This window comes from Tupaia chinensis, unplaced genomic scaffold (genome assembly GCF_000334495.1).
Source record: "Tupaia chinensis unplaced genomic scaffold, TupChi_1.0 Scaffold000361_2, whole genome shotgun sequence".
NCBI classification, from domain to species: domain Eukaryota; kingdom Metazoa; phylum Chordata; class Mammalia; order Scandentia; family Tupaiidae; genus Tupaia; species Tupaia belangeri.
Window position 1 is genome coordinate 6328897 of NW_006159858.1, and position 55376 is coordinate 6384272.

General features: G+C 37.5%; 1 protein-coding gene across 1 annotated transcript; it reads left to right on the forward strand.

Annotated features, from left to right (window-relative positions):
- The first annotated feature begins 16743 nt into the window (after positions 1–16743).
- On the forward strand, positions 16744–43041 carry ICOS (inducible T cell costimulator). The gene is made up of 5 exons (XM_027773665.1): positions 16744–16877; positions 37603–37941; positions 38617–38723; positions 39717–39801; positions 42461–43041. Exons 1-5 carry the CDS (start codon positions 16820–16822, stop codon positions 42472–42474), a joined length of 603 nt encoding a protein of 200 aa, XP_027629466.1. The 5' UTR covers positions 16744–16819; the 3' UTR covers positions 42475–43041.
- Positions 43042–55376: the final 12335 nt, after the last annotated feature.

Here is a 55376-nt window from a genome sequence, read left to right on the forward strand (position 1 = left end):
GGAATGCGGAGTTTCTGTGCCTTCTCCAGATGCGGCTCTCTCCAGGAATTGCCATGTGTTCAGTGAGCCAGAAGTCCTGCTCATTCAGGTTTTTATGGAGGCTTCGTTATGTAGACATGATTACTTTTATTATTGGTCATTGGTGATCAATTTAACTTTCATCCGTCTCTCTTCTCCACTCCCTGAAAATTGGGATGGAAATGGGGGGGGGGTAAAATGTTAGAACAGAAGATTATTCTAGCACCTCTTTATAAAGGATATTAGGAGCTTTGTCTCAGGAACCTGGGCGGAGACCAAACATTAGAACATAGGGTTTTCCTAGCACTCCCAGCACTCAGCAAATTATGAAACTATCGGGAAATAGGGAGGAGGGTCAAATATATATTGCACAACATCACAGAAGATTAAATAACATCTGTATATTTGAAGTTTGCATAGTGTAGATGCATTTATGTGTATGGATTTGGGGTCCTAACTTAAGCTTCACTGGGGACTTGACCTACTTGGGAATAACTGATAAAATGCTAGATCAGTCCTTTTGGGAGGGCACTGCGTGGTCAGGAGACCATGTTGTGTGCTTTATGATTTCTGGTATTTATTACCAAGTTGCCTTTCAAAAGGTTGCTTCAATGTACCCTACTATCAGCTGTGAGTAAAGGGTAACAATACAGATAAAAAGGATGCCTGAAGGAGTTTATCTTTCCGTGCAGTTAGGGTATACTTTACTAATCTAAATGATCTTCAGATTCTTTCATAATTTCATTTGTTTACATTTAATTTTGGATCATTAATTTATTTTGCCATATTATATGAGGTAAGGATCTAGCTCCACTTTTCCCAAATAATTGGTTAGTTCTTCCTCTTTACTTTCTGAAAAATACATATTTCTCCCACATATTTGACTGTACACATCTATCATTTTTCTGAATTTCTGTATTATTTGTATTTATTTCTGGATTTTGTATTTAGTTTAACTATAATTCTTTTTTTTTTTTGAGAGATGTTTACTATAGGGTGTATGCACTTGCCAAAGAGATAGAGAGAGACAGAGAGACAGAAAACATGAACTCACTCCCAGGTGGATCATATAATTTTTCTTAGAGTTAACAATATATTGATACCTGAATATTAAACAATCCCTGTATTTTAGGAGTAAATCCTATTTGGTATTTTATTTCCTTAAAAAACCCACTTGATTATATTTTTAACAAAATGTTTATATCTATATTCATATGTGAAATTGGTCTGTGGATTTTTTTTTTTTTTACTTAACTCTCTTGGGTTTTACTAGTAATATTATGTCCACTTCACAAAATTAACTGGAACACTTTACACTTTAAATTTTTACCTCCAGTGCTCCAGACTAGTTTAAATATCATGGGAATATTCTACTTTTTGAAAGTCATTAAAGAACTCACTTAGAGAATAATTTGGGCTCAGCCCTTTCCTATAGGCTAATGTCTTAGTGCCATTTCTATTATTTTCCAAGTTTGTTAGTCCTTTAAGTTTTTTTAAATTTCCTTGTCAGTTTCCCGTGTCCCAGAAAATTTACCATTTAACCATATTTTAAAAAGTTGTATGGCATTAAATGTGTCATTTTCTTTAAAACGTTAAAAAAATCTCATATTTCTAAATTATTGTTTTCTGTTCTAATATTATTCATTTATTTTTTTCCCCTCATGTGGATAGTCTTAAATAAATACTTAAAAAAGTGTAGGACTTTTAATTTTTTTTTTTTGGAGAGGTTTTTGCTATAGGGTGTGTGCACTCGCCAGAAAGACAGAGATAGACAGAGGGACAGAAAGCAAGAAATCACCCCCCAGTGGGGATGGTCATGTCACAATCCCCTCTCCTCCATTCTCCTCTTGGGATCTTGGGCACACACACACACATGCACCCGGCGTGAGTTTAATCCATAGGTCCAGGACTCCAACCGCGGTCAACTACATGGGAGTCCAGCGACGTAGCTATTATGCCACCTGCTGGTCCCTTTTAATTTATTTTTTAATGTTTATTTTCTGTTTCCTAATTTTTTTTTTTTTAAATATATATTGACTCGGGAACCAGCAGTTAGCGTAATGGCTATGTCGCTGGACTCCCATGTAGTAGACTGCGGTTTGTGTCCTGGACCCGGTGGCTTAAAACTCACGCCAGACGCGTGTGCGTGCATGCCCAAGATCCCTAGAGGAGAATGGAGGAGAAGGAACAGCGGCATGCCATGTTTCTGTTTTTTAAAAGCTTATTTAGTTTTAAGACCAGCAGATGATATGGTGGTTAAGGTGCTGGCTTCCCACGTGGCCTACTGTAGTTCGAGTTCTGGACCTGGTGGTTTGCTTTCTCATATTCTCTCTCTCTCTATTTCTCTCTGGTAAATTAAAATAACAGTAATAATAATAATTAAACATTAAATAAGTTGGGGTCAGCAGATGGCATGGTGGTTAAAGGTGCTGGATCCCACAGGGGCAACTATGGTTTGAGTCCTGAACCTGGTGGCTTGCTTTCTCACTCTCTCTCTCTGGTCAAATTAAAATTAAAAAATGTATAAATAAATGAAGTTAGATAAAATAATTTTTTAAAAAAACTAAGTAAGTAATTCCTAAGAAAACTTATTTCATTTTTCTTTTTATATCTCAATTTAAGTGATTAGTTAAACAGTGTCATTTCATTCTTGTTTAATAATGAAAGAAGCCAAAGTTATATGAATACATTTTCTTTCTCAGTTATAACGTTGGCCACATCTAATATGTTTTGGTAAGTTGTATTTTATTGTCACTTTCACCAAGTAGTCTATAATTGATATTTCCTATTTAGTCTTTGATCAAAAGTTACTTCTGAGAGTGATTCTTGAAATTTTCAAGTAGCTGTATTTTAATATTTAACTTTATCTTACTAATTTTTAGTTTTATTGTATAGTGATCAAAGAAGATGTACATTTCCTGCCTTTGAATGATATTGAGGATTCCTTTGAGTCCTGATACACAAACTCTTTTCATACATGCTCCAAGTGTGTTGGAAAAGCAGATAGACTGAAAGTTTAATGCATGTCTAATAAATCAAACTTTTAAATTCCTTATTCAAATTTTCTCTGTCTTCAATAATTTTTACTTACTTGAACTGTCAAAGACTTGGCATAATCGATAATAATTATTGTGTTTCTGTCAATTTTCCATATATTTCTGGCAGCTTTTATTTCATAAATTTCAAATGATATATACATGTAAGGATTTATGGCTACTAAAACATTGCAAGTATCTTTTTATAATTGAAAATGACTAGTTTTTGCCTTGAATATTTATCTGATATTAATAATTTTGACTACATCATTCCTTTTATTTGTTACAATTTATCATACTTGCATAAATCTTTTTACATTTTCCTCTTTGTCAGCATTACATCCAAGTGCTTTGTCTATTTTTGGAATCTACATGTTCTTTGTTCAATTGGCATGAGTGTTTTAAATAAGAAAAGTGTAACAAGATTAGCAGTTAGTGTAATGACTATGTCGCTGGACTCCCACGTAGTCACCCATGGTTCAGATCCTGGATCTGATGGCTTAAACTCACGCCGGGCGCATCAGGATCCTGAGAGGGGAATGGAGGAGAAGGGATTGCAGCATGGCATCCCCCCTGGGGAGTGAATTCTTGCTTTCTGTCTCTGTCTCTCTCTGTCTTTCTGGCAAGTGCACTCACCCTATGGCAAAAACCTCTCCAAAAAAAAAAAAAAAGGAGAAAAAATGAAAAGTGTCAGTTCTTGCCTTTTGGTAAATATTATCTAAAATATGCTTGAACGATAATTATTTTTTATGTGCAGAATTCTTTTTGGATTTGATGTATTAATATTTCTCTATAAGATTTTAATTTTTTGTACTAAAAATGTTTCTCTGTCCTTTTTTTCCTTAATGTCTATTTTATAATTAAGCTTTTTAAATTTATATGCATTTTTTTAAATGTATGATACAAAGTACAGACTTAAATGAATTTTTCCAACTGGCTACTCAAGTGATTTGGCATGATATAGCAAATAACTCTTTCTAGCTGATGAACATACTATTTTTGGTGAATTGTAGAATTGTTTTGCTCAAATTTATACCAAGCTCCTAGTGAATCTTCCTATATTATAGAGACTTAAAATCTGAAAAGGACCTTCCCTGGAATCCCTTCCAGTTATGATTCAGATGTGATTTTTTTTAAGAGAAATTTTTGCTACAGGGCATGTGTGCTTGCTGGGGAGGCAGAGACAGAAATCGAGAAATCACCCTACAGGGGGGATGGCCATTCCACAATCCCTTCTCTTCCATTCTCCTCTCAGAATTTTGGGCACCCACGCACACATGCCCAGTGTGTTCTAATACCATGGGTCTGGGACTTGAACCGTGGTCGACTATGTGGGAATCTAGTGATGTAACCATTAAGCCATCTGCTGGTCCCCAGATGTAATTTTTTGGTTCCACCAATCAGATGTGGCAACATAACATTTGCTTCTGAAATTGCATTAATGCAAGGAAGTGGAAGTAATGATTTAGTCAACAAAAATTATGGCAGAGGCAGGATAGTCTTCCTGACATGGCAGCCTCCAATGGTGGGTGGCAATTGCAGCTTTTATGATCATGATAAAATCATGCAGATCTAGGAACTGGGAGTTATTTGTGAAAGCTAAGCCCAGATTTTGCTTCTCCAGTTCTAAAGACTTTGTGGTACTTGATAATATATCCTTTCTTTTTTTTTCTGGAGAGGTTTTTGCAATAGGGCATGTGCGCTCCTCAGACAGAGAGACAGAGAGATAGAAAGCGAGAAATCACCTCCCAGAGGGGATGGTCACGCCGCAATCCTCCTTTCTCCACTCTCCTCTAGGGATCCTGGGCACGCACGCATGCCTGCCACTGGTTCCGGGATGCGAACCGCGGTCGACTACATGGGAGTCCAGCAACATAGCCATTACGCTAACTGCTGGTCCCAATAAATCTTTTCTTGATTAAACTCGAGTGACTGGTTTCTGTTACTTGCAATTAAATTCTATTTAATACATTGGCCTTATCAAACATTAAATTCGCATATACATATGTGCTTAGTTCTTGAATATATATTATGTTCTGCTGAGTTATCTATCTTTGTATAAAATGTTATAATTATTATAACTCTACAGTATGGTTTAACATGTGGCAGGTGTAATAATCATTATTTTTTTTAATAGAAAAAAATTATTCTTCTGGATGAACTTCATTATCACTCTGACAGTTCCTTCACAGTTCTCATTCTACTCTTAGGCATGTTACTTGGGGATTCTGATTCAATATGCCATCTGAAGAAACTGTTTATTCTCTGGGCTGGTCCAGGCTAGGCTCACAGTGTATTGATAATAAATCTAGTGCATGTATTGCCCAATAATTCTAAGGATTTGGAGGGAGGGAATTAGATAATAAAGTGCAATAATTTCCATAGGTTTGTAACTGCACCTGCCAAAACTTTGCTCATATTTTTATATCAAATGACTTATTTAAAGGTAGAATCAGAGAAGTGTGGACACCTCCATCCATCTGCAGTTTGGAGAATGATCAATGACAACCTGTGGAGTGGCTGGGTCCAAGATTAGTTATAATTGTATCCTTTAGGCATTGGAAATGAAAAATCTGAAAGGCTGAGATAGAACCAAGCCTTAATCAACTCCTACAAGCCCAGCACTTTTGTTTCTTTTTTCCTTTCTAGATATTTCTAGGAGGACTAATCTTGAAACAAGTATTGGGTCATTGGAAAAGTCATGACGTGTTTTTCTATGCAAAAATGAGTCATGACTTTTCCGACGACTCAATATATATATGTGTTCTAGTTCTGTCTTAGCTAATTTGGGCAACACATTGAATTCAGAGTTGGATTTCCATTTCTACAAGTGGGGATACTATCTGTTCTGCACAAGTAATTGGTTTTTAACATATAACATGTGGGTAGGTGCCATGCAAAGTATACCATACCGTAGAAATGTGAATTAAGGTATTTTATGTTTCTTATCATCTCTTTTTTCTATCTCACTCACCAAAGTATTTTGGTCTTCCTGCCATTCTATCTTCTCTATCAAACTTTTCAACTATCTCTGTTTTATCTTGACATAACAGGAACCCAAAATATTGAATAACTGCCCATTTACCTATCTCATTTGTCATTCCGCATAAGTTCTGTCAAACCCCACTGGCCTTTGTGAAACACTTGTCCCTCCTTTCAAGTGGTTCAGCTCTTAAGAAGGTGGAAAACTCTTATTACATGTTTATTTTTATTAGCCACCGAAGTATACTCAAGACACAAAGTAGTGATTAAGAAACAAAGGTACACATTGATAGAGAGTTTGAAATTAGCTTTACATCTGGGCCTTCTCATAGTACTCAAAATTGTATCTGTTTGACTTTCATGTGACTTCTAAAAATACAATGGCTTCTGAAAGCTATGAGTTATAGGCTGTAGGAAACTCCTGGGATTCTGAGATATTTATGTAGCAGTCTGGGCATCCAATACTCTATGGAATCAAAATGCCATTGGATTTGGGAAGCAGGAGGTTGGACAAGGAGAATTTGTTAAAATTTGATAATGATTCTCAGGTTCATTTTAAAAAAATTAGATGATGACAGATATTAAAATAAGCAAAAAACCCTAAAAACAGAGACCTTGCCTACCCATAATTTAAAGCTTTTTTTATTGAGCTATTTAATCATGTTTGTCCTTTGTGTTTTGGGTTTTCTTATGCATAAGATAATTTTATAAAACCTTAAGGAAAAACAAAATCACGCACACAGTATTTGTTCCTATTATGAGAATGATACATGGCCATAAAAGAAAATTTTGAAAGTGCAGAAAAATAAAAAGAAAATAATCACTGGCAAATACTAGCATATTAATAAGCAAAGTATCTGGTGCCTAGTTGTCCCATTTTTTGATATATAATATCTCTGTATACTTTTATTTATAATTTTTATGCAAAATTTTAAATATTAAATTCATATACATGTTTTACGTGTCATGTGCTTTTCCACTTACCATATTATTGTACCTGACAATCCTCTTTGACAGTGTTGGAGTCTGCTGTATATAATTTTCTTTCTCTCTCTCTCTTCTTCTCCTGCTTTCTTCTTCCATGCCTATTTTCTCCTTCCTTTCTTTTCCTCCCTTCCTCCTTCCTTTTGCCTGAAAGATGAACGCTTTCTTAAAAAGAAAAAGCAGACTTTTGGTTTATACCAGTAGGTGTCACCCAATCACACAAAGCATAGTGCAAGCAACCTGATGTATTTAATTTAATCTTTGTAATTTCTTCCAAGTTCCAATATTGTGTTCTAGCCTATTTAAGCTCCTTGAGTATAGAACATTTAGGCTTCAGATGGAGTAAGGGTTTTGTTTCTTACAAAGGAAGAAAGAGCAGTTCTGAAATAAAATAACTTTCATAGTTTGAAGTTATTTTATATCTTAAAAGACATCAAATACTAAGAAAAAGCTAGTAAAATCTTACCCCAAATATCCATCTGAAGAAGGCAATGACATTACTGTTATGGTTTTCTGAGAGGTCACCAGACTTACTTAATCCTGTGTATAAGAATTTGAGATAAGCCAAAATGAAATGAAATATTTTTAAAATATCAAAAAAAATATTAAAAAGCCATAAATTTAAAAACCATAATAACTAGATTTTTGGTACCATGTAATAGTTCTTCAGAGCTTCTACATATATTACCTTTTGATCCTTAAGAGAATCCTCTACGGCTCCAGAGGAGTGAATTTCTGCTCGGAGAGTTTAGCCATCTTTGTAAGGGCCACATACTTGGTAAATGACAGAGTCAGCTCTAGAACAAGGGTTTATGGACTTCATAGGTGTATATGTGGATGTACTGCCTCTTGTGTTCTATCCTTTGAAGCAGAGGATTAAAAACTTATAGTCCATGAGTCAGCCCATGTCATGGTGTTTAAGGTGGCTGGATCTCAAATGGCTGATCATGCGGTTTGAGGCTTGGACTAGGCAGCTTGAGAAACATGCCAGACATGTGTGCCTGAGTACTCTAATTCTTGAAGGGTGTGCCTGCTTGCCCAAAATCTTGAAGGGAGAAATGAAGAAAAGGGATTGTGGCATGATTATTACCTTTAAGCAGTTCTTTCTTCTGTTTTTATCTGTCTTTCTGTCTGTCTCTGGCAAGCACATATGACTCTTGGCCAAAAAAAATAAAATAAAAAAAGGTTTGAAAAACCTGATAGTCCTTGGGCCAAACTGGATCTTTAGATATGTTTTGCTTACCTCCCATAATGTTCGCTTGCACTGTATTTTGAATAGTTTGAATAAGTTGCAAAATTTAAAACTTTGGATATTTCCCACAAAGACTAGACTTTCATGTGCATTTGGAAAAACTCAGAAGACATGGCTACATTGGACTTCCTTGCAGAATATGGATAGGTGGGTTGACTGGCTGCATCTTCTGTGTGCCTTTCCAGTTGGCCTGGTGTCCACCACTCCCTTTGCCTTATGCCTGGCTCTCTTTGTTCATTTGTTCCATCTTCATGGCCCTGTATGGACATGAGTTTGTCAAACTTTTGAGTTGTAATCTTTCAAGAATGATTCTGTATTTATTTCAACTATGCTATTATGGCTCAAAAAACACTTTTGGGGATAGCTTTCAGAATCAGGTTAAGATCACACAGGAAAAGTGGTGTCTACTTTTAAGCCATCTAATTTTCTTTTAATTAACAAGTAATATCATCTTCTCAATCACTCAGAAACCATATATAGAATGAGAAAAGCAGGAAACTCAAGTTCAAGTTGTGGGGAACATCGACAGCAGAGAGTGAGAACAAGAGAGAGAAATTAGAAGAATTGACAAAGACACCCAAGTGGAGAGATGGATCTGAGAGATGTAAAAAAGAGGAGAGCAATGATTGACCATATCTGGGACCATCCAGGGGCTTCAATGAAGTGTTGTTTGGAATAAGGTGGATAAAGATTTCCTTTTGAGTGTTAATCCTTAAATTTGATACTGAATAGATTAGAGGCATGCGAAATACCCTGCAATGAGCTTAATAGCTCTTAGATGTGATAACTTGATCAGGGAAGGGTGGTCCATCTCAAGATCAAGTGAGTATAACCTCAGCCATCACGTATAGCAACAGATGATTCAGAGAGGTCAAGGATAATAAGGGTAGAGAGAATTCATAGGAATCGGCAAGGAGGAGCTCATGGGTGACTTTAGGAAAAGAAGTTCCAATAAAAGAATAGAGGCAGAAACCAAGTAAGAAACAACTAGGAACAACTAGGAAGAAATGAAGAGATTGAATGTGGACATCTTTGTTAAGAAAAAGGCAAGACAAGTAGATGGCAGGGTTTGTAGAGTCTGAAAAAGAGTCTATATTAGTATGTGTGGGTGTGTGTTAATGACTTCAGAGGTTTTAGCATGTATATAAACTGGGTTGATGGAGCTATAGGTTGGACCCAAGGGCAAAGGCAGGAGCCAGGCAGCCAGATGAGGCTGGAAGGAATGGAATCTGGAGAGGTGCCCTGCTGCTATTTTGAGCATGGCATCATTATTGGAATGAAGGCCAAAATGAGTAAATTGAGATAAATTTGAGAAAAATATCAACCATGTCACTTGACAGTCAGTCACATCTCATACTGTGTGTGCTGTGTGTGTGTGTGTGTGTGTTTTCCACCTTTCACAGAAATTTATAGTTAGTTTTCTGGGATTTATAGCTTAATGAATAACTTTATTTATTAATTTTCTTTTTTTTTTTTTACATTTATTCTCCATACGTCTTCATAGCATACAAACTGAATTTTCCCAACACGAATACATGGCATATTAGTCCAATCAAAGATATTATCTAGTATAGTATTATCAGCAGATAATTTTCCATTTTTGTGTCTGTTAAATGCTCTGCTTTTTTGTTTCCCTTTGATTCCTTCCCTCCTTCCGCCTCCCCCAAATACCCACCCTCCTCTTACGCTGTCTCTAGCATTGACAGTTGCTCTCCATGCTTTTATCCCTTCCAGTCTTTTAGCTTCTGCCATTGAGTGCAGACATTTGGTATATATTAATTGGAGACATACAGTGCTTCTCTTTCATAGCCATGAATAACCTTAAATAAGAAACTATTCACTATTAAAATTAAGTATCATTTGTTTGAAAATTAAGGATGGACAAATGACCAGATAAAAGAGAAAATCAGGATGGTGAGTTATTAGATTTATTGAATTAATTTTGATGTGACATATAAATACATCTGGGTCATTTTCTGTACTCATGTTATAATTCAAAGATCAGGGGCTAGTAGGTGGCATGGTGGTTAAGGTTTTGGACTCCCACATGGCTGACTGCTGTTTGAGTCCCAGACCTGGTGGCTTGCTTTCTCAGTTTCCTTCTCTCTGTCTCTCTGTACCCCTCTGGTGAGCACACATGTCCTGTAAGAAATTAGAAAAAGATGATCATAATAATAAACTAAATAAATATTTCTCTTTTTTCTTTGTATGGCAGAGTTTCTGCAGAAGAAGGTGATGAGGAGGGGAAGCAGAGGCTAGAAGAGGACTCCTGTCAGTAGGAGGAAGAATTAGAATTTGGAGAATTTGGAGAACTCCATTTCATTCCCTGTGACTACAGCATTCAGTGCAGAAGGAAGACAACAAATGTGGCAAGAGATGAGGTTGAGTTGGGCAAGGAGCTGCTCTTGGTAAAGCTGTTCTTGTGAAGAGTTGGGGCTTTATTTTTATTTATTTATGTATTTATTTATTTATGTATTTATGTATTTATTTATTTATTTATTTATTTATTTATTTATTGGAGATGTTTTTGCTATAGGGCACGTGCGCTCGCCAGACAGAGAGAGATAGAGACAGAACGTGAGAAATCATCCCCCAGGGGGGATGGTCACGCCGCAATCCCTTCTCCTCCATTCTCCTCTTGGAATCTTGGGCACACATGCACACGCACCCGGCATGAGTTTTAAGCCACCGGGTCCGGGACGCAAACCACAGTCGACTACGTGGGAGTCCAGCAACATAGCCATTACGCTAACTGCTGGTTCCCAAGAGTTGGGGCTTTAAATGAGACTGACAGAAAGACAATGAAAGTACTCAGCGGATGAACCGAAATTAAGTTTTATGAAGAATACTCTAGTTTCAATTTGGAGATGAGGAAGACTGGAGACAGAAAGACTAGGAGAGAACTGCTGGGTGCCTAACTAAGGCAATGACCCTAGCCAGAAAGGAAGAGATAATTCTTGGGGGATAGCTGGGAAATAGATTAAAAAGAACTTTTAGGTAAAATAGTGGGAGAAGGGTGAGGGCTGGGCAAGTGTTTGGGTGGTGAGACTGCTCCATAAAACAAGAGAACTTCAAAAAGTTCATTAAAAAACCCTCCAAATTTAAGTATGTGTTTATTGGGCCAGCAGGTGGTGTGGAGGTTAAGGTGCTGGATCCCACATGGCCAACTTGGCTTGAAAATCATGCCAGGCACGTGTGCATGTGTGCTCAAAATCCTGAGAGAAGAGTGGAGGAGAAGGGACTCTGGCATGGGAAGGAGGTTTCTCATTTTCTTTGTGTGTGTCTGTGTGTGTGTGTGTGTGTGTGTGTCTGGTGAGTGCACATGCCCTGTGGCTAAAGCCAAAAAATTAGTTTAGTATGATGGAAACAAAATTGAAGCTCATACATAGTTTTTTCTTACTACACATTTTCCACGAACTTTTTGAAGACCCTCCCCCCCTTATATAGACAGTGTAGGAGGAAACACCATTTGATAAGGAAGGACGCTTTGGGACCAGCAGTTAGAGTAATGGCTATGTCCCTGAACTCCCATGTAGTCGGCCGTGGTTCGAGTCCTGGACCCAGTGTCTTAAACTCACGCGGGTGCGTGTGCATGCATACCCAAGATCCCTAGAAGAGAATGGAGGAGAAGGGACTGCGGTGTGGCCATTCCCCCTAGGGGGTGATTTCTTGCTTTCTGTCTCTTTCTGTCTGTCTTTCTGGTGAGTGCACGCACCCTATAGCAGAAAAAACTCCCCCAAAAAAAGAAAATAAAAAGAAGGATGCTTCTCTTGTCTAATGATTCTTGTCCATTTCAGAATGGACAAACTGATTTTGCCATAGATAGAAACAAAAACTTATTGGGTAATTTTGTTGTTGCTGTTGCTAGAGTACGTGTGTGCTATCAGAGACAGAGAGGGAGAAGAGAAAGCCCACCCCATGGTGAAAGGTGGTGCTGCAAACCCTGTTCTCCCATTTATCTCTCCTTTCAGGATTTTGAGTACATATGTGCACATCCCGTTTGTTTTTCAAGACACCGGGTCCGGGAACCATGGGGTTGGCCATGTGAGATCTGGTTGTCCCAACAAGTAGGTCACGGAGCTGCCCATTTTTTCGGCTGATCTTTAAACCCCGTATTTAGACTCAATGGCCCTTAGGTGCAATTGTCTATACTCAAGCAAATGTTGCTTTCGGTAACTTTCAAGCAGAGCAAAAAAAAAAAAAAAAAGATTCTCACCTGTGAACTTCAGAAAATCAAACATGCCTTGTTGCAAACTTCGGTGCCCACAAAGCAAGAAATAATAAACATTCTACTTTTAATGTAACAGACTTTCCATTCCCCACCCTCACCCTAGGCATCTGCATACACAAATCAAAACCTTCTTAAGTCATGGAATGAATATCGAAAAAAAAATTTTTAAACCAAACAAAAAGCACTTCCTGTGGGGTGAATGGAAAGTTTTGCCCAGTTTATTTTCCAGGCACATGAAAAGCAGTTCTGAATATTTAAAACCACAAGTTTTTAAATACAAGTAATTGTACTCTTAACTGAGATTTTTGAGAACGCACGGCCTGGGAAGGATCACGTATAGGGGACTTTGACATAAAACACCGTTGACACAGAAGCAAGGCCCATTCCACTTTAAGATCAGATACCACCAATGTCCTACAAACCTAGAAGGGTGATGGTTGGAAAAAAGCAAACAGATTTGTATCAAATAAAAACACATGTACCCAGCTGAACTAAAGCTGAATTCAACTACAACTTGTGCAACTTTTGGCCCTTTGAGGTAGAAACATTGCACCTAAATTTTCTTAGGAAATCTTTCTTACATTCAGACACTTGGAAACTTTCTCTAGGACCTAAGTAGCTTTCCTTCTCAAAAATATGAAACCAAGGGAACCAGCAGTTAGCGTAATGGCTATGTCGCTGGACTTCCACGTAGTCGACTGCGGTTCGCGTCCCGGACCCAGTGGCTTAAAACTCACGCCAGGCGCGTGTGCGTGCGTGCCCAAGATCCTGAGAGGAGAATGGAGGAGAAGGGATTGCGGCGTGACCATCCCCCCTGGGGGGTGATTTCTTGCTTTCTGTTTCTCTGTCTCTCTCTGTCTGTCTGGCGAGTGCACGTGCCCTATAGCGAAAATCTCTCAAAAAAAAAGAAACCAAAAAAGTATTTTTTCTAGTAATTTCTGGCCTGTTAAAAAATGACTAGTGGTTAGCGTAATGACTATGTTGCTGGACTCCCACGTATCGACCGCGGTTGAAATCCCGGACCCAGTGGTTTACCATGGTTAAACTCATGCCAGGTGCGTGTGCGTGTGTGTCCAAGATCCCAAGAGGAGAATGAAGAAGGGATTGCAGCGTGGCCATGCCCCCTAAGGGGTGATTTCTCACTTTCTGTCTGTCTGTCTGGTGATCACGTGCGCCCTATAGCAAAAACCTGTCAAAAAAAAGAGGACTAGCATTGTGAGTGTAGAATAGGACCTAGGCCTATGGAATCCTGAGTTCCATTGTCTGAGTTTGGCTTGTGTCTATCGATTATCAGCTAGGCTAATTACTTGATCTCTCTAACTCTCGGTTTTCTCATTTGGGAAATGGGAATATCAATGAGATCCACCTTAGAGAGCTGCTGTGAGAACAGAATGAGATAATATGTGTGAAGCACAGTGTCTGGCACATAGTATGTGCTCAATAAATACTCATTATGAGGGCTTCTGCCTTTATTTCCCTCTATGTAACTGTAGCTGAGCTCTAGAATTTGTGGCAGCTTTTATCAAATGAAGTTAAAGTTTTCTAGCTTAGTTTAGAGCCAGGCCACAGCTAGATTTGAAAAAGTCAGTTATTCTCTCTGCCTGTCTGTTTCCTGCAAAGGGACTCCAGCCCAATGCTGGTAGGTCTGGAAGTGTTTCTTCTTGAAGCTGTTGAGGGTTATAGTGGGAAGCAAAGGGAAGATATCAAGGTAGTGAGTTCCCTAGTGAGGGGTCCTGGGGCCTAGTCTCCATTTGTCAGGCAAATCCAGCCCCTCAGAAAGTTTCTTTCATAGCCACTGCTGCAACTCAGGAGCTCTATAAAGAGTACCTGGGGAAGCTTGGGCAGGTGAGGAAATCATGCACGATCCGCCTCCTCACCAGTATTCTTAATTGCTGCTCTACAGCTCCAGCTAGGATTTGGGTGTGGACTCTAGACTGTAGATGTATACCATGGTTGCCCTGCCTGACTGGTTTCTGCTTCTCACTTGGATGTGGTCTCTGCAGGCAGGACAGTCACTCTCCAGAAGCCCAGCCTGACTCCAGGATCCTGGAAGCCAGTTTAGGCTCTTAGATAGATAGAAGGATCAGCACGCCTTAGCACAACTGGTTCCACCTGCTTTGGTTGAGTCAGGACTATGGAGTCAGACTCCCCAAATCCTAGCACTGACACTTTAACTATGCGAGGTTTCAAAGAGTTCATGGAAAAATCAAATTAAAGTATGAGTTTAATTTGGTGCAAAATTTAGTAATCCATGCATTATTTTTCAGTCATATCTATTTGCCATGAGCTTTTTTGTGCATATGAGGGCTTTGAGATACTTTGTCTCTCTCTTCCTCAGTTTGACTCATCCATAACTGGGGAGATTAGTGGTGTCCACTTCATAGGATGGTTAAGAGAATTAAATGAGTTAATATGGGGCCAGCAGGTAGTGTGGTGGGTAAGGTGCTGGACTCCCACATGGCTGACCATGGTTTGAGTTCTGGACCTTAGAACTTTCTCTGTCTCTCTGGTGAGCACATATGCTCTATAGCAAACTAAAAAATAAATAAATAACATTTATTTATTTATTTATTTATTGGAGAGATTTTTGCTATAAGGTGCATGCACTTGGCAGAAAGACAGAGAGAGACAGAGAGGTAGAAAGTGAGAAATCACCCCCCAGGGGGATGGCCACACTGCAATCCCTTCTCCTCCATTCTCCTCTCAGGATCTTGAGCATGCACGCACATGCACACGGTATGAGTTTAAGCCACCGGGTCCAGGACTCGAACCACGGTCGACTACATGGGAGTTCAGCGACATAGCCATTACGCTAACTGCTGGTCCCAATAAATAATTTTTAAAAAACTAATTACTATACTATAAAATATAGTGATATAAAATTTTACATACAAATAATTATTTATGTAATATAAATATATAAGCATAACAGAAATCTAACATTAGCTATATCCAAGTATATGTATTATATATACTTATAATTATTAGATGGTATCTGCACTTGTCAGAGACAGAGAGAGAGGCAGAGAGACAGAGAGACACAGAGAGAGAGAGAGATAGAGCACTTCTTAGTGAGGTATGTGATTACTCTGTAATCCTTTCTGCTCCATTTCTCTATCTTTGTGGAATTTGGGGCATGCACGCACACATGCCCAGCATGTTTTGAACCTCAGTTTTCCATGTGGGATTCAATCACTCTATTCATAGCATATTTTATGTACAGTAAGTACGATTTTTATATTTAATTTTATGTATGTTTTACATTAAGATGTATCATCTTATATAAAACATTTACATCTATATAAATGTAATACTATTGTTGTTGTAATTATTGTTATTGTCTATCTCCTTGCAGGGGTAGAGAGACCAGGCTTTTTAACTTCCTTACTCTCTAAACCTATAGGTACAGAATCTCTGGTTTCTGCAGATTTGTTGTAATATAGAGAGCAGGGTTTAAGACAGTTTAAAACTGACCCCACCATTTGGAAAATTATAATTTATGATGAATGTCATATGAATATTATTCCTCAGGTATTTATTATGTACCTCTCTCAGATTTTTAAATTGCAATTTCTGTAATACTTTTATTTATTTCTTGTAATATTTCAAAGGCTTTCTCACCTCTGGAGCAAATAGCATGAGATATAAATGTGTCAAAATGTATGTATCATTTATCATACTGGTACTTTTAGATTCTATTATCCCAACAACTTTGATTCAGAGATATAGGGTGGTTCTGAAGTAGAATAGTCATTGTTTAACTTGTTTTATTGGAACCCAGACTAAGCGTAAAGTTTTCCTCTTCAAAAGCATCACTAATTCATGGGAACCAGCAGTTAGCGTAATGGCTATGTCGCTGGACTCCCATGTAGTCGACCGTGGTTCGTGTCCCGGACCCGGTGGCTTAAAACTCACGCCGGGCGCACATGCGTGCGTGCCCAAGATCCCCAGAGGAGAATGGAGGAGAAGGGATTGCGGCGTGACCATCCCCCCTGGGGGGTGATTTCTCGCTTTCTGTCTCTATGTCTCTCTCTGCCTGTCTGGCGAGCGCACGCGCCCTACAGTGAAAATCTCTCAAAAAAAAAAAAAGCATCACTAATTCATGTATTAAGCACTTAACCCCCATAAGCAAGAATGCCTCCCATGTGGCCATTGACATCAATGAAGAGATATCCCTTTGACTTGACGGTAAGTGTGACACTACATCAACTCCCACAAAACCCACTTCCTTTCCAGCAAATAGAAAACAACCGAGAACATGAATCTGCTGTCAGCTTTGGACCCTGAAGGAGAGGATTGCCTCTGTTTCTGACAAACATGAAGGCAGACTTCTGGTATTTCTTTCTCTTCTGCTTCCAAATTGAAGTTCTAACAGGTAAGTGGCCTACTGAATATTTCTTTTAAGTTATACTTCACGTGAACATTAAGATAAATTAGGCACTAAATGGGAAGTGGTTTTGTTTTTTTGATAGTAGGCACCATTTCAGAACAGCCTAAGCGCATGGCTCAGGGCACTGTGTCACCTCTGTCCCTGTACATGGCATTGAGTTTGTATTGCTGCCTTTGATACCCTGCCTGAAGATGAAAAAGGTGTTTCATCAGCCCATTAAAGTTTTAAATGACCTGCTTGGAGTTACCTGTCAGTGGATACAGTAGACGTGTGACTTTCTGTTCTTAGAGAAAGATGAAAGGCAAAACGACTTGTGTCAACAGAATGAAAATTAAACAGTCCTGGTATTTAGGCTGGGAATTCTTACCATGATGAAAAATAAAGGGGAAAGACTTCAAAAGGAAGTATTTTGATTTTAATCTTACCTGGATTGTCTGTTGTCTGAAACGCCTAGGCTGCCGCAGAGTTTTTATTGACACGAAGCTTTGGGGTCTTCCTAAAAGGCCAAGGAGGAATGAATAAGATAAAAATACACCTCAGCTCTCGTGCACATTAAAAAAAAAGGATTCTAGAGTTCTGGATTTTGTCCCTTGGCTAGTATACATCAGACTCTATATGAACAAGAAAAGTAATGCTACCTACAATGTAAATTAATATACGTGTTTCTGTTGCTTCCTACATTTTAAAAAATTTTCTTATTTTTTGCATTAACTCTGAGTCCTGGTCTTGAGGCTAAGAAAGTCACAGTGAAATTATATTAGATGGAGACATTCTAGTAATACTAAAAGCAAAGAAAGAATTTTAAGTAGGTACAAGTTCATCTGGAAATAAAGTTTTCAGTGGTACAAATAGATTTTGTGTTTTTTTTTTCTCTGAAAAAATTAAAAAGAAAACTGAAGTAAGATTGATCAAATGTTTGATTATTTGCTGGTATAAAGTCACTCAAATGCTAAGTAAAGAGTAATGAGAAATGGAGAATTAGGGTCTACTTTTAATAAATCTCAAAGGCAGTTTTAGGCTACTTCCTTGCTTACTGATGCCTTTTCTACAACCTTATGGTGTCTTTGTTGAATCATGAACAATGTAAAAATAGCTTCAGAATTGATTTGATTCATTCATTCATTCATGGAGCAATGAGCACTTGTCAAGCAGGAAGTACTGTACTAGTTGCTACATGTACAATGAGTTAAAACAGGTGAGTCCCATTCTCTTGAACGTAACTGGGTGGTAGGGAGAGACACATTAATCAAATAATCCCATGAATTAATGATAATTATAGGAAACATTCAGTTCAATGAGATGCCACCAGCAGCCTGACTAGACTGAGTGGGTGTGGAGGTGGGTTTGGGAAGCAGCTTTGTCGAAGTCTTTTCTAGGAATTGGCACTTGAGCTGAGATTTGAAGGGCATGTAAGCGACAGTGGGAAGAATGGTATGAAGAATATTTTACACCAAGGAAAGTGTGAGTGCAGAGGACCTATGGCAGGAGGGAATGAGGTAAGGTCAGGGAACTGTAAGAAGGCAGAGTTCAAAGAGACAAGAGGGGAGGGTACAATGTGAGGCTTGAAAAGAAAGCAGAGGCTAGACCATTCAGATCATACGGACTATGTTAAAGATTTTGGCTATTTTTCCAAGAACATTTGTGTACTTCATGGGAGGGCTTGCTTGCATGACTAAACTGCATTCCAATATATCATACCACTTGGCATTTATGGTAGTGGTATTGTGCTCAGGAGATTTGAATTAACGTTGGTGCTATTTCAGTGAAAGGATAGATTCAGCCTTAAGCAGGATTATTTTAAATTGCTGGACATAGCTGATGAATAAGTAGTATTTCTGAAAAAAAAATTCATCTTACGTTCTAAATGAATAAAAATCAATGTTCACTCTCATCACGCATAAAGACATGCCACATGGCATGCCATTTTCCTGTTTGACAGGTGACAAAGCTAAGGCACAAGTTGCTAAACATTGATAATACATATGCTAATGGTCCTCATCTTCAAAATATAACCCCAATGTATGAATTGGGCAACCTTAATTTTAAAACCAATAAACACAGATATCCAAACTCAACCTAAGTATTTGCAGGTCTTTTTTTGGGGGGAGGGGCGGGTCATGTTTTAAATCCTCCCAACTATGTAGACTTTTCAGGCTCTGTAGACCTTGGAATTTGTAATTTAAGTCAATGTTTGGATCGTCTCAGAACAGGACAGATCAAGTGATTTGTTACATAGTCATTGGTGGTAGAACCAAGATTAAATTTCTAACATGCCTAATTCTTTTTGTTTTGGAAAGGGTTTTTCTATAAAGCATGTGCACTCACCAGAATGACAGAGAGAGGCAGAGAGACAGAAAGTGAGAAATCACCCTCCCTAGGGAGCATGGCCATGCTGCAATCCCTTCTCCTCCATTCTCCTCTCAGGATCTTGGGCACACACGCGTACATATCTGGCGTGAGTTTAAGTCATGGGTCCAGGACTCAAACTGTGGTCAACTACATGGGAGTCCAGCAACATAGCCATTATGCCAACTGCTGGTCCCTTTAAAATGCCTAATTCTAATATTCATGTTCTTTTTTCACACCATATTGGAATAGAGAGATATAAGACTAATCTCAAGGCAGAGAAATTCTGAACAATTTTTTTTGTTTGGTTAGTAAATTAAGATTGGACATCTTGGTAGTCCTTGGTGGATTTTAATGTTGAATTTAACAAAGCCTTGTTTTTATAATGAATCTGGAACAATAGGAGACTCCTCATTGTAAAAGGATTTGGGAAAAATATGAACCTGTAACTGCATTGAAAAGATCCTCTTCATAGGCTATGGGCAATGGAGACTATGTAGGTGACCCATGCTGTGACTGTGAAACCAGTGTGGAGAAGGCAACAGAGTGGGATGGACTAACAGTAAATGGTGCCTAAAACAGGTGATGGCTCTTGATGTGTTCTATCAGGGAGCTGCTGAGATACTCCTCAGGTCCACTTTGAGCCTTGCTTTGTCACCAAGGCATTGAAGCAGTGATTCCTAAACTCGGTTACTTTGGGAGAAATAGACCCTTGGCATCTCCTACACCTAACCCTGCCCTGACCTGAGAGCAAAGTCTGCAGAGATGAGCTGGTGTTTGAGTTTCTCCCAACTTCTCCTGAGCATAAATGCTGCATAAATGTCTCCTGGTATCAGCTCCATGGCCCTTTCTGAGTATTCATGCTGGAGTAAATAAAAAAAATCCATATTGTCAATCTTTTGATAGATGAAGTTAGGCCATTGTCACTCAGCATGATACATCTATACTCAATTTTATTTCTCCAATATGTTATTGATTTACTTCTCATTTTCCTTTGTTGTCATCTCTCTTTCTTCTCCCTTTTTTCTTTTGTTGGTATGATGGAATTTCTTTTAATGTGTCTCTTTGCCTCTGGTAATTTAGAAAGTTGACTATGCTTCTCAGTCTACTAAGTCATTGTCATGTATAGAGAATATTAATTGAATGTTTTCTTAATATTAAAATAAATAATGATGATGTTCTTGCCTGATGTGACTAATCGCCTCATGCTTTAATATAGTTTATACATATTCTTCCCTTTTCACCTTTATACTACCCCCAGTTTGTGCATCCAAGGCCCATGAGTGAGTCTTGTTGAAGAAGTGTAAAGTTTATAGTTGCAGATCATATTTACTCTTATGGTATTTCTTTTCTGTTTCAATAATCCTTTCATTATACTTACATCTCATACATCCAGAGATAGGATCATTCTGGACATCTGCTCCTGTTTTGTGATCTCTGTTCTGATCCAATGATCAGAAGACTTCCATTATTTTCTTCAGCTACCTCTAACTTTCTGAATTTCAGCGCAGGGAAAGATTTCTTTCTTGGGCCAGCTCCTTGACCTGGTAACTAGGACAGCCAGATCCCACATGGCCAACATTGCATGGCTTAAGAAACGTGCTGGGCACATGTGTGTGTGTTTCCAAAATCCTGAAAGGACGGAGAAATGGAAGAGAAAGGATTGTGGTGTGACCATTCCCCATGGAGGGGTGCTTTCTCCCTTTTCCTTTTTCTCTGTTTTTGTCTTTCTCTGACAAGTACAAATGAAAAAAAAAAGATATTTTTCTTTTATTCTAATGAGTGACTGATATATTTCTTTTTCTATTTTTATTTCTATTTCTTCTTCTTTCTTTTTCTTTTCTTCTTCTTCTTCTTCTTCTTTTTTTTTTATTTGCTAATATTATTCCTGGCCTGCAATCTTTCCTCTGAGTAGTCTGTCGGTATTTATACACTGTCTGTAGGCTTCTAGGGTTCTGGCAACTAGTTCCGTGCTACTCTGATTCTCATTCCTCAGCAGGTAGTGCTATGGTTAAGGTGCTGGACCCCACAGTTCTAGTGCAGGGCTTACTTTCTGACTCTCTTTCTCTCTCTCTTTCTCATCTCTCTCTCTGGTGAGCGCCCATGCCCCATAGCAAATTTAATAAATAAATATAAAAAAATCATTTAAAAAACTCTAAAATTTTGTAATGTTGAAAGTTCTTCATTTTAATATTGGCATGCAGGAATTCACCAGAGTATACTAAACTCTCTCAATTTCTCTCTCTGAAAATTTTCATTAATTTTTCTTTAGACAGGGTGAACTTTTTTAATATGCAGACTCAAACTTCATTCTTCATTTCAGGAATTATTTTTCCCTCCATTATTCGTTTAATCTTTTCCTCTGTCCCCTCCTTTTCTTTCTATAAGTGCCTGTTACATAAGATTCTGAGTCCCTTATTTTTCATCATTAGTGAACAAAATTACTTTAATAGCTTACCTGAAAGGACGGAGAAATGGAAGAGAAAGGATTGTGGTGTGACCATTCCCCATGGAGGGGTGCTTTCTCCCTTTTCCTTTTTCTCTGTTTTTGTCTTTCTCTGACAAGTACAAATGAAAAAAAAAAGATATTTTTCTTTTATTCTAATGAGTGACTGATATATTTCTTTTTCTATTTTTATTTCTATTTCTTCTTCTTTCTTTTTCTTTTCTTCTTCTTCTTCTTCTTCTTTTTTTTTTATTTGCTAATATTATTCCTGGCCTGCAATCTTTCCTCTGAGTAGTCTGTCGGTATTTATACACTGTCTGTAGGCTTCTAGGGTTCTGGCAACTAGTTCCGTGCTACTCTGATTCTCATTCCTCAGCAGGTAGTGCTATGGTTAAGGTGCTGGACCCCACAGTTCTAGTGCAGGGCTTACTTTCTGACTCTCTTTCTCTCTCTCTTTCTCATCTCTCTCTCTGGTGAGCGCCCATGCCCCATAGCAAATTTAATAAATAAATATAAAAAAATCATTTAAAAAACTCTAAAATTTTGTAATGTTGAAAGTTCTTCATTTTAATATTGGCATGCAGGAATTCACCAGAGTATACTAAACTCTCTCAATTTCTCTCTCTGAAAATTTTCATTAATTTTTCTTTAGACAGGGTGAACTTTTTTAATATGCAGACTCAAACTTCATTCTTCATTTCAGGAATTATTTTTCCCTCCATTATTCGTTTAATCTTTTCCTCTGTCCCCTCCTTTTCTTTCTATAAGTGCCTGTTACATAAGATTCTGAGTCCCTTATTTTTCATCATTAGTGAACAAAATTACTTTAATAGCTTACCATTGTATGTTAACCACAACTCCTTCAAGTGAAATAAAATATTATAATTTTAGCTTACTAGTAGATTATTGCCATTTTTTGATAGAAACAAAATATAGGGTGTCAGAAAGACTTTAATTCTCATCTTAGTTTTGTTCACTGCAAGATCCATAGCATTATTTGACTTTAAAAAGATTCACTCCAGCATTTAAATTGTAAACTGGGCAAAACCTACAAATTATGCTGCCTGCCAATTGTAAGAATATTGAAATTTTATATTTGGCTTTGCAATTTTTTTAATTTTTAAATTTCAATTTCTTTTATGCATTCAATCACATGTTACTTAGCTTGCAAAGTGAATATTCCAACATGTGTACCTTTCTTACCGATCCAGTTAACAATACCATAAAGTGATCTTTAATAGATATTAAACCATTTCTTTGTATATTTTAAAATTATTTGCTATAGAGAAGGTCACTTTTTCTCTTCAAAGGGCTTGTCTGTACTCTTGCTGTTCTAATGAACTAAGTATGTAAAATGTCACTTTTTTGGGGTCATTCTAAGTAAAATAAGAATTTGAGAGTTTGAAGTCCTTTTAGAAAAATTCAAAATCATATTTTAGAAAGTAGAACTGAAGTATGTAGAGAGTGCTTAACAAATTAAAGTTGTTAGTAAAAACATGTTTTCTTTCCCCCCCATTGGTTTGGCCTATCAAGTTGATCAAAACACAAAAATCTGCATGTTTATAGAGAAAGTCAGAAACTGGATGTATGAATCTCCTCTACATCACACATAACAATGATGCTTGTATGTACTTTGCTTGAGGAAAAGCAAGTAAGAAACAGATTGTCCCTAAGCAGGTTGATAGACAAGAGTTTTGATTCAATTGGCCACTCCAACTACTGTTGTAATCTGTTTGTTTGAGCTGTGTTGGCACAGATACAGCACTTTTGATAAGCAATTAAAGATAATTTAAAGCTCATTTTTTTTGAATTTAAGAAATCAACATTTTACAGACTATGCTTATGTTCTCCTAGGACCCAGCATCAAAGAATCCATTCATGCAAAACTAGCAATAACAACAGCAATAGCAAAACCTCCACTCCATTCAGTTCGAGTTCTCTTTCTTTCATATTATGTAAGGCTAAAAGAAAAATCTCCTAGAAGTGCCTGTTTACACATATATAATTATGGTGAAAATTCCTTGCGTATGATATGCAAATCCATTTCTGTACATATCTACAGGCTGAGAAATTATCATTAGGAATACAGGCTCTGTTAGAGCAAGGGCCCAGACTTTGCTGCAGTTTCAAATACACAGGGAAGCTAAATACACAATGGTGGATGAATAAAAATATCTAGGGAAATGAGTGTGTTATGTACAATGTAAGTTCATATCAAAAAACTGTTTGATATAGCTTTTGGTGTATATAACTCTTTTGATCACATAACGTATATGTGATATACTACTTTAAATATTTTGGGCAATAACATATTTAATATACTTTGAAGGTAAAGATCTATCTGAAAATTGTTTCCATCTATAGCTTAATGTTAGAAGGTTTTTGTTTCTTATTTTTCAGCAAGTCTCTCTAGTACATATGCTTTGGTTTCTGTAAAATGAGGGGTTTGACTAGATTATTGGACTAATAAGGCTCATGAAGTGTGTGGATTCTGGTGTCATATTGTCTAGGTTCAGGTTATGACTCCGTTTCATACTAAATCTGTCCCAGGGGGTCAGGTATTTAAGCCAGTTCCCTCAGCTGTGAAGTAGGGTTAGAAAGAGACAATCTGACTTAAAAGGCTGTTGTGAGAATCAAACGACATATTGCATGTAATACATTAAGTGCAGGGCTCTGTACATAATAAACATTTTGTACTCATAACCTGTTGTTGTTTTGTGGAAGCTACTGAAAATTATCATCTTTCAAAGAATTGTCTGGGCATCATTCAGACTGAGTCTTTGCCTTTGTATAGGAAAATGAGAGTTTCCCAATATCCAGTAAATAGGATATTTTGCTCTACTTTTCTTATGCTTCCCTTGGCCTGTTATAAGGACATTTACTAAACACGCTTAGCCTTCATTCTTTTCTATTCATTTATTTATTAATATTACTGAGTTTCTACTATATTCCAGGTCCTGGGATTATTTAGGCAACAAGTATGCAGTCTTTATCCTTGTAGAGATCATGGTTAAATGATAAACATATAAAATAATAATCTAGGATGATATGAATTATAAATATCTTTGTCTAAACAAATTATTAATGAGAGTATAAAGATAGAAAACTTTGTTTTGTGGGCCTCAGAAATACCTCAAAAGAGATGGCACTTGAAGTGAATCATGAATAAATTTGAGGATTTCTAATCAAGTACAGGGGTAATGGGAATCCTATTTTATGGAAATAGAAGTAATGATGTCAAAGGGATAGTCAGAAAATTCAGTATGGCTTGAACAGATGGTATACAAGATTATGGAGACATTTGTGACATGCCAAGGAGACTATATTTTTACCCTGTAAGCAACAGGACACTAAAGGAGACTTTAAGTTTGGGGAGTAACATGGTTTTTAGAAACATGATTTTGAGAGCAGCATAAAGGACAGACTAGGGGTGGGGGTGGAGATTAGTGTCTAGAATGTCACTCAAAAGATGGTTCCATAGATGAAGGAAGATATGAATAACGGTCTGAATTGGCAATGGGAATAGAGAAAAAGATTAAAATCAAGAATCATCCATGAAGTAGAGTCAACTAGACTTGATGAGAAATTTGATGAGGGAGTCAGAGAGAGGAAGTAATGAAGACATTGTGATTCCTAGGGTCAAGATAAGCAACTACCTAAAAGGATAGGGTTTGGATTTTGTGAGTAAATATGAGGTCAGCCTGGAAATGTTACACTTGATGTATCAGAGTATATCCAGATAGTGATAGTGAAAGGAAGTGAGAAACAAGGGACTAAGGGCTGGGTCCAGATAAAGAAGTGAGTTACTGGGGTAGGAATGAGAGCTGGGGTCATAGATGACATTGAGATCATACAATAAACACTCGGTTTATGTGTTCAAAGAGCACAGCAGCTGAGGAATGAAGAAGCAACATAGGTATTCAGGGTATGGATAAAATCCACCCCCCACATTCCATCACAGAAGAGAGTTGGGTTCATTTACTCTCATGTGATTTCTCTACTCCCATAATTTCAAATCAATGATGGTAATGCAATAATTAACATAGTAACTTGTTTGCAAATTAATTACTTTGTGTATTTTGCCACAAAGTTTTATAATACCTCTAGGAATTTTCTATTTTCATGAAGAAAATCAGTTTTAGGAGAAAAATCAATCTTTCATTTTTCTTGTTGTATCCAATTAGTGGACCAAGGGTTGTTTATTTTCTTCTATGGAGTTCCTTGGAAAGTAAAAACAAACAATATATTTTGTGTGTGTGTGCACGTGTGTGTGTGTGTATGTGTGTGTGTGAGTGTTCATGTGTACTTTTTTGGCTTTTGGACTTTCTCTTTACTTTTCTTCTTCAGACTTTTTTGGGATTCTTTTCTCCAAATGTTAGGACTTTAGATTGATTTGATTTTATCCTGCCTGCCCTTCCTACCTCCCTGACCTCGATGGCTCTCTTAGATTATGGATGCCTTTGAATAGTAGTACAGAATCGATTCACATATGAAAATCAGGATTCTAAAAGTTTTAGCTAGTAGATTCATAAGAAGTTTCATTGCTTTTGTAAAGGTGAAAAAAAGTGGTAGAAAGCACATTTTTTAAAAAGTCAGAACTTGTAAGCAAAAGATCAAATGTAATTGAAACCTAATATAAACATTGCAGTTTTTAGAACTTGGCCTCTTGTGCCATGTGCATGTGCTGTGCTAAGTTAAAGCTTATCATTGTTTGATGGTAGAAAATGTGTTTAATAAGCACTATCAGTAATTGCAAACTCAGGAGATCTTATCTTTCTATCACTTGGAGAGCTTTGTGGAGGTTTGTGGTTAGAAGTCTAACTTAAAGACAATAAAATAACATTGCTGATCTGTATTGTGTTCCTTGCATTATGTGAGTTCTTGAAATGTTTTCTCCAAAGGATTTTCAGCTAAGGATAATGCGACTGCTTACCGAGTCCTAGTAGGATGGGCCCTAGCAATATCATCTCATACTGAAGAAGATATTAAAAGAATCAATTTGAAATAAACTCTCCAAACCACAGTGCAATTCTCAGGCATATAATCTTTTCTTCAAACATTTTTTTGACCCCCAAACAAGCTACAAGTGTTTTTATCTTTACAAAAATTTAAAGCCTAGGTAAATCCCTTAATATAAAGATTCAGATTTTACTCTTGAAAACCTAAGTTTTTTGATAGCAACAGTAATATTATAAATAGTAATGAGTAGACGTTAACAGACTTGAACCTTTAGTGGGAAGAATATACTCATCAATAGACATGCTACTCAATGTGATTGAAAAATGGTGTTATTGGTTGAAGATATTTTGATCAACTACATTGGAAAGAAATGTTCACATATTGAAGTGTTTACTTTGTAAGTTAAATAATGTGATTGAATGTATAAAAAATTTTAAAAAAATTATTATTAAAAAATTACTCCTCTATAGTAATTTTAATTTTGGAGTTCCAAAAAAAGTAAATAGATACGGGTAGCAAAACAGAAAGTTATGCTTAATATTAATATTTTAAGATTCATTACCAGGATTCAAGACAACTCATTCTTTATTTTTTGGGGGGTGGGGATTTTTGCTATAGGGTATATGTGCTCACCAGAAAGACAGAAGACGGAGAGACAGAGATAGAAAGAGAGAAATCCCCCAGGGGGTATGAGGAGATGGTCATGCTGCAGTACCTTTCTCTTCCATTCTCCTCTCATGATTTTGGGCATGCATGCACGTGAACTGGCATGAATTTCAAGCTGCCAGGTCTAGTACTCAAATCACAGTTGACCACATGGGAATCCAGTGCCTTAACCACTACGCCACCTGCTGACCCCAAGACAACTCATTCATATTTGTGGTTTTAACAACGTATTTAGGTGATAAAAGATAAAGCATGGTGTTTACATGACAAATCACTAATGTGCTATAGTGGAATACTCATTGGTCCAGGAGCCCCTATCCTGGCCATATATTGGGCAAGTTTAATGATTATGCACTTTGAAGAAGCCAAAGAATCAACCAGCTTTAAACCTGTTCTCTCTATAGCCATATAAAAGCCAAGAAAATTCTTAATCATCTAAAAAGTTTTGATTAGCCTGGGTGGATATATGCCAGTAAATAAACTTTTTTCCTTAAAGCTTAGATAAATAGTTTTCATGAGAGTCTGCCATGTCACTTGGGGGAATGTCTTGTATATATGATTTTATGTACAGAAGAAAAACAACATGGTGTAGCTAGCCATGGGATCATGTCCCAGAAATGAGGTATTTATTTCTGCCAAGTTACTCGTTTAACACGATAAATGTAAATGCAAAATGTAAATGAAAATTTTAATTTGATTATTTCCAAGAGCTATTTTGGTCTTATATTCTATATTTTATGCTTCATTTCCCCCAGATTTATAACATTACTGAGATCTATATATTCATTTGTGCATACACCCACCTGATAATTTTTTAAAGAGGTTTCTGCTTTACGGTGTGTGCGCTCACTGTTGAGAGAGAAAGAAATAGAGACAGTGAGAAAGAAAGTGAAAAATTACCCCTCAGGAGCGATGGCCATGCTGCAATCCTTTCTCCTCCATTCTCCTCCTGGCATCTTGGGGACCAGCACACACACACCTGGCATGAGTTTTCTTTTTTTTTTAGTTAATTGATTTATTTTTTCATTTTATTTTCTTTTATACATTCAATCACATTATTATTTGTCTTGCAAAATGGATATTTCAACAGATGAACATCTCTCCCCAACACAGTTGACAAAAACCACAAAACATCTTCAACAGACAAAACTACACCTCCCTGTGACATCAATACTTTGCCTCCTTATTTTTCTTCTAAATGTCTTTCCTCAGACCCTCTTTTTGCACACATTCTATATCTAGTATTTACATCTATATAGTGTTTTTCTATATCCTTTAGTGAATTAGTTTCAGTCATAGAGTGCGGACACTCAGTATGTATTAAGCGGGAACATACAATGCCTCTCCTTCATAGCCTGGCTTGTTTCACTCAACAGTAAGTCTTCCATATCCATCCACTTCCTGTCAAAAGCCAGGGTTTTATTTTATTTTATTTTTTTATGGCTGAATAGTATTCCATTGAGTATATTTGCCACAGATTTTCTATCCATTCATCTGTTCATGGGCATTTGGGTTATTTCCATGACTTAGCAATTGTGAATAGTGCTTCAATAAACATCGATGTGCAAACACTTTTCTGATTAAGTATTCTTCTGTCCTATGGGTAGATACCAAGGAGTGTGATTGCTGGATCATACGGTAGTTCTATTTGTGGATTTCTGAGGAATCTCCAAATTGTTCTCCACAGTGGCTGGACCAACTTACATTCCCACCAGTAGTGTAAGAGAGTCCCCCTTTCATCACACCCCTGCCAGCACTTATCATTTTTTTTTTTAATATTAGTCATTCTGACTGGGATTAGGTGGCAACTCATTGTTGTTTTGATCTGCATTTCCCTTTCAATGAGTCCAGGACTCAAACTGTGGTTGACCATGTAGGAGTCCAGTGATATAACCACTATGCCATTGCTTCCCCCAATCCAATAATTGTAATTATTGCAACTTACTATACACTGATGTTATAGTAGATATTTGGGATGTATCAGTGAATGATCAACTTACTTTTTAATTTATGTTTCAATGGGTTAGCTAGGTAATAAAAAAGTAAACAAACAAATAAACCAGATACTTTCAGACATTAGTATGTTCTTTATCTCAGATAATATGATAGAAATGACTTGGGTGTGTACTTTAAATTGACTGGCTAATGGTAACTGAAGAAGTGTCATTACACTAAAATGGTGAGAAAGAAGCAGTCAATTTGTTTTTTCTTTGCTTAGAAACAATAAATTCAAAGTCCTGGGAACCAGTTTCATGTGCTTGAGGAAAAAAAAAAGAAGGGCAATATGACTGTGGTGTAGTGAGTGATGATGTAAAATTAAAGAGGTAGGATGGGGCATGCAGGTCATAGGGAAACTGGGGTAGAGAGTTAGAGTTTATTCTAAGTGAAATGAGAAGGCCTTGGAGATTTTATAAGCAGGACAATGATACCATCTGATTGTGTATGTTAGATCATTCTGGTTCTCTGTGGGGAATGGGTTGTAAATGGGCAAGAGTAAAAGTAGAAAGTTAGGAAGCTCTTGTAGTTCTACAGAGACTGGTTGCAGCTGAGAGGGAGAAGTGGATAGATTCTCTGGGATATAAAACAGAGATACTGGAAATTAGGCCTTCTTTTGTAGACAGATTTTTAGCAGTGGTCCTGTAAGACTCAGTTTTTAGTGACCACTGTCTGACTTCATGTGGTTGCCTACTTCTCTTATTTTTTCCATGGTTGTTTCTAGTGACACTTTCACTGTGAATTGAACCAAAGATCTTTTATGCACCCAAGAGGCTGTGTGACTTCAAGGAAGTAATTTTAATTTTTCTAGGCCTTTAGCTGTATGTACATGAAAGAATTGGACTTGATACATAATATTTCAGTTCATCAGATCTGACTGTTGATGATCTTAAGAAGAGGGTGAATAAAGTCACAGGAAACAGTGTGAAGTCTGCCTGAAAAATGGGCAGGCACTGTGTATGAGGATTTATTGGAGCTGGAGATGGTATGGTAAGCAGAGTAAGGAGAGAGTTTGAGATGGTTTTGTATTAAGAGGTGATATGTGTAGAAAATGTAAGCCTGAGAGAAATGAATAAAGAGCAAGAAGAAAGAGATTAATGAAGGAGACATTCATAATTTTTAACTACTTGTATAGCAGAGGACTTGATTTATGACATCCAACCTATTAGAATAGGTGTGGGCTATAAAAATTTGTGCTACATACCAGTACTGTAGGCTGAATAGTAGACCTGAAGATAAGAACATTCAAGAAGAGTAGAGAAAAGATTCTGAAGTTATAAGAAACTAATGTATTCAGATTTTTCTTAAATTGTTTATCCATTAAATGCTAGTCATTGTTATAAGGGATGGCTTTTCTTTTGATAGTGCATTTTAAATGCTACCAAAGGCTAAAGAGAATTTGTGATTGATATTCAAGCATATATGTTTGAAGAGATACAATTATGAAGTAATTGATTAAATACCATAGTTGAAAACATTGCAGATTTAGAGTTGCCAATGGTTTTCTAGGTGGAAAGCTTAAACACTGGGTATGTGAAAACCCTAGTCAGTCCTCTTATTATTAAATGAAGTAATGAGGCAATCCAGGGAGTTTTTATGATAAAATTGAAAATTAAGAGTATCCAATAGAAATAACATTTTGGAGTCTTCACTTGATGTCCATGGCATACACCCTTGACACGTCCATTCAAGAACAACTGTGATACAGCCTTACCAGCCTTATCTAAATAATTTGTGTACAAGAAATCTAAAATCATCAATTTTAATTCCTCTTGAATCCTTAGAATATCCATTATGATATTTGGAAAGAGAGAGAATTATGAGAATATGGCTTCTTCTTGGAAGGACCAACCCAACAGCAAAGTATAGCTCTCTTTATTATTTTTTTTAGAGGTTTTTGCTATAGGGTGCATGCACTTGCCAGAAAGACAGAGAGAGATAGTCAGAAAGTGAGAAAACACCCTTCCCCCTGGGGGGATGGCCATGTCGTAATCCCTTCTCCTCCATTTTCCTCTTGGGATTTTGGGCACGTATGCACATGTGCCACGCGTGAGTTTAAGACACCAGGTTTGGGACTCGAACCACAGTTGACTGCGTAGAAGTCCAGCAACATAGCCATTATGCCAACTACTGGTCCCAGTATAGCTCTCTTGATTGTAATGTCATTTGGATATGTTTTGATCCTGAACCTATTGAAAATAAGTATTAAAAAGAGCTTTAAGGAGTTGTTATTTCACTACCTGATTTCACAGACAATGACCTGAAGTCCGGAAGGGCACATTAGTCACAGAACTTTGCTTGTTGTAGAGCCAGGATTTGCTTCTGGCTTCTTTGGGAGCCACTACATTGCACTTCCACCGCACTGCACTGATAGACATCCCATTTTATCTGTTTTGGGTTATAAGCTACACTGGGCACAAAGGGGAAAAAGCTGCTGACAACATTATCTTAACTAAAAGACAATGCATCTATGTGTGTGTACACAGAGGTTGCAGACACTTTCACTCCAGGATCTATTCATGATTTACTTTATAAAGTCTCTGGAAAATTTGCTTTAAGCATTTCTGAAAGAACTAAGATTTAGTTTACTGATTTTTATCTTTTATAGCAGACAGTAGAGATATGTATTAAACAATAGTACAACATAATTCACTCTCAGGCAAATGAATCCCCATGCAAAGATGCCATCATTTTAATTTAATTAGACAGACTCTATTCTCATGCTGTCGACTCTTTTTTGTCTTTTGCTTGCAATGTTCTCTCTGTTTTGTTTTAAAGGAATCTAGCATTATTTTTTTCTGTATACTTTAAAGAATTCTAATTGGAAAACAGGACATCTATATAGAAAAGTGAACAAAACATAAAGGTAGCACTAATAAATAATGATAAAAGTATATTAAAGGATACTACCTCACCCCCATAATCACTACAGGTCAAGAAATAAAACACTGTCAATAAACAGAAGTCTTTTTATTCTTGTGTTATTCTCTCTGAGTACAAACTCTTTCTTCCCCTTTACACAGATCCTGTAGACTAAATTTTTTTGAGAGTTTTTTATTTTTTATTTTTTTTTGCTATAGGGTGCGTGCGATCGCCGGACAGATAGAGAGACAGAAAGTGAGAAATCACCCCTCCCAGGGGGGATGGCCATGCTGCAATCCCATCTCCTCCATTCTCCTCTCGGGATCTTGGGCACACACACACATGTGCCCGGCATGAGTTTTAAGCCACTGGGTCCGGGACACGAACTGCGGTCAACTACATGGGAGTCCAGCGACATAGCCATTATGCTAACTGCTGGTCCCTAGACTAAATCTTGTGATATTCATTTAGGTTATATGTTCTGTTTCTATTCTTTTAGAGAGTATGCAAGAAATTGCTTCATGCATACATAACTTAAAAAAGTTTCAAGTTACATATACCTTTACTATCCTCTTTGACAATATGTTCTTGATTGACAATTCCTTTCAATACATAGAAAATACATCTCTTTCTGCTGCATTATGACTTTTATTGTGGTTTAGACATCATGTGTCAGTATTATGGCTTATTCTTTAGCAGTAATTAGACTCTTTTTTGTGACTGGTTTTAGAATTTTTACCAAGAAATGTCTAGGTATGCACATTATTAATATAAAAAAACTGCAGTGATTTGTTGGTATTCTTGAATCTGTGGTTTGAGACTACATTCTGAATGATTTATGTAACCTCTCTTCCAGTTTGTCAGTTCTCTCTTTAGCTCTGTCTAATATGCTATGAAACCTATTTGAGTTTTTAAAATCTCATTTAGTGTGTTGCTTGCCAGTTCTAATTGGTTCTTTTAAAAATTAGTTGACTTTTAAAATTTTTTTCCTATGCGCTGCACCTATTATTAAAAGTTTGTCTCTTATTTCTTTGAAATTATTATTTTTTCTTTCTTCTTTTTTTTTTTTAGAGGTTTTTGCTATAGGGCACATGCGCTTGCCAGATAGAGAGAGACAGAGAGACAGAAAGTGAGAAATCACCCCCAGAGAGGATAGCCACGTCACAATCCCGTCTCCTCCATTCTCCCCTTGGGATGGGCACGAACGCACACGCACCCAGCATGAGTTTTAAGCCACCAGTTCCGGGATGCAAACCGCGGTCGACTACATGGGAGTCCAGCGACATAGCCATTACGCTAACTGCTGGTCCCTGAAATTTTTTTTTGAACTTATTTCTTTGATTTATTTTCAGGATGTGATAACTCAAATATATAAATTGTTAGTTATTTCATTTCTATTATCTTTTGTTTCTGTTGTTACCTTGTTTCCTTGTGTATCTCATCGTATTTAAGTATTATGTGTAGGAATAATTTGAAGCCCAGAATGTGAATTTTCTTTTCCTGGAGTAGTTTGCATTTTTACTTTCAAAGTCTAGGAGTAATAATAGTACAAGATCACCTTAAACAACATTCAAGTACTGAGATTTTTTGGATGATTGAATTTATCTGAAGATGGGCTATACTTTGGCTGAGGGCTGATTTACCTGTATTTCAGGCCAGCTGGTGGTGCAGCAGTTAAGGCAACTCGATTCCACATGGTCCACTGCAAGGTTCAAGTTCTAGGTCAAGAGGCTTGAAAATTACTCTTCGGTACATGTGCATGCAAGGCTCAAATCCTGAGAGGGCAATGGAAGAGAAGGGATTGTGTGATGGCCATCCCCCTGGGGTGGGGGGTGATTTCTTACTTTCTCTCTCTCTCTCTGATTCTCTCTGGAAAGTGCACATGCCCTATAGCTAACAAACCAACCAACCAAACAACAACTTTCACTTCCCAAATCAACTACCTGCACTGTAAGGATATAATGCTTTGGGATCCTAGATTATTGGGAAGAGGGTCTTTTACTAGATTCTTTATTTTGCAGAATCTGGGAGTTAAAATGTGAAAACAAAATGTCGAATTGGGGAGAAGGATAAATGCTCTTCAGAATAGGCAGCTTCCAAGTTCTCCTCATCTCTCGAGGTTCTGGTTCTCTCTTCATCTGCCGGGGTCCAGCCTCGGCGTGGGTGGGTTATCTCGATGAAGGCAGAGAAGGTGAACAGAAGACAGAGGCCTCGATGCCTTTTCATGCACGTCCTATGCAGGACACCCCTCAAAGATCGCTCTCTGAGGAGTGACAACTGCTAGGAATCATCGTGCGTTTTTATTGAAAACGTGTTACATGCAAGTAAATGGAGAGGGGCTAGTGTTTCAATTAACAGCTCATAAAGTTTTTTACAATAGAGAACATAGATTCTATTCAGGGTTGGATTAAGGGTGGGTCTAGTGCAATTCAGGGTTTGATTAAGGGCAGGTCTAGTGCAGTTCCGCAATTGTAGGTGGGTCTCCTTGGAATGCAGTTTTGGGAAAGCGGTTCCAGCAAGCAGAGATGATTATCAGCTGATGTGGCGCAGCAGTCATCTTGTGATTACTGGGAATGGTGCTGAGAAAAGAAAATCTCAAGAATAGATATTAGTTCTTATGGATCTTAATAAAGAATGATACTTATACAGTTTTGTAGGGATCTAAAACTTAATTTGAGGAATCCTAATATATTTATCTATTTCACTTGGAGAGGACGGAGGTGTCCTGAGCCAGTTTTGGCCTAATCAAATTTTACATAAAGAAAGGATTAAGTTTACCTTAAATGTATTTTGAAGGGCCTTCCAAAGGTCAAGATTACTTCTGCCTAGAAAGAACTTCAGCCCACCCTCTATTGTTACCATGGAGATAAAGCATTGTAATTAATAGTAAGTGATCAGAGCAAAGGGGAGCGGTCAGGGGACTTCCTGGAAGATTTTATTGTACACTCAGGATGTATAGGAGAGCTATGCAATTCTTTTATAGTAGTATATTGGGGAGTCAGAGGGGGGTCGCTTTCCAGTAAGGCTGCCACAGTTTCTGGAGCAAATAGCAAACAGCCTTTCTGACATGCTAATTGACCCAAGCTTTGTTCCAAGGTGTGGGGGGGCACACAACAGTGGTCTTGCCCAGGTGTTGATCTGGACCGGAAGCAGAGCTCAAAGGTCAGGTGGGCTCAGACAGATCCTGGGGCCTCGCTGGGTCGGACTCCTCCACTTCAAAATTAACCTGGCAATATGTTCTCTTTTGCAATGGTTCTTCTTATAATTTTAAGAATATTTTTAGACACTTTATTCAGTAATTTTGGTTGTTTTGTTGTGGGAATTAGTTTGAAGAATCCGGCTTGCCTTAACTGGAAACTGAAGCAGTTGTGCTTATTTTTACATTCAAATACTCAAGCTGAAAATCAATGACCTGGTATTATGAGAAGTATAAAAGAAACCATAGAGATATCAAAAAATAATTATGGTGAATCTTAAATAAAATCAAGGCAACTAGTGCAAGTACAGGCATGGCCAGGGGATCCTCTCATATAATGCTAGTCCCAATATAACCTGCAGCAGTTGTTTAAGAAAGCGATATGGCAATATATAGTCTTGTAATAATATTTAAATATTTTGATCAATATGTTTATGCAATAGCAGAATGCATAAAATAATCATAATATCCAACATTAGTATATTTGTTTTGATAAACGATGATAGATTAATATTATGGCATATTGCATAGTCATTAAAAAGGATGACTGTGTAAAAATGGAAGGTTTAGGGTATGCCATTAAATGACAATAGCAAAGCTTAAAATAATATGCTTCCTATATAAAATAAATACCTAGAAGATAAAGAGCAAAAATATACAAGTACTATTTCTGTTTCACTGGAAGACTGAGTATTTTTTTTCCTTAAAAATTCTTTATACTTGGGTCAGAGGAGATGTGGAGGTTAGGGTGGCTAGATCCCACATGCCAACTGCACTGTTCGAGTCCCAGCTGCTTATATGTTATGCTGGATGTGTGTATGTGTTCATGTTCAAAATCCTTAAAAGAGGAGTTGGGGCATGGCCTTCCCCTATGGGAGGTGATTTCTCACTTTCCCTCTCTCTCTCTCTCTCTCTGTCTCTCTCCAGCAAGTGCACATATGCCCTATAGGAAACAAACTATTTTTTATATTCATTTTATTTTAACATTAGGTAAAACTAAAGCAAAACATTTTGCTGATATTTTAAAAATATTTTGGAAAGAAACTTTGTCATATTAAAAAAAAGAAAGCAAGAAAAACAAAAAAAAATAAGAAGGAAAGCAAAGAATAATTTGATTTATAATCTAGACTCAGAATCTGCAAGCAGGCCAAAGCCATTTCAATTTCTTCCTTCTGTGATCACAGTGTAGCTCATAAAAACAACCTTGGCTTCCTATAAGTTTAAAATTGGTTTAAAAATATAGAAAAGCAAATGATAAAAACTTGGGTCTTAACCTTTATCATCAGGCCTTGAATCATGCATGGGTAAGGTTCAGAGAAGATACAATTTTATTCTGTTGTTCGAAAATGAACCATCTGTTCTTTTACTCTTCAGTGGGAGGGCATTATACAAATCTACATAGGTAAGCGTTCATTTTTGCTTAAGCTGTTTCATACTTTTAAAAGTTTGTTTTTCTCCCTAAACTACATGTTTTGCCAAATCTTTTCATAGCTGGCTAAGTACTACTCACTTTTCAATCTGAATTTTAACATTGACTTCTTAAGAGTGAAGTTTTCTGATCCTCCAGTCACAATTATAACCCACCTCGATACTGCCACTTTTATTCAAATAGTACTCCATTCTTACTTTTTTTTTGGAGAGGTTTTTGCTATGGGGTGCATGTGATCACCAGAAAGACAGAGAGAGACAGAGAGACAGAGAGACAGAAAGTGAGAAATCACTCCCCAGAGGGGATGGCCACGCTACAATCCTTTCTCCATTCTCCTCTCGGGATCTTAGGCATGCACACACACACGTGCCCAGTGTAAATTTTAAGCCACCGGGTCCGGGACAAGAACTGAGGTCTACTACATGGGAGTCCAGCGACATAGCCGTTATGCTAACTGCTGGTCCCAATATTCCATTTTTAACACAAGTTATGGTGAATTACTACACTTGTTTTGTTTTCTGTTTCCAAAGTGAAAGCTGAGAAAGGTAGGGATCATGCCTTCTTGATTTGGACTATGTAAATGTATTATTTAATACTTAATATACCATACTACATTTTGTATAAGACAAGCACATTTCTAGGGCACAGTTTTACCTTTTCTCATGTTCTTTCTTTTTTTTTTTTGGCTATGAAGTTTTTTTCATTTTGGTATAATAGAGGGGACTTTATGAAGAGAAGAGATTACTTTTATGTTTAAGTATATTAGGGTGAAATATTTATAAAATGTCCTTTTTTTTTTCTTTTTATCCAGGAGAAATCAATGAATCTACCCAGTATGAGATGTTTACATTCCACAATGGAGGTGTACAAATTTCGTGCAAATACCCTAAGTTTGTTCAGCGATTTAAAATGCAGTTGCTGAAAGGGAGAGAAATACTCTGTGATCTCAATAAGACAAAAGGAAGTGGAAACACATCATCCATTAAGAATCTGAAATTCTGTCAATATCAGTTATTTAACAACACTGTCTCTTTTTTCCTATATAAACTGAACCCTTCTTATTCCAGTTATTACTCCTGCAAACTATCAATTTTTGATCCTCCTCCTTTTCGAGTAGAGACTCATAGAGGAGAGTATTTGCATATTTATGGTAAGACATTGCTTTCATCTTCTGGGCTTAAGAGTGCATGCAAGTTTGACAACTTTTCTCACTGATGAAACCAGTTAAATAACTAAGTGTCTTTTGTGTGGGAGTTCATTTAGGTACAGTTAATGGCAATCTCTTTTGGTGAACATATACAAAGGATGACTTATTAATTATAATAATTAATATTAATAAGTAATAGAGTTTAATCTCAAAAACTGCTGAGTTAGATATAGGTCATATCTTTAAAATACAAATGACATTAAAAATCAGGAAAAATAGACAAATACTCATGGCTTAATGAGTTTTACCTCCATTCTCCTAAGGTTTAAGGTTTGGTTTTATGCTAGATTTGAGAAAGAACATGATATAAATGAAAATCATAGTTTTATAACATTATTTTTCCTATTTGCACTTTTGCAAAAATAAAAACAGAAAGCCCTCTCTGGTAATCATATTTAAAAGCAAGTGTATGTATAGTCTTTTAGGTTTTAGGTTCTGGATCTTTGTTATAATACTTAGATGATGTTAATGACCATTTACTGGGTTTCATGATTATAATAAATAAAACTTCATTTGATTAAACAGCTCATTTAAATTTGGTAAAACAACTTGTGATTCAACACTGTGAGAGAGTGACTCTCAGAGTTTTCCATTAACAAACCTTTTCTTCTAACCCAGAATCACAGCTTTGTTGCCAGTTGAAGTTCTGGATACCCATAGGATGTGCAGCTTTTGTCATAGTCTACATTCTGGGATGCATATTCATGTTTTGGCTCACAAAAAAGGTGAGCAATTTCTATCTTTTCTTGTATTTGTTTTATTAAAAAATATCAGTGGTTACTATTCATCAAAAACACACATTGCTCTAGCCAGAGTAATTTGCTCAATAGGTGGACAATTCTTTTTCTCCAAGATACACCTTCTAATCAAGCTAATAATGTCAAATGGAAGCTTATTAATTTATCTTACAGTCCACTTCATTCCAAAAAGAAATCAAGGGCTTACAGAGAACTTTATTAATATTATTCAAAAAAAGATCAAGAAATTATGGCCAAGGGAAGACAAAAGATCAGAAAAAAGGTTTAAAGATAAAAATAGATACCTTTAATTTTCAAAAAGTATTAAATATGGACTATGAATTTGACTCTAAACTTCCTAATTGTCAGTGCAAAGATGAAGCAATGAGTCATAACTTACACTCAACCATTAAGTTAAAAACCATTAGTAGAAGGTTTTTCAGGATGAGAAGGAAATTGTGAGCTTTTTTACATAGTAAGTATTAGACTCCTAGCTGTTAAAGAAAAAGGCTGAAGAGCTATTCAGAAAAATAAAACAATAACAATGAAGCAACGATAGTTTTTTTTCTGTACTGTGGGATATTCCTTTTAGTCTTTCACATTACAGATTCTCAATCGAAGAATTTACATCACTCCACATATTATGTGAATAAGCTACTATTCAAGTATATCCATGGTGTGATCATTGACCAGGCAGTGGCTATATTTGTGCAAGACTGAAAATTGAAGAGAGATTAAGAAAGAAGAGAATAAGATAGGAACCATAATCTAAGTCTACTGGAGAAGGAACAATAAAGGCAAAAATGAGGAACTTCAGCAGAAATCTCTTTTTGTTCAAAGCCCTTTTCCAATTTAGCCTAAGTCACAAAATTAAACACTTTTGTCAAATACTGCTTTAACAAAAAATAGAAGAGTCAAAAAAACAGGCATGGGAATAGGGAGGAGCAGATGACAAATCATGTTTCCAACTTTTTCTTTCAGAAGTATCGACCCAGTGTGCATGACCCTAATAGTGAATACATGTTCATGGCTGCAGTGAACACTGCTAAAAAAACAAGACTTGCAGGTACAGCTTTGCTTGGGAGTCTGGGTAGGGGAAAATATTTTTCATGTTAAGCCTGGAACTTTAATATTTTTCTTTTCAAGGAAAGGAAAATATCTCTAAGGCAAAATTTCAATATTTTCCATAAAAATGTGGATTATCACATTAATTGAATGTATACTTTCTACAATAAATGGAAAATAAATAAATGATACGTTTGTCAATTACTATTGAAAGTCAATAAACAAACAAAAAGTTCATAGGCCACAATTGTATGAAGGCCATTATTCAGTTTTTATTGGGTCATCAGAAAAGTCATGATGCATTTTTGCATTAAAAAAACCATCAGAACTTTTCCAACAACCCACTATTTCAATAATTGGGGTGATTATGAGTCTTCCTTATAGAAAAGTTTATTCCATCATATGAAGAACATTTATAGAATATCAGTTAAGTGCAAATTACTAAGCAAGGCATTGTGGGGGCCACACAGATATATGGGAATATTAGGCTGAGATTAGAAAGAGAGATCTGGGATGGTGCTAAGAAGGGGAAAAAGGAAGAAACTGGTGAATATATCCAGTTATTTTGACTGAAAAATTGTGCAAGTTTAGAGAACTTGGACCACTTTAGAAGCCTCAGTTAGGTGGGATGTTGACCTTTCCTGTTGAGAGTGAGGACTGATTGTTGTTAGTTTGAGGAACACCCAAAAGTTTGAAGAAGATGTTGAAAATTTGCAAGTCATATGCCATTGATGCTAGAATACTGTGCGGTATATAATGAGACAGAGTAACTACATTTTTTTTTTTTGAGAGGTTTTCGCTATAGGGTGCATGTGCTCCCCAGACAGAGAGAGACATAGAGACAGAAAGCGAGAAATCACCCCCCAGAGGGGATGGTCACGCCACAATCCCTTCTCCTCCATTCTCTTCTCGGGATCTTGGGCATGCACGCACACGCGCCCGGTGTGAGTTTTAAGACACTGGGTCTGGGACGCAAACCGCTGTCGACTACATGGGAGTCCAGCGACATAGCCATTATGCTAACTGCTGGTTCCCAGAGTAACTACCTTTTTACCATCATTGTGTGGTACTGGATTGTATAAAAGGACATACATAGTTTGCGTTGCCATGGAATTATAGCATGGGAAGGGAACTAAAAACGCATATTTAGTCTATCTCCTCATTTTTTTTACAATAAGTATTTTATTTGACTTTTATTTGTTTTTTTTTTTTTTTTTTATTTGACCAAAGAGAGACCGAATGAGAGAGAAAGACTGAGAAAACAAGCCATCATGTCTAGGACTTGGACCACAGTTGGCCATGTGGGAGTCCAGCACCCTTAAGCACCATGCCACCTGCTGGCCCCCTATCTCCTCAGTTTTTAAATGACAAAAATTGATGTCCAGAGTGTTCAGTGACTCTTGGCTCCCAGAGTTAATAGCATAGATTTCACACTTGCAAACAGCTTTTGTTTTATACCTTTTCTATTGAAAATATTTATTTTCTCAGCCTTGTGCTCATAATTATATGTTGTATTAGTTTGTACCCCTGAAAATAGAACCTAAGACAGGGATTTTGGTGTAAGTAGTTTAGTTGGGAGGTGAGCACTTGTAGGATGCATGAGGGGGTAGGAAGAATGAAATAGACCAGGAAGAAAACAAACAAAGTGTATGTACCTACCATGGTCTCAGCTATCGGCCTCCAGAACTGGCTTCATGAGACCTCTGTGAAGTGAACTGATACCTCTGGAATTGTTCTCTTGAGGAATGGACAATAGAGCATTTAACCACTGGCTCCATCCCTGCTGGTTTGGAGTTGCCTGCTGAGAGCATTAATCTTCCCTCATCTGACTATGCCTTGTGCTTGGGATAGCCGGCTCTCAAGTCTTCAAAAAAATCTGGAGGCAGAAAAGCAGAGAGAAGTAGGGTGGGGCTGCTGTGCTGGGGCAGTAAGCGTGAGCAGAACTGTCCACACTATCTACCCCAGAGGCAGCTGGAATTAGAGACCAGGAGTTCCATACCCCACCTATTGAAGCTTGCACATTCATCTTGCAATTAATTTAAACAAACAATGACTGTGAAAATGGTCAGAACGTATTCTTCCCAAAGGCAGGTAGGATCTCTTCTTTCAAAGGATTAAATACACACAATTTCAAACAGCACAACACAGCACCTCTGTAAAATAGAGTTCATAAAAATTTTACAGTTGAGGTCTCCAGACAGATGACTACAGCAGGTGCTCAACAAATGATTATTAAGTTAATAAATAAATATTCCATGCAAGCCAAGTATTTATTGTATGATTTTGTGACTGGCACTGTACTAAAGTAATGTTTATTGGGTAGAGGGAGTGGAGACCCAAGATCATCCTTGTCTTCCAGCAGTTTAAAATGTCATCGAGAGTGCTGGTGTGTTTACATGGAAGCTGACGTCACCTGGTAGGGTCTAAAGTATTCAATTAATGGCAAAGCGGAGAGTTCAGATAATGTCTGTTACAAGAGTTGAGAGTAGACTGGATAATTCATGGAAAATGGAAAATGCAGAACTAGCGATGGGTCTGAAAGCACAAGGGCAAGTTTGGATGGTGTGTGTGCACAGGAGTCTGAGGAAAGAGGAAAACTTATTGAAGGCGATCGACAGAGAGAGAGATTTTAAAGGACTAATGTTTAATTTTTGTTACAGATGTGACCTCGTAATCTGGAACTCTTTGGCACCCAGATATGAACCACGTTGTTCCTTTCTACTTGAAGTGTGAAATTCCACATTTCTTGGACCACAGAGAGTCTGACTTGATTTGACTACATCCATCTCCTGCTGGTGTTTTATTCAATCTGGACCAGTAACTGTATCAGTCAACAGAGAGCTTAACAGACTGCTTCCATACTGCTGAGTTTTCTCAAAACAAACGTTCTCTTGCTACTAGCCTTTTAAAAAGCCCGGTTCCTGTGTGCTCAACAAATAGACCTCCCTGGGATGAAATCCCTATCTTCACATCTGCTCCTAGCAATACGTGAACCAGTAAAGCAAACAGATCTACAAAAATATTTTAAAAAGATGCCAAGGGTACTGAATCTGCAAAGCAAATGGGCAGCCAAGGGCCAGCATCTGTCTGCATTTCACTAACGAACTACCTCTTCTTTATGTAGGGATGAGCATCCCTTTAAAAATCAGATGGCAATGCTTCAAAACCGTAGCTATTTTATTTCTGAAATGTCAATGTGTACTTGATGTTAGTACATCTGCAGTTTCTGAACCGCTGTTGACCTCTTTGAACGGCTGTTGACCTCTTCACCAAGAGTGAAGTTCACCAAGATACCTTCTCTTACCCTAAATTTTCCCTTTAAAAATACCTCTGTGTGATGACTTGACAGCTGGTAGCCACTCTGAATAGGGACCTATGTCTCTATTTTTTTTTCCTCTGTGCAGCTCAGTTGAATTTTTTCTCTCTCTCTCATCTATCCATCCCTCATAATGGACACAGTTTACCTATATTCTCCTTTGGAGAATAATTTTGCTCCAAAAAGACATCTTGTTTATCCAAATTCTGTTAAGATGATTTATTTTATTTACATTACTGATAGGAAACTGCCTAGAATCAGAAGCAACTTAATTTTATTATCTCATTTTCTACCATTATCTATGTTTTCATGGTGCTATTAATTACAAGCATGACTTTTTTCATAGATCATAATAAAATAGCAAACGAACAAACATAACCATCTTTAATTGGCATATATATTGACAAGCATTCTCCTGGGCTACAGTGAATTATCCATTTAGCCAGAAAACTATAATTTCAGAGATAGTTGCCAAACTACAACCATTCTGTCTCTGGGCCTGACAGCCCAAAATGATCTCCATTGGTCTGGAATAGCACTTCAGATCAAGGTAGAATCCCAGGGGTTGAGAAACTCCCCTGAGCCAAGAACCACCAGGTGCTCTTGTTCCCAGAGGCAATCACATTAAGTCCATCTGCATTTTTGTATGTCTTAATCTGTAAAGAAGCACAAGTATGCCAGGGCACAGTCCCCTCCCTTAGAAACCATTCAATTCCCTCCCCTAGAAACAGGACCTGTATTTCAAAAATGTCTTTAGATTATGAGTTGGCTGGAAGATTCTTCAATACATGCAATGTGATTATTCTTAGCTGGAATATTTTGCCTGCTTTCTGTCAGCCTGCTCAAGACTTGTGAAGCAACCAAGTGTGTGCAACATCATCTTTGAACTTTAGGTGAAATGGGCTTATTTAGCAGTTTTAAAATTTGTAGTTGCCTGCTTATAGTTTACTTTAATAGTGAGACCCAATGTGACATTATGCATACTTATATTATCTTAAGCATGTGTAATGCTGGATGTGTACAGTATAGTACTGAACTTGTAATTTGAATCAAGTATGGTGTTTCCTGCTTTCAGCTGTCTTGGACAACTTGGGTGGCTTTGCAGAGATGTTCCCTGAGTTGTTTGCAGCTTCCTGTGTGGGGCGCGGTGAGGATAGCCTTCATGGTGGTTCACCAGGCCTGGTTGTCCAAATTGGGCTTTGAACCGTCCTTATGTAGCACTGGACATTTCAAGGTGAATTATTAAAGGACAAATTTCTGTGAAATAAAAACTGGTTTAAAGAAGAGCCACATACCAAACAGATTTTAAAAGCAGTAGTGTGTTAAAGAATAAACATTTGATATTCAGCCACTGAAAATACCTCACAGTATTTTCTTTTCTTTTCCTTTTTAGATTTGCTATAGGGCTGTGTACTTGACAGAGAGAGACAGAAACAGAGAAAGGGAAAGTGAGAAAAGAGTGAGGAAAGTGAGAAAAGAATGAAGGAAGTGAGAAATCACCCCCTAGGGTGGGTGGCCATCATACAATCTCTTCTGCTCCATTCTCCTCTTGGAACTTGAGGCACACATGCACATGCACCCGGCATGATTTTCAAGCCACCAAATCTGGGATTCAAGTAGAGAAGTCAGCCATTTGGGACCCAGTGCCTTAACTTCCATGCCACCTGCTGGCCCCCTCACAGTGTTTTTCGGGTGGCAGGGGAATGATTACTTTGATTAGCGCTTGCATATCTGCCCTTGTTCTTCAATACAGTTACATTGCTTGAAACAGTTACTGTTTTCATTTTTTTCCTTTTTGATTTTGACATAACCACAAACTTACAAAACAGTGAGATGTACAGCCAAAGGACTGCTCTTTTCCTGAGTAAGTTTCTGACCTAATGCCCTGTCACTTCTGGATAGTAGTATTTCCTACAAACAAGAGCGCTGTCCTTCCTAACTATTTTATGACCATCAGCATCAGAGAACTAACCTCTACAGATTGGCTGTCATCTAATCTTCAGAATGCATTCAAGATCTGCGGACTGTCTCCAGAATGTATTTTTTGACTGAAGATTCTGTTCTGGTTCTCTTTGTGCATTTAGTCTACATGTCTCTGCAGTGTCTGTCAATCTGGGCAGTTTCTCAGTCTAGGCTCATGGCCTTGGCTCTTTTGAAGATTATGCACAATTATTTTGTAGAGTGTCCCTTACTTGGGGCAATCTGGTGTTTCTTCAATATTAAAATCAACTTAGTCATCTTCAGCAGAAATGACACAAAAGTGATACTGTGCTCCTTTAATTGCACCCTATGGGGCAGCTTACAATTTTGATTTGTTGTATTGACAATGTTCATTTTAATCGCTTGACTAAGGTGTTGTCTGTCAAGCTTCTCCACTATAAAGTTTTTCTTCCTTATAGTTACTAAATATTTTGTGGGAAAGAAATCTTCTGTTCCTCATTAAAATATCAGTTTATTCATTTCTTCATTTATATCTGTGGTGTCATGGTGTCCTATTTTAGTCAATGGATAAAAAATTGTTATAATCATTATTCTATCTTGAGGCTGAAATGGTCCCATCCTGGGCCAGCCAGTGGATGCCCATTCAGATTTTGTGTTCTTCTGTCACGCCCCATCATTCTTTTAATATTTTTCTGCCTTTTTTCAGGACGAGATAATGACAGCCTGAGCTTGAGCTTCCCCTGTCCTAACATTGGAACCATCTTCTTCTCTAAGGTGCTCTGCTTTTCATTGAGTGGAAAATGGTTTAGAAAGCCAAGATCTAGTCACTAGTTAAAACTGGTTTAAAGAAGAGCCACATACCAAACAGATTTTAAAAGCAGTAGTGTGTTAAAGAATAAACATTTGATATTCAGCCACTGAAAATACCTCACAGTATTTTCTTTTCTTTTCCTTTTTAGATTTGCTATAGGGCTGTGTACTTGACAGAGAGAGACAGAAACAGAGAAAGGGAAAGTGAGAAAAGAGTGAGGAAAGTGAGAAAAGAATGAAGGAAGTGAGAAATCACCCCCTAGGGTGGGTGGCCATCATACAATCTCTTCTGCTCCATTCTCCTCTTGGAACTTGAGGCACACATGCACATGCACCCGGCATGATTTTCAAGCCACCAAATCTGGGATTCAAGTAGAGAAGTCAGCCATTTGGGACCCAGTGCCTTAACTTCCATGCCACCTGCTGGCCCCCTCACAGTGTTTTTCGGGTGGCAGGGGAATGATTACTTTGATTAGCGCTTGCATATCTGCCCTTGTTCTTCAATACAGTTACATTGCTTGAAACAGTTACTGTTTTCATTTTTTTCCTTTTTGATTTTGACATAACCACAAACTTACAAAACAGTGAGATGTACAGCCAAAGGACTGCTCTTTTCCTGAGTAAGTTTCTGACCTAATGCCCTGTCACTTCTGGATAGTAGTATTTCCTACAAACAAGAGCGCTGTCCTTCCTAACTATTTTATGACCATCAGCATCAGAGAACTAACCTCTACAGATTGGCTGTCATCTAATCTTCAGAATGCATTCAAGATCTGCGGACTGTCTCCAGAATGTATTTTTTGACTGAAGATTCTGTTCTGGTTCTCTTTGTGCATTTAGTCTACATGTCTCTGCAGTGTCTGTCAATCTGGGCAGTTTCTCAGTCTAGGCTCATGGCCTTGGCTCTTTTGAAGATTATGCACAATTATTTTGTAGAGTGTCCCTTACTTGGGGCAATCTGGTGTTTCTTCAATATTAAAATCAACTTAGTCATCTTCAGCAGAAATGACACAAAAGTGATACTGTGCTCCTTTAATTGCACCCTATGGGGCAGCTTACAATTTTGATTTGTTGTATTGACAATGTTCATTTTAATCGCTTGACTAAGGTGTTGTCTGTCAAGCTTCTCCACTATAAAGTTTTTCTTCCTTATAGTTACTAAATATTTTGTGGGAAAGAAATCTTCTGTTCCTCATTAAAATATCAGTTTATTCATTTCTTCATTTATATCTGTGGTGTCATGGTGTCCTATTTTAGTCAATGGATAAAAAATTGTTATAATCATTATTCTATCTTGAGGCTGAAATGGTCCCATCCTGGGCCAGCCAGTGGATGCCCATTCAGATTTTGTGTTCTTCTGTCACGCCCCATCATTCTTTTAATATTTTTCTGCCTTTTTTCAGGACGAGATAATGACAGCCTGAGCTTGAGCTTCCCCTGTCCTAACATTGGAACCATCTTCTTCTCTAAGGTGCTCTGCTTTTCATTGAGTGGAAAATGGTTTAGAAAGCCAAGATCTAGTCACTAGTTATCCTCATTGTTATTGGGACTTCTCTGCTCTTAAACCCCATCGGTGGACAGGACTTATGTGATCTGTCTTTCTATATCTATCTATATCTATCTTTCTGTCTATCTACCTACTTATCATCTGTCTATCGATCTATCTATCTATACCTATTATCTATCTATCTATATTTCCAAATAGAGTAGACAATCTCCACATAAATATAAATATAGATGATATGTGTATAAATACATAGATGTAAATGTGTGTATATTTATGTGTGTGTATACAAATACATATATGTATATATAGTTATATATTGGGTTGTTGGAAAAGTCATGACCCATTTTTGCATAGAAAAATACATCACGACTTTCCTGACCACCTAATATATACACATAGATGTAAATATAATAGTGTCCACACATATACACATTTTACATCTCTATCTAGCTATTTATTCATCTACTTAGAAATTCATGACTTCACACCCATGCCATTAATTCCAATGTAAGACCATGTGCCTCGTATTAAATTTATCCAGGCCTATGAGAAATGATTTTCCATTGTCACTAGGTGCTGATGCTTCATTTTTCTTTTCTTGTTTATTCCTTGAATCCTTCCATACAATGATTCTTTTATTAACCTTGTTCGCTTAACCTTTTAAACGATTATCATCTGTTACCCTGGAGACCCTGAATGAATCATACCAAAAACAAAATACAGTCTGCTCCTGCTTCTCCTCTTCTACACCAAATATCCTGGGATACAGAGTCCTCCAAGGGTCTGATTCTTTTTGTGAGCGTAAGCTTGAAATTTTCTACTTGGTTATCTTTTTCTTTGTTAAGTTTACATTCTGCACAAGAGGGGAAAACATTTTCTTTGTGTGATCCAAGTTCTCTTCTCCCTCTAAACTAAAACTAAATCTTTTTTTCTTCTTTTTTTAAAAAAAAAATTTTGTTTTAATTAACACAGATTTTTAAAAAAGCATGATTTATTTATTCACCTTTTTATATTATTTTTTAAATTTGACCAGAAAGAGACAGAGAGAGAGAGAGAGAAAAGGAAAGTGAGAAAGCACCCTGGCAGGTCTGGGACTCGAACTGCTTTTGGCTATGTGGGAGTCTACCATCCTTAAACACCACACCACTTACAAGACCCTCTTCTTCCTTTTTTAATGGATGGATAAGATTTCCCTTGGTGCTACAGAAGACATACTATGTCCAACTTAGTTGACTGCTAACCTTTATTTTATGAAAATGATGAACTATGAAATATGAGATTTCAAAAGGATGAATGTAATAGTATCCTGTCCTCCTTGGTTTGTGTTCTCAAGAAGATGAAGGAGATGGTGAATTCACTGAGTCTTTTCACAAAAAGGCAAAATACACTTGGCTGTCTTTCACTCCACGCCATATTTTATTTCTCCTTCACTTGTGGATTAGTGCTTATGAATTAAATGTGGGACTCTGAACCAGTCACCACCTTGCCCTATATTCTAAGGCAATGGACAGTTTGTGACCAAAACAATGAATAACCCTAATACCAGCCCTCATGGGCCCCACTTTCTCAGTCCTTCCAAATCTATCCATTCTTGGATCATCAGGAACATGCTCTAACCATGATTACACATCATCCTTTTTCCCTTAGTCTCCTTAGCTTAGTGCTTGCTATGAATTTTTTTTTTTTCAGAGACAAGTCAGACAAGTAAACTCGGATCACCAGGTCTTTGAGGGCAGAGTTGTGCAAAATCCATCCACAGAAGCATAGATGTATCACTAACCTCCATTCTCCCTGAGAAAGAATATTCATTAGGCAGGGCTTAAAACAAATTACTAGCTTCAGATGAAAGAGGTTTTAATAAATAGCATCATAGCATTTAAGTATGATTCTTTGACAAAAATGTTGAATCCTAGACTATGACTTCTTGCTATGGTCTCTGTCTTTTGACTTAATGGTGATCCTTCTAGATGATTGTAGCATACATCTAATGAATGTGCTACTCTTTCTCGTCATTATTCTAATCGCACACAGTAACAACACTTTCAGCGGCAGAATACCCCATCTGGTGTCCCAACCCGGAGTCCCAAGTGTTACATAAATTCCTGGAAAGTCCCCAGTATGATGTTATGTTACTTCAGAGTCCCCTTGGAGTTACAGTCAAAGAAATGGCAGTCCTTCAGAAATAAATTTTAATGGGAAAGTGCATCTTTTCTCAGTCTTTTGAGAACATGCCAAAATGGTGGTGTGGTTCATTCTGAAAGCACAACAAAACTTTATTTAAAATAAACAAAAAACTCTCTTTTTCTCATTATCAGTACCTCTTATGTATTGAAGGTAGCTTTTGAAAGTGTCTCCCTTCTCCTAGAGCCTTCTCTAAGCAGCCTGCCCTCTTACTTAATCTCCTCAATTTCCTATTTGAAGCAGCAAATAAAATGATATGTTCTCTCTCTCTTTCTCTATCTCTCTTTCTCATTGGCATTGTCCCTGTTTTGGTTCTCTTTCTTTCTTCCTTTCTTTCTTTCTTTCTTTCTTTCTTTCTTTCTTTCTTTCTTTCTTTCTTTCTTCTTTCTTTCTTTTCCTTTCTCTTTCTTTCTTTTTTTCTTTTTCTTTCTTTCTCTTTTTGAGAGAGATTTTTGCTATAGGGTACATGGGCTCACCAGAAAGACAGAGACAGACAGAGAGACAGAAATGGAGAAATCACCCCCCAGTGGGGATGGCCACGCCATAATCCCTTCTCTCCATTCTCCTCTCAGGATCTTGGGCATGCATGCACATGTACCCGGAGTGAGTTTAAGCCACCGGGTCCAGGACTCTAATCGTGGTCAACTACATGGGTGTCCAGTGACATAGCCATTACGCTAACTACTGGTCCCATCCTTGTTTTGGTTTTCTATTTTTGCTCTAAAAATGACCACAAACTTGGTGGTATAATATAATACACATAGGGACCAGCAGGTGGCTAATGGTTATGTTGCTGGACTCCTATATAATTGACTGGATCTGGTGGCTTAAAACTCATGCCAGGCGTGTGTGCATGCATGCCCCAAATCCTGACAGGAGAATAGAAGAGAAGGGATTGCGGCGTGACCATCCCCCTGGGGGTGATTTCTCGCTTTCTGTCTCTATGTCTCTCTCTGTCTCTCTGGAAAGCACATGTGTCCTATAATGAAAAATCTCTAAAATACACACACACACACACACACACACACACACACACACACACACACATTACACATTTATCATCTTAAGTTCTGGAGACTGGAAGTCCAAAATCAGTTTTACTGGTTTAAAGTCAGTGCGGCCAGAGCTGGTTTTTCACAAGGCTCCAGAAAATAATCCATTTTCTTGTTTTTTTCCACTTTCTGGTAGCTCCCAACATTTCTTGGTTTGTGGCTACATCATTCCACTCTCTGCTTTAAAATGCAAATTGCTTTATCTTCTTGTGTAGTCAAACCTCCCTCTGCCTTTCTAAGAGTTTTTGTAGTTACAATTAGAGTCCATCAACTAACCCAAAGTAATGTCCCTGTCTCAAAATCTTTAACCAATTACATCTGCAAAGTCCTTTTTTGTTGTATGAGGTAATTCATGGGTTCCATGGATTGAGACTGGGATATCTTTCAGGGGCTGTTTTCGGCCTATTATAGTCCTAACCACAAGACTTTCTCAATATTTTCCTCCTACTCTCATGTGCCCAATATACATGATAATTTTGGCAGAACATCCTGCATCATCAGAAGTATTGTGCTTCTAAACCCTCTGATTTCTAGCAGATAACATTTTCTACCAGATTACACCTTGAATCTCAAAAGCCACCCAGAGAGTGAGGCAATGAAGAATCCCCTATGAAGTCTTCCTTCTACTCTGTACCTTACGATATCCCACCTTCTTCTCTAAGTATCTGATTATGTAACTCCATGTCATTCCTTGAGAAAGTTACAGTTATTATTACCATTAGATTATTTTCCTGTGCAAGTCTCAGTAAGCAGAGCTTTAGACTCCAGCCATTTGGGTAGCTGAAGCTCATTATTCTTATTGTACAGGTGTTCCAATGGAGAAAAGAAAAAGCATATGGGCCATGGGTAAGGATGAATGTGACTCCTTCAATTCTAATTTCCTTTCATTACTTCTGCCAAAAGGAGATGAAAGCCCTTTGGTTTCTTTACTGGTTAGTCTATTGAGCTAAATGTATCTCCAAAGAACCAACAATACTTGAAAGTCAGTATGAACTCATGTTAAGCAAAGACTCAATAGCTTCACTTAACTAGAAATGGCCCTTGGTGTCACTGGATTCCTATCACAGTAAAATAGTTTTTTTTTTTTTCCCCCTGCTTTATTTGGAAGAACTTGCTAAAATCCTGGAGTAAGTTGACATTAGCTTTAAATGTTTGTTCATTTTATTAATGTGGGAAGAAGACTAAATTTAACTAAATTATTTTGGGACGGAGTTTTCCCTCTAATGGAAATCATAGTAAGTTTCTTCTGTTTTCCCCCATCCTATAATGTGTAGTAAATGCTATGGTGTCTGAATTTATTTCCTAATGAAAGTCAAGAAAAATGGCTTTCTGGGAAGCATTCCTCTTTCAACATAAAGCAACTGAAATGAATAATCATGATAAATGTGGGAATTGTTGGCTACTTACCAATTTAAGCTTCAATCCAGTTTAACATTTCCCAAACAAGGCTTTGAGAGTAAATCCTATTGGTATGGGAGGACCAAAGGAGCTATTTAAACCTATCAAAAAGTCTCCCATTCTCTTCCCTGCCTAATCCCATCTTTCACCCTAAAGGGGTAATTATGTTGAGATCTGAATTTCAAACAAAATGTTACAGAAATACAACTGTCCAGATAAACTCTCTAGACTAATAAATTAATTTGAATAAAGGCAAGTTCTGAGACATCACATGTGATAAGAAACTCAGCAGAACAGAGGATCCTCAACCACTGACTCTCCAAGGAACCCCAGTTGGACTTCATAGATGATCCACAGAAAAGATTTACCCATGGTTACATTCCAAGTAGGTATCAGAAACAGAACAGAAACTATTGCTTATCTCTTTTGCCACTTGCTTTATCCTATCAGTCTAACTTTACATAGCCCATATCCACTTCCTAAACATCCACCTTCTCTTATCTCCCACCCTTCTTACCCTCAGAAGACTGTGAAGAAGCAGCAGGTGGAAAAGAGCCAAATGTGGGTGTGGAAGTTTCTCTTTTTTCACCAGGATTTGCCTTCAACCTCCCACTCTGCTACCTTTGGTCAAGAGACATTGGTGTAACCCCCCCTTCTTCTTCCAAATTATTGCCACACATAAGAAGCTCTGGCCAATAACTATTTTTTAAATGAAAGAACCTATGGGAATGAGAACTAGATTTTTACGTTATGAGACTCAGACCCTATCCTTTTACTCACTACTAAATATTTTTAGTTTATTTCTCCCACTCACCATGTTTGCTAAAATTTAAGAGCTATGCAATCATAATCACTCAAGCAAAAAATAACTTGACAGCATTAATTCTTATCCTGGATCTTTATCCTAGGGTTTCTTCTGGTAAGCAGTCTGGGTAATAGAGGTGGATTTTGTGTCAATAAAGTTTCAGAACACAGCTTCAACTATCAGAGTTCACATTTCATTCTGATATCCACAACTCCAGCAAGTATAATTGGTTTGTCTAGCTGCCAGTTGTAATATGGCTCATCTGCAGCTGGGCCCCCCTGGTTTGGATTGGTTCCTGGGCCAGGTATCAATGCATTAAAGGTTTTTTTTTTTAATGACATAATTACTCCTATTTTGCTATTTATTTCTTTTTCTTTTTCTTTTTTTTTTTTTTTTTTTGAGAGGCTTTTGCTATAGGGTACGTGCGCTCGCCAGACAGACAGAGACAGAGAGATAGAAAGCGAGAAATCACCCCCCAGGGGGGATGGCCATGCCACAGTCCCTTTTCCTCCATTCTCCTCTCGGGATCTTGGGCATGCATGCACATGCTCCCGGTGTGAGTTTAAGCCACCAGGTCCGGGACTCAAACCGAGGTCGACTACGTGGGAGTCTAGCAACATAGCCATTATGCTAACTGCTGGTCCCCCTATTTAGCTATTTCTTAATGATTGTCGCTTCTCCACATCCACTTGTTTAGACCTTATCTATTGATGAAATATTCTGGCTAAATGAAAGACACAGGTAAAGATAAAAGTTAGATATATGGAAACAAATGGAGAGTAGGTAAGGACCAGTCAATGCATCGTCTGTATAAAACAGAAGTGGACAACACGAGCCTAGCACAGTCAAGAGTCTAAGTGGTCAACCAGTGACTGTCAATGAATGTTCAGATATGAAGGAAATGTATGTACCATTTAATCCAGTCTATCCTCCTAATTACTGTCAGACTTTTCTCTATGGAAATCCTGAAGGAGGGTAATTCAGTTTTTGCTTGAACCTAGCTAGTTACAGAGGACTCACTCTTACCTGGGGTTCATTCTTCTTTATGACAACTCCAAATATTGGAAAGCTCTTCATTATGTTGAGCTGAATTTGTTTCCTTGTAACATTAATCTTTGATTATAATTTTCAGAGTTACACAAAACAGACATTCCTCCATATAATAACCGCATATATCTTTTTAAAAAAAATTTGCTATAGGGCAGTGTGCTTGCTGGAGAGAGCCAGAAGGAGAGGGAGAGAGAGAGATAATGTGAGAAAGCACCCTCTCCCACTCCCCGCCCGGAGGGGATGGCCACATCATCCTTCTCCATTCTCCTTTCCAGATTTGGGGCATGAACACAAATGTACCCAGCATGTTTATTAAGCCTCTGGGTCATACTCTCATGATAATTAACCCATTGTGCGTAACAGCATTAATCTAATCATGAGGTCAGTGCCCTCATGACCTAATCACCTGTTAAAAGTCTCACCTCTTGATGTAATCACAATGATAAATTTCAACATGAATTTTGGGCAGGATATTTGATCATAGCACCACATGACTAGCAAAGCCACTCACAGGAATCATCCCAAAAGAAATAAAAATCCACAGCTTCACAAAACTATTGCATGCAAATGTTCATACCTGCTTTATTCATAATAGCTAAATATTTAAAACAACTAATATGTCTATCAACTGGTGAATGAATAAAGTAATTATGAAAAAAATCTATATAATGGAATATTACTCAGCAATGCAGAGGAGCAAACCACATTCTAGCAAAGGCAAGCTACAATGTCAGAAAGGAAATCAGTGATTCCTGGGAGGCAGGAGTAGAGAGGGAAAAGTATGAGAAAATATTTTGGAACTATGAAAATGTTTTCTCTTGATAACAACGGTACTTATGCAACTATATATCTTTACCAAAACTCTTAAGATGAACACTGAAATGATTATGCTATTGTACATAAATTATACTTCAATGAAGCTGTGAAGAAGAATGGTTACTCTCATTATAAAAAAGATTATTTCGTCACATGGTTTTGTTGAGAAATCATTTACTGAAATTATTGCAAACCCAGAAGTAAAAATGCCATAAAATATTGGGCTGGCTGGTGGCATAGTGGTTAAGGAGACTGGATCTTACATGGCTGACTCCACACTTTGAGTACTTCATCCAGTGGCTTGAAATAACATGTTGAGTGCCTTGCCTGCATGCCCAAATCCGAGAGGAGAATGAAGAGATTGCGGCATGGCCATCCTCCCTGAGCAGTGCTTTCTCTCTCTCTCTCTCAGTCGATCTTTCTCCAGTGAGTGCATGTGCCCCATAGCAAAAAAGAAAAATAAATAAAATAAAAATAAATAAATAAATAAATATTTCATGGGGGTCAGACGGAGGCATAGTTGTAAAATGTGACACTCTGTGAGAGAGATCCACCTCAGAAGGTTGCTTGCTGGTTCATGTCCAGAGACTTCACTGAGTACGTCGGGCACACAAACTAGTTAAAGCTGAGGGTAGATTATGGCGTGGAGACTCTGTTGAGAGTGTTGTCTCCCCCTCCCGCCCCCCGCCCCCCCCTCCCC

Bases quoted from the DNA above. Each gene is read 5' to 3' on its own strand.
- ICOS (XM_027773665.1), top strand. From the start codon at position 16,820: ATGAAGGCAGACTTCTGGTATTTCTTTCTCTTCTGCTTCCAAATTGAA. The intron at 16,878-37,602 runs GTAAGTGGCCTA...CTTTTTATCCAG, and splicing joins CCAAATTGAAGTTCTAACAG to GAGAAATCAATGAATCTACC. The intron at 38,724-39,716 runs GTGAGCAATTTC...TTTTTCTTTCAG, and splicing joins TGTTTTGGCTCACAAAAAAG to AAGTATCGACCCAGTGTGCA.